This window comes from Rhagoletis pomonella, unplaced genomic scaffold, assembly GCF_013731165.1.
Source record: "Rhagoletis pomonella isolate Grant_MI unplaced genomic scaffold, Rhpom_1.0 Rhpom_scaffold_00004, whole genome shotgun sequence".
Taxonomy (NCBI): Eukaryota; Metazoa; Arthropoda; class Insecta; order Diptera; family Tephritidae; genus Rhagoletis; species Rhagoletis pomonella.
The window spans coordinates 74,474,256-74,546,344 of record NW_023458558.1 but is presented as its reverse complement, the minus strand read 5'-3'; positions in this window follow the sequence as shown (position 1 = coordinate 74,546,344).

The window sequence follows — 72,089 nt, the reverse complement described above, 5'->3', positions numbered from 1 at the left end:
CACTTTGCCGGCGGCTCCACTATGCAGCCATACGTGCGCACATACATATGTTCTAGGGATGTTAATTTTTTTGCTTTTTACGATCCCGGGATTTTCGGGATATATATTTCATGGTCCAATGATCGGATCTAAATCAGATTAGTATGGGATCACCTCTGAGACACGACCTTTCCGATGCAAAATTATCGAAATCTCTTGACGTGGTCCAAAGTTTTGCGGTAACATACAAAAAAAAGAAAAAAAATATACTCCGCCGAACTGATAACCTCCTCCTTTTTTGGAAGTCAGTTAAAAAGAGCCAAGCAAAGAAAAAGTAATAAGAGCCGCACTTTGCTAAGCAAAGCCGCATTTGGCTCAAAGAGCCATGTTTGCCCAGCGTTGCTATATATTATAATACGCTAATGAAATCCCATACAAATCTATTCCTCCCTACTTACTTATATACATATAGATGTATAGCGTAGAGTACGCATTAGACTCTACCGTATATCTATATCTATACTAATTATATAAAGAGAAGTCCCTTTTTTTTGTAACAGGTAATCTCGCGAACGGCTGGTCCGATTTTCATGAAATTTTGTATACAAATAGCTTTCGATAACCACCATGTTTTAGGCTAAAATTTACTTTTTTCGGGTAGGTGGACCAGGGACCGGTCTATTCGAAAAAATCTTATTATAGTCCGATTATCTTAAAATTTAGTACGTAAGTAGCTTTTTAGCATATATTAGCATATATGACCCATTTTTTTCGGGAAGTGGTCCAGGGACCGATCTATTCGAAAAAATCTTATTTACGGTCCGATTTGCTTAAACTTCAGTGCGCAGGTAGCTTTTTAGCATGTATTAGCATATGTGATAAATTTTTTCCGAGTAGTGGACCAGGGACCGATCTATTCCAAATTCCGATTTGCTTAAAATTCGGTACGTAAGTAGTTTTTTAGCATATATTAGGATATATGGTAAATTTTTTCCGAGAAGTGGACCAGGGACTGATCTATTCGAAAAAATCTTATTTACGGTCCGATTTGCTTAAAATTCGGTAGGTAGGTAGCTTTTTAGCATATATTAGCATATATGATCCATTTTGTCCGCGAAGTGGACCAGGGACCGATCTGTTCGAAGAAATCGTATTTATGGTCCGATTTGCTTAAAATTCGGTACGCAGGTAGCTTTTTGCCTGGATAAGCTTACAGATTCCTGTTTTCCAGTTTTCATGCAATTTCGCATATAAATAGCTTTAAGTAACGACCATATCATGGGACGAATTCGTCACTATGCAAGATTTTTTTGCGCCAATCAGAAACAACGGATACTGTCAAAATATAATTATAATATATTATATATCTCAACTAATATATATTTAGAAAGCCGTTTGTTAGTTTTCGTAAGGCTCGAGAGCGGCTGATGCGATTATTTTGAAACTGCCACCTGCCGCACATGTCCCAAGGATGGTTTTAGGCTGAAAAAAATCTATATGTAAAGGGGGCGCGGCACTTCCCATACAAAACGAATTTCTCATGCTACATATCTCTGAAAGTGTGCATGGTAGAGTTTTGGAAATTGGTATGGAGATATACGAAATCAATCGCATACTCTTGAAGAAAAATTGGAACTATTCGAAAAGGGGGCGTGGAATCTTCCACACAAACCGAATTTTTCATACTGTATTCGTATGGAGATATGTATATAGTTGAAATCAAGCTGAAAATCGACCTGTTGCACCATTGAGTATATCGAACGCTCCTGCGTTGCAATTGGCCCAATGGATGTGATTTTCCAATATTATTATGCGTTCAAACTTTTAAGGTATTTCGTCTGAAATAAGTTTATGTATATTGCATTTCTGTCGAACAATGATTCGCACCCATTTTGAAATTGCCACCTACTATACTGTAAAGCTTCTAGGACATTCACTATAGAACCGGGTCATTGTTGCCGCCAGGGAGTGAAGAGGAAAAAATTTATTTCGCTTTGCGAATAACCGTGCTATGAAATGCCGCACAACTGGAGAATTTCAAGAACGGATATAACGCTTTCCTTAGGTTATTTAAAGCGGCAAATGACCACCAAACCTTAATCTTAGCAGACAAATGTGCCAATGAAAATCGTAAACGTGAATTGTTGGTGAAAATGTTGGACCAAAAAGTTTCAATAAAATATATAAAAATTTTGGGCGGGACGAAGTTCGCCGGGTCTGCTAGTACATTTATATGTTTAGCGTAGCGTATGCGAAATGTTCCACGGCCCCTATTATCGGAGATAACATTTCTGGATTTGAGTAATATTCTTCAAATCGGTCTATGTTTTATTGAAAACGGATTTAAAAAGTTTATTGTGGCGGACTTATATACAAATAGATGTATAGCGTAGGATATGCATTAGACCCTAACGCATATATCTTTATAAGTGTAGCGTAGCGTATGCGAAATGCTCGCAAAGTCATTTACTTCAAATCGGTCTATGTTTTATTGAAAACGGATTTAAAAAACGTATTCCGGCTGACGTATATACATATAGATGTATAACGTAAAGTATGCGTTAGACTCTAACGTATACATATTTATAGGTATAGTGTAGCGTATGCGAAATGTTCCACGGCTCCTATCATCGGAGTAACATTTCGGGATTTGACGAAGTTATATTCCCGCGTCTAGCCACAATCCGCATCAAAGCGAGATTCTTCAACATCTCGCTTATCTGCGCCCATGTCCCGACGGAAGAGAATGATGAGGTATCCAAGGATCTCTTCTATGAGCGCACGTACGAGCGCTGCCCCCGTCATGATATCAAAATCGTGCTATGCAAGGAAAGCTTAACGTCGAAAAATAGCAATCACAACAGACAGCCAGCGCTTTCGCTACTCGACTCTCACACCTGCTCTCAGAGAGCACTCTTCAACAAACCGACATATGCGAGCAGTGGAACCACATTTTCCGCTCATTAAGTACCGCCGCCGAAGAAGTAGTCGGATTTCAGCGAGCCCGAAAGAACAACTGGTACGATGAGGAATGTCAGGAAGCTGCAGAGAATAAAGATGCCGCCTACAGGGCCAAGCTGCGATCGGGCGCAACGCGCGCTATGTGGGACCGCTATAGGGATCTGAAGAGGAAAGCGAAACGTATTTGCCGCAATAAGAAGAGAGAGGCCGAAATACGTGAATGCGAAGAGCTTGAAATTCTGGCCGATAGGAGGAATGCAGGAAAATTTTACCAGAGAGTTAGGCGACTTACGGAAGGTTTAAAGACCGGGGCGCACTCCTGTAAGAACAATAATGACGACCTTGTAACTGATGTCCAGAGCGTACTTAAATTATGGAGGGAACACTTTTCCGGGAAAGTTGTAGAGAAGAAGAACCCGACCCCGCAGTCGATGATGACGGAGTCGACGTTCCACCGCCTGATTATGACGAGGTACGTATAGCAATAACGCGGCTGAAAAACAACAAAGCCGCTACAGCTGACAGCCTGCTAGCTGAGCTATTCAAGTACGGCGGCGAGGAGTTGATAAGGTGCATGCATCAACTCTTGTGCAGAATATGGCCAGATGAACGCATGCCCGACGACTGGAATCTAAGTATGCTCTGCCCAATCCACAAGAAAGGTGACCTTGCCATTCGCGCCAACTACCGCGGGATCAGCCTTCTAAGCTTAGGTTACAAGGTCATATCGAGCGTATTGAGTGAAAGACTGAAGCCCACCGTCAATGAACTGATTGGGCCTTATCAGTGTGGCTTTAGACCTGGCAAATTCACCATAGACCAGGTATTCACAATACGCCAAATCTTGGTAAAGACCTACGAGAAAAGGAGCGACACTCACCACCTATTTGTCGAATTTAAAGCCGCTTTTGACAGCACTAAAAGGAGTTGCCTATACGCCGCTATGTCTGAATTTGGCATCCCCTCAAAACTCATACGACTGTGTAAAATGACGTTGAGCAATACCACCATCTCCGTCAGAATTGGAAAGACCTCTCCGAGCCGTTCGCCACAAAACGGGGTTTCAGACAGGGTGACTCCCTTTCATGTGACTTCTTTAATCTGATGTTGGAGAAGATAATAAAAGCTGTAGAATTGAACCGCTCAGGAACAATTTACTACAAGAGCGTGCAATTGCTGGCTTATGCCGATGACATCGACATCATCGGTAACAAAAACCGCGAAGTCTGTTCTGCCTTTTCCAAGTTGGATAGGGAAGCAAAGCGAATGGGTCTGGTGGTAAACGAGGACAAGACGAAGTATCTCCTGTCATCAAACAAACAGTCAGCACATTCGCGCCTTGGCACCCACGTCACTGTTGACAGTTACAATTTCGAGAAAGTAGAGAATTTCGTTTACTTGGGAACCAGCATTAACACCGATAATAATGTCAGCACTGAAATCCAACTTGCCAACAAGTGCTACTTTGGACTGAGTAGGCAATTCAGGAGTAAAGTCCTCTCTCGACGTACGAAAACCACGCTCTATAAGTCACTCATCATGCCCGTGCTGGTATATGGCGCAGAAGCATGGACAGCGACAATATCCGATGAGGCGGCTCTTGGAGTGTTTGAGAGAAAGATTTTGCGGAAGATTTACGGGCCTTTACGCGTTGGCGACGGCGAGTACCGCAGACGATGGAACGATGAGCTGTATGAGCTTTACAACGATATGGACATAGTGCAGCGAATTAAAATACAGCGGCTCCGCCGGCTTGGTCATGTCGTTCGAATGGACACCGACGCTCCAGCTCTGAAAGTATGCAACTCGGAACGCGGTGGTGGTAGCAGAGGAAGAGGAAGGCCCTATTCCGATGGAAAGATCAGGTGGAGGAGGACTTAGCTTCACTTGGCATTTCCAATTGGCGTCAGTTGGCACAGAGGAGAAACGACTGGCGTGCTTTGCTGAACTCGGCTAAAATCGCTTAAACGGTTACAGCGCCAAAAAAAGAAGTAGAAAAAGTTTTTTTATTAATCGTTACTTTCAAAAGTACCTGGTATTTAAATTATTATTTGTGATGTATACGTTCCTCATTCACACGGTTTTGTAAATACAATTAAAAAATGTTATACTTTAAAATTTGTCTGATTGAATAAATAAATATCGCAAGCGTAGAGTGCAAAGTTGCTAAGTCCCAATGTAAAAATTGTACAGTAGAGGAAAACACTTCGTATAGCCATTTTCTTCAAGTATTTCGCAAAACTTTGAATACAACATTTTGCCTGTTGTAACGTAGCATCCGCTACGATGGCTTGCGCGTGGAATACCGCCTTTTTGTCAAGCGGGGGGAGTTCAAGACGATCGAAGAGCTGATGGATCTCACTGATGAATTTGAGCTTCTGAAAGGCGAGGAGGCCAGAAATGCCAGACAGGCAGCACACAGCCTAGCTCCCCTAGAAGAGATATACAACAGAGAGAAATCCTGCTGGCGGTGCAAAGGACGCGGCCACCTCCGCGTCCGATGTCGAAGGACGAAAAGACTGTTCTGCTCCTCTCCAGAGATTGTTCGTGCAACACTGCCACCGTGAAGCCGCCCCGCAAAATACGCAGCACCGGAACAGTTCCCATAGCCGCCGCCCCTGTGTATACTAACACTCAACCAGGAGGAAAAGTAGATGGTCGCTACTATATCGATGTGAGCGTAGAAGGTATGAGCGTACGAGCGCTACTAGACACCGGCGCAACGCTCACCTACATCGACGAGTCCATACGTCAACACCTATAAAGAGGAAAATCCTACATCAACCTACTCACCGAAACGTACAACTGGCCGATCAAACATGCGTCTCCAGCTTGTACACCTATCCAGTAAGAATAAGGTTTAAAGAGCGAGCGACAACAACACTTGCTTCGGCACTCCCAAATCTCGCAGAACGCATGATCCTGGGGATGGACTTCCTCAGAGACAGAGGAGTTGTCCTCACGCTAGACGGACAATCACTGCCCACAGCCATCCCGCGAGTAATAGATGCACCATCCCAGCTGTGCGCCCTGACCGAGAGAGAACACCTGAGCAAGGAGCAGAATAACCAGCTGGCCGAATTCCTGACCAAAAGAAGACCCTCAGCGGAATCACCGGACCCAGTACCGCCGCCGAGCATGTGATCACTCTCAAACACAACCGGCCGCTGAAGCAGCGCTACTACCCCCGCAACCCGGCTATGCAACAGGTGATCAATTCTGAAGTCGATGAGCTGCTGGCAGCTAAGCGGATCGATCCTAGTTCGGAAGAAGCAAGGAAGCTGGAGGATGTGCATAGACTACCGCCAACTCAACGCTGCCAGCGAACCAGACGCATACCCACTGCCCCAGATTGGAGCAATCCCCGACCAACTCAGAGAAGCAAAGTACATATCCACCATTGATTTGAAAAACGGCTACTGGCAGATCCCCCTAGCCAAAGGATCTCGACCACATACCGCCTTCACCGTCCCATGGAGGGGGCTGTTCCAGTGGAACCGTTCGTATTACACTCCGCTCCAGCGACATTCCAGCGCGTCTCGACGCCATTCTCGGCCCGGAACTCCAGCCGAAGGTATTCGCGTATCTAGACGACATCATCGTCCTAGGAGACACCTTCGACTAGCACATGAGCAACCTACGAACGCCTCCAGAGGAAGAGGATGCAGGTGAACTTCGACAAATGTAGTTTTGTGCAACAGAAGCTCCACTACCTCGGCCACATCGTTAGCTCCGAGGGCATACACACTGATCCTGCAAAAACATCCGCCGTACGAGAAATGCCAGCGCCACAGAACATCCGAGAGCTTCGTCGATTCCACCGATCAAGAGTGCCTCGCTGTGCTATGGGGGATACGCAAGATGAGACCGTACCTGGAAGGATACCACTTCACCGTAATCACCGACCACGACTCGCTGAAGTGGCTACACTCGCTGCAGAACCCATCCGGACGACTGGCAAGATGGGCGCTCGAACTCCAGCAGTATAATTTTGACATCAAATACCGTAAGGGAGCACTGAACATAGTAGCGGGCGCACTCTCGCTAGTCCCCGTACGCCAAGCAACCACCGCAAACGTCATCAAAGCACTCCAGGAGAGAGTCATCTACAGGTTCGGCTGCCCCGCCGTCTTTCTAAGCGACAACGGTAAACAATTCGTGGGCAAAGCGCTAGCAGCATTCCTCGGCGAACATCGCATAGAACATAAATTCACCGCAGCATACGCCCCCCACGAACACCCGACCGAGCGAGCCAATCGAGTAATAAAAACCATGATAGCCCAGCGCTCAAAGGCGGATCACCGCACCTGGGACCACGAGCTCCCCCAGATCGCCTTCGCTATGAACACGGGTCAGCATGAATCCACGCAAGCTTCCGCCGCGGAGATAAACTTCGGACGCAATCCAGCAGCGCCACGGCAGATACGCTCCGAAGGGGCAGCACCTGAAGAGCACCCCGCAGCACCTCCAGCCATCACCAGTGTTGCCATTTTAGTCGTTTTCCGGCTAGAATCAGCCGGCTGCGATTGCAAACAGCCGGAGAAATTTCGATTTAGCCGGCAGCCGATTTGTTAGCCGTTTTGTAGAAAAAAATTAGACGGTTTTAGCCGATTTTGCTATTTGCCTTGTTTTCTTAAATTTCAAATATGTACATATGTTTCTATTTTTGACTAAGCGACCCAAAATCTGTTAGAAATGGCTACTAGCCTTATCGTGGAGAAAATTTTCATGTTAGGCAGATAGCGCATATTCAACTATGCCTAAATTACAAAACATCATTTTTGCCCACTCCCAAAGGTTTAAGGTAACGGAAAAATTGATATTTTCAAGCACTATGTACACATATGTATTTTGTAAACAAATTTTTTTGCTGAGAACTTATTTAAATTCAAAAAAACCGAATGCCAACTTGAATTAAAGGAACCAACACTGAAGTGAGTCAATATGAAAATAAAAGAGCACAAATTTTTATGTAAAGCAAAACTCTCTGGGGATCCTAGGAGACATCTGCCGGTCATATGACCGGTCATCTAAATGGGAGATCTGCAGTCTTTTGACATCATATTTAACATCGGAATTGAAGGGATTTCTGAAAAATGTCACCAGTTCTTTTGTGTAACTGTGATTTTGCATCCCTTGTCAATATATGGCCTCGGTTGATGTTAACTTACGGTCGTTGTTTTACTGCCTTAAAATTGAATGGAAATTTTTACAGCATTTTTTATGTGTATTGGTTTTGGTTTTGGTGGGCCTCGTAGGGAAGACAATAGGTTTGTTCGTCGAAAATCCAGCGAGAATTATCACTCAAAATATCAGATATCAAGAAAAAATGCTCCCAAATTTTCTCTCATGTAGAGAAACTTGCAATTTTCTGTACGAACGCAAATTTGCAAGATTTTCTGCCAGCTGGTGTCCACGGTTGCATTTCAAACAAAACAAATTTGTATAGAATTTTTAAAATTCTTTCAGAGGGGTAAAAAACAGGATCTACGTGTATATATCTTGTCAGTCCGACTTTCTTCAACATATGTTTCAATTTCTTTGTCGGGTTTACTATATCGACTCTGGTTGAGATTGCATTCCGATTAAGAATACACTTTTTTTTGCCGAGTACCTTTCAAATCTTTGAAATTAACTAAAATTATTAAGTAAACAAGTATTAAAATACATTTTTCATTTTAAAATCGCTCTAGTTTGTAAATTTTTAAATTTAACGAACTTGTTTATTCAAATTATCGTCGACAAAAAATCCAACCATGTGCCACAATCATATGTTTTTCCTAATTGCAAATTCTTGCTGGCAAAATTTTTTCCGGCTCGAATTTGTAACTTCTCTCCCAGAAATAGTACTCGTGATTGATTTAAATAAAACATGTGAAATTTAGTTGAAACATTTTAGCCGTTTTTAGCCGGTTTTATTTGCCAATTTAGCCGGTTCGTTCAAAAAGTTCTGGCAACACTGGCCATCACCGAGTTATGGACAGAGATAAAGGGGCCCCTCACCGCAGGAGCCAGCAGCAGAAAAAATACTACGACATGCGCAGACGGCCGTGGAAACCTAAGGTAGGAGAGAAGGTTATGAAGCGAGATCACCCACTCTCCTCTGCTGCCGACAACTATGCACAGAAGCTTGCTTCAAAATTCTCAGGCCCATACATAATCGCCAAGTACATATCTACCAACACGGTGAAACTCAGCAACCCCGAGCGGCCCGGCAAACAACCAGCACATGCACACCTGCAGGACCTAAAACCATTCACCACATAAACAACCAACTACCGCAGCCGCAGCGACAAAACCAAAACCACTCTCCATCTTCTCGTTACAGGTTTTGAGAATTAGTCGCTTTAAACACACCGCGGTGATGAGCCGCCGGAAACCCCATCCAGCTCCGCCAGACGAGCCACAACGCATCCGAACGTGGCGACCGCCATTTGAGAGTACGCCGTGGCCACCAAACAAACCACGGATTCAGCGGATTCAGATCTTTCATGGGCCACCGCTGATACCAGCCACCGCGACAACACACCAGCCGCTATTGGCCGTACAAGAAATGGTCACCGTTAAAAGCGCACCATCTACCCCAGTCAGCTTGCATCCGCCCACCGCCAATGACACCGAACGCGAGAAACCATGTTCGGGCAACGAACAACGGGGAAAGTCACCAACCCACAGCGAAAACGCGGCGACCGTCAGCCCACCACGCGGAGAGGACACTGCCGAAAACGAAACGCGTGAAAACAGCCAAAGCGAGACCGCCAGGGGAGAGCATCCCACAGGCGTGCAACTGCTCGAAGCCGAAATGAGGATGAGCATTTTAAATTGAAGCGCCCCACGAAGAAAAGGAAGTCCTGGATGCAAAAACACAAACACTAACCGGTCCTGATCACACAAAAAGGGGCAGACCACACCATCATTAAATACCAAGGCATAGAGTACAAAATGAAGTTCGTCGATTAAAAAGCGCGCACAACCAGCCAGCCCCCTCCAACGCGCTCACAGATTATGTTTGCATTTTTAAGTCTCTCTTATCATATATTTGGAATACTAATAGACTTAAGCAATTTATAATTTTTCTTTCTCATATATATATATATACTAATAGAAGTAAAACAACTATACACGTAGAACGTGCCCGTACAGTTTTAAGCAAAAAAATAATAATAAAAAAATAAAAATAAAATAAAAATCATCATCCATATTGCCTTTTCCATATATACTATACGTACATAGAACATAAGAAAATACAAATATTCACTTTTTCTTTTGTAAAATAATATAATAACAATAAATTTGGTTACCACACACACACACCGGCCGAGCCACCGTCTCCGTGCGGTGGTAAATTATACCTGGGCTCTGCCTATAGGTAGTGAAGGTCCATAGGACCAAAACTCTAGAGAGCCGCAACCTTTCGTCCGCCGAAGTGGGGGGGGGGGGACTGTAACGTAGCATCCGCTACGATACAATAACATACAGCATCGTACATACATACAATATTGTACATACATACTGCACCGCACATACATACAACATTGTACATACATACTCCACCGTACATGTAAATAAAGACATACACACTGCATAAATAAGGACGGCACACGACGAATTCTCAACAAGCATGCAGCGCAACAGGTATAAAAGGCTTAACAAGTGCGTAGTCAGGTCAGTCTTGCTAGGTGAGTAGCTGACTTGACTGGTCGATGAGAGGGTGGCGTGCTTTCCCGCTAATGTCTTGCCGGCCAGCCAAGCCAAGCTCGGCGTAACCAATCGGTCCATCAGCTGGTGTGCCTGCTGGCGCGCCAATTTGTCACCGACTGGCCACGCCAAAACCAAGTACGACTCAACCCGCCGGCGAACCAGGTTTGCACGCCTTTTAGGCATTCTAATTGGTCGCCGGCTGGTTGAGCCTCCGACACCGCCGACCCGTTCCAGCCCCTACTTTTGTAGAGTGCGATTAGGGAAATGGCGGTGCCTGGAGTGAGTCTTGCTAGGTCGCTTCGCTCCACCGGTTGCCGAGGGCCAGTACGAAGAACCCGTTACCGTTAGAAGCAGGGATGAAAAAAAGTCACCCGCTGCCGCATATCATCCGTCGGGACACCCTCGTTGCTCAACAGTTGTTGAGAATCAACCGTTGCTCCGCTGTTGCCGAGAGTCACCCGCCGCCGCTGCCCAACCGTTGCTCAACAGTTGTTGAGAATCACCCGCCGTGCTGCTAGCTCTCCCAACGTTGCTCAACCGTTGCCTCGCTGTTGCCAAGAGTCACCCGCTGTGCTGCTAGCGCTCTCACCGTTGCTTCGCTGCTCCTGAGAGTCACCCGCCGTGCTGCTAGCGCTCTCGCCATCATCCGCTCCGACCCGACCGCACGACCACAACGAACGTCATCTCTATCTCGCTCTCCCCCTCTTTGAACATAAGGTTGTTAGCACTCTAGTCGTAGCGCCGTGTGTGTGTGTAAGTGTTCGAAGTAAATACACGAAAATAGTGTGTTTTATTTGGTGGGGGTTAGTGGGACCTTCGCCGGACTCTGGAGCGGCTGAGTTCACCTCAGCCTTTGGCAAAACCCACCTCATACCATTTAAAGCAAAGCAAAACTCCATACGAATCAGAGGGATTCGATCTTTATTAAAAGACTAGCAGACCCGGCGAACTTCGTCCCGCCCAAAATTTTTACATATTTTATTAAAACTTTTTGGTCCAACATTTTCACCAACAATTCACGTTTGCGATTTTCATTGGCACATTCGTCTGCTAAGATTATGGTTTGGTGGTCATTTGCCGCTTTAAATAACCTAATAAATATCCGTGAAGAAGTTCTTGAAATTCTCCAGTTGTGCGGCATTTCATAGCACGGTTATTCTCAAAGCGAAATAAATTATTTTCTCTTCACTCCCTGGTGGCAACAATGACCCTGTTCTATAGTAAATGTCCTAGAAGCTTTACAGTATAGTTGGTGGCACTTTCAAAATGGGTGCGAATCATTGTTCTACAGAAATGCAATATACATATACTTATTTCAGACGAAATACCTTAAAAGTTTGAACGCATAATAATATTGGAAATTCACATCCATTGGGCCAATCGCAACGCAGGAGCGTTCGATATACTCAATGGTGCAACAGGTCGATTTAATCTGACCTTCACGGCCCCTTTCCTCACTTGGCTATTTTTAGTAACAGCTCGACTTCAGCCCCACTTGGCAGCACGTTTTTGCAATAGTATTGCATACATATTTAAAACATTATCCAAATCGGATCATAAATAAGATTTTTAGTAATAACTCAACTACAGCGCCAACTGTCGGATTAAATTGTGAAACTAAACCATCCAGAGACCCACTCAAACACACAAAAAGTTTCGTTAAAATCCGTACAACCATTTCGGAGGATTTCACTCACCAACACACCTACAAAAGAATTAAAAAATATATTCAAAGACACACCCCCTTTTCAAATAGCCCAAATTTTCTCCATGAGTATGGGCTTGATTTCAACTACATATATATCTGAATACTTTCAGAGATATGCACTATAAAAATTCGATTTATATAGGAGGTGCCACGCCCCCCTTTCCAACAGCTGCCCTCTTTCTTCATGAGTATGCGATTGATTTCGCATATCTCCATACCAAGTTCCAGAACTCTACCATGAACACTTCCAAAGATAGGCAGTATGAAAAATTCGGTTTGTATGGAAGATGACACGCCCCCTTTCCCCATAGTTCCAATTTTTCTTCCACACTCCCAGAGATACGTAGTGTGAAAAATTTGGTTTGTATGGGAGATGCCGCACCCCTTTTTACAATGCTTAAATTTTTCTCCAAGGGTATGCGATTGATTTCGTATATCTCCATACCAAGTTCCAGAACTCTACCATGCACACTTTCAGAGATATGTAGCATGAGAAATTCGGTTTGTATGGGAAGTGCCATGCCCCCTTTACATATAGATTTTTGTTTAGCCTAAAACCATCCTTGGGACACGTGCGGCAGGTGGCAGTTTCAAAAAAATCGGTTTAGCCGCTCTCGAGCCTTGCGAAAACTAAAAAACGGCTTTCAAAATATATATTAGCTGAGATATATGTGGTGCATCATTTAAATAAAACAAACACAAACACAGTTATTGTTTATAAAACGTTTATTTATAAAAGGCTTTGCTTATATTATAGTTTTATAGTTACTTAGATATTTAAATTTAGTGTTAAGTAGATTCTACACACGCGCGTTGTCCGTGAGCGTCCGCTTTCCTTGAATGTCCGTTTTCCACTGTCCGTTTGATTTTTGTCATCAGTTCTTTCAAAGTCCCGTTTTTTATTGTCGGCGTTGGTTAAGTTTCGTCAAGTCTAGTGTTGAGTTGCAGGGTCGCATTCCTGTTTGGTTGCCGGGTTGCAATCTCTACCTTAACCCGTTCCCATTCCCACATTCGGCTATCCTGACAAGGCATTCGACCCGAATGCTGGGTCCACCTTCTTTATATTTTCAGCTACGGAATAGCTTCTACGTGGCCCCTCGGTATCGCCAACTTTTTCGACCGAATACCGTCCATGTTTGAACTTTTCGATGATTTTATAGGGTCCTAGAAACTTTGGTCTTCATTTTAGCCCAGAGCCGAACTGAGTTCGTTCGTTTTATTGCCACTAACTCTCCTGGCGCATAAGTAACTTCAGCTACCCTCTTTTTGTTGAAAGCTTTTCTATTCTCGGCCTGAATTTTTTCTATGTTTTCCCTAGCCTGTTCGCGAATTTCGTCTCTCTCCTCATCTAATTCTTGAATATTATTTTCCTCGATAATTTTCCGAATATCTGGTCTGTCGCTTGTTCGCATCTCTATTCCTGTAAGTAATCTAAAAGGTGTGAATTTGGTACTGCGGGGAGGTGTATTATTAATGGTCTGCTGTACGCGATCGACGTGCTTGTACCATGTCTTTGGGTCCTCGACGCACAACTTTGCTAACATTGGTACTACTATATTATGTATACGTTCTACCTGTCCGTTTCCGCGTGGTACCCCCGTTGCAATCAAGAGGTGTTGAATCATCTCTTTCTGACAATATTCTTCAAAGACCTTTGCTGTAAATGCCGTCCCTCTGTCCGTTATGATTCTTTCTGGGTTCCCGAAAATAACTGCTAACTTTTGTAATCTGTCTACGACTTCTGATGCTCCTGTACTCTTCGTTGGATAGAGCCATACGAATTTCGAGAAAGCATCTACAATAACTAATATGTGATTGTACCGTTTTTGCGTCTGTTCTGTAGTGTTAATACTATTTACTATTGTACTTTGTTCATTTTTGTACTTTGTTATTTTTGAAATTATTGAATTAAGTTCTTTTTCAATTTATGTAAATCAAAAAGAAAATTTTTGATTACTTCAGAATTTTTTCTTCTTTGAAATTTAAAATACGTTAAATTAAAAATAAGTTTATATAAAAATTAAATTTTTAAAAATACAATTTTATAATTAAATACACCACAATTGGCGATCTTGATTATTTTATATTCGTGTTCAGTATCAAACATACGGTCAGCTTTATTTAGTAAAGAAAAAAAGTGCAAACTTGTAGCACTGATAGTTAAAAGTCCAACATTCGTCCGGGAGCTCAATAACGATTTCCTCACCACATTCCTGGTCGTTGGTCTTTTGGTGTACCCAAATAATTTGTCACTATTTGTATTTGTTGCGGTAATTCCAACGCTGGTGTTAATACCACTACAATTGAACTATCACCAGGCTGCAATAAAATGTATAAGTGATGCCGACAAGAAGAAGCTTCATTTTCATATCCGCGAATGGAATTCGAACAGCAATCCACAAGAGTCCAATTAGCAAAAATCACCAACGTGATATTTCGAAAACCACAACAATATAAAGAACAACGTCAACAACAACATAAGTACTAGTCGTCTCAATAACACTTGGCTAGTACTCCTAATATGTAGAAATCCGTTGCCAGAAAGTAACTCCCTTGTTGATTTTGCATTCGCACAACAAAATTGCAAACAGCGACAGCTTCAACAAGCCGTAGCAACAACAACGGCAACAAGCCGCAACTATCAATACCGGTAATAAGTAGAAGCAACATTTACGGCAACAACACCAACAGAGCAGCGGCAACATCAACGCCCGCAGCAGTAGCGGCATCAGCAGCGACCGCAGCAGTAGCGCTAACATCAACAACAATCTTAGTTTTACTGGTGAGCTGTATTGTTCTCATATTTTTAATATATATATATATATATACTATTTTTATTAAAAATTAAAAGAATTTAATTGTTAATTATTAAATATTACATATATAATATTTATTTATTTATTTTTTTTAATTGTAAACTTCCCTTTTCTGAGGTCTTTTGATATTTGCTCAAATTCAAATAATCAAAATGTTTCGTTCACCACAACATGATACACATACATCTACACGAGATAATTTAAATGAAACTCTTATTGATTTACAAAATAGTACGTTTAACGAACAGTTAACAAATCCGTATGTCGATCGAAATAGTAATGAGATTTGTGCTACATCGGTCAAACTACCACAATTCTGGACAAGTTGTCCGGAAGCGTGGTTTATTCATGCGGAAACGCAGTTTAGTACCAAAAATATTACACAAGAAACAACAAAGTGTGAACATACAATTACTGCACTTCCGCAAGAAGTTATAATAACGATTTTAGACTTTATTCAAAATCCGCCCGAAAATAATAAATTTACCTCACTTAAGAAAATTTTAATTGAAAGGCATTCATTAAGTGAGAATGCGAAATTAGACAAAATTTTATCGGATACTGAAATGGGTGATCGTAAGCCCTCAGAATTTTGTCGGTCACTTGTACTGCTTTCGGGTTCCAATTTTAGTCAAGAAATTCTTAAGAAACTTTGGATGAGAAAGTTACCGAAGAACCTAAGCGTGATTTTAGCTAGTTCTAATTCAAGCAGTATTAGTGAATTGACGAAATTGGCTGATAATGTTTGGGAGATTATTAGCAAAAGCGAGATAGCTTCAGTTAATGATTTTCAAAATTCAAAAGGTGAAAATGCAGTCATGGCTAATTTGGTTAACACTACTTCTCTTATTTTTAAAAATTTTGAAAAACTTTCTTTGGAATTATGTGAAATGAGGAGGGAAATGAATCAAAATTATTCAAGGTCACGTTCAGTGAATAGGAATCGTTTTAGGAGCCCTTTTAGATATCGATCAAAATCACGCGACAATCCGAATTGGTTATGTAGATATCATTATAAATTTGGAAACAAGGCTAAAAAATGTGAACCACCATGTGCATTTTCGAAAAATAATAGTCCAACAAACTAAAGTCGTCCGTTGTTGCGGCGACAAACAACGGGAATTTGGACATTTCCACACGTCGCCTTTTTATATTTGATAAAACAAACAAACTAAATTTTTTAATTGATAGCGGAGCAGAAATTTCGGTACTTCCAGTTTCTAAATTTTCGAATACTAGGAAATCTTCAGATATAATTTTAACGGCAGCTAACGGCTCAACTATTTTTACATACGGGAAGAAACTTTTGAATATTAATTTGGGTTTAAGGCGTGAGTTCCTTTTTACATTTTTGATTGCTGATATTGCGAAGCCGATTATAGGAGCTGATTTTTTGTGTAAATATGGACTTCTTATTGATATTAAAAACAAGTGTTTAGTAGATCCGTTAACAAATCTATCAGTTAATACAATTTCGTACTTTTGCAATGTCCCTCTTATACAATATACAAAATTATTGAAGGAATTTCCTTCCCTTATTTCTTAGCCAGATTACTCTAAACCGGTTAAGCATACAACGGTTCACAGACTTGTCACTGAAGGAAACCTTCCTTTTTCTAAGCCAAGGCGCTTAGATCCTATCAAATTTAAAGTAGCTAAAACTGAATTCGATTTTTTGGTAAAAACAGGGATTTGTAGACCATCAAATTCATCCGTGGCATCATTTAGTACCAAAGAAAGAAGTTAATGACTGGCGTCCTTGTGGTGATTTTAGAAGACTTAATAATGTGGCTGTACCGGATCGTTATCCTTTGCCTCAAATTCACGATTGTAATATGAACCTTAGGAATAAAAATATATTTTCAAAGTTAGATTTAGTTAGAGCGTATCACCATATTCCAATGGCAGAAGAAGACATTTTTAAAACGGCGATTACTACTCCTTTCGGTATGTTTGAGTTCACCCGAATGCCTTTCGGGCTGAGGAACTCAGCGCAAACGTTTCAGAGATTCATTAACGAAGTAGTAGGTAAATTAGATTTTGTTTTCGCGTATATTGATGATCTACTGGTTGCAAGTGAGAGTGAAGAACAACATTTAAACGATCTACGGGTACGGGTTTGAACGTCAAACCAAGCAAATGCATTTTTGGTGTTCCAAGTATAGATTTTTTAGGACATTGTTTATCTGAGGCAGGGATACAGCCTTCTGTAAACAGAGTAGAAGCGATTCGCAATTTTGAACGACCGAAGTCAATAAAACAAGCGCAAAAGTTTATTGGTATGGTTAACTATTACCATAGATATATTTCAAAATTAGCTGAGTTTACTGGAGTTATATATGATTTAATTAATAAACCAAGTAAAAAGCGAGACAAAATTTTGGTTTGGGATGACAAATCCATTAAAGCTTTTGAATGCATTAAAGAGAAGTTTGCATCTAAGATTTTGCTAAATCATTTTAGTAAAGATGCAAAATTGTCTTTAACGGTAGATGCATCCAATACAGCAATTGGTGGTGTCATACAGCAGCATTTCAATAATAAGTCTGAACCACTTGCGTTCTTTTCAAAGAAACTCCCTCCAGCAGAAATGAAATATAGTGCTTTTGACAGGGAACTTTTAGCAATTTATTTGAATATTAAACATTTTCGGTATTTATTAGAAGGAAGACAGTTTACGGTTTTTACTGACCACAAACCCTTGATTTTTGTTCTAAATTCCAAAACTGAGCGTAGTCCAAGACAGACAAGGCATCTTGAGTTTATTGCACAGTTTACTAGTGACATACAGTATATTAAAGGACAGACCAACATTGTAGCTGACACGTTATCTCGTGCGTTTGAAATAGATGTGATTAAAAATTCAGAACTTAATTTCAAAATTTTACAGAGTGAACAGCAACAAGACAGTGAACTTAATAAACTTGTTTCTGGACAAACGTTTCAAAATCTTAATTTAATTAAAATTCCTATTCTAAATTTTAATATTTGGTGTGAAGTGTCAGGAGAAAGTCCTTCGATATGTTACATGGAATTGCTCATCCTGGTACCAAGGCTACACGCCGATTGATTGTGAAGAAGTATTATTGGCCTTGTATGAACAAGGAGATAAACATTTGGTCAAAAGGATGTACAAGTTGCCAGAAATCTAAAGTTTATCGTCACACAAAATCTCCTGTGAGCACAATTCCAATTCCGAAGAGCAGATTTGAGCATATACATTTAGATATTGTTGGACCGCTTCCTGTTTCAAGAGGTTACCGCTATATTTTAACAATTATGGATAGATTTACTCGTTGGCCGGAAGCATATGCTGTAAAGGATATCTCTGCACAGACAGTTGCAAATAAATTTTTTAATAAATATGTTTCGCGTTTCGGTGCGCCTTTAGAAATCACGACGGATCAGGGTACTCAATTTACGTCCAAATTATTTTCGGAACTTACTAAATTACTTGGTAGTCATCATATCACAACTTCTTCCTATCATCCTCAAAGTAATGGTATTGTGGAACGATTCCATAGACAATTGAAAACTTCAATTTTGGCTAGGAATGGAACTAGAGATTGGTACGATGAGCTACCGATTATTCTTCTTGGTTTGCGTTCAGTGTACAAAGAAGATATTGCAGCCACTCCAGCTGAAATGCTTTTTGGCCAAAATTTGCGTCTACCTGGAGAACTTGTTGTGCCAACTACAGAAAATGTTACTTCCGCCGAAATTTTAGGAAGTTTACGGGAACGTTTTAAAAACTTTAATTCAAATTTAAAACATCACAAAAATTCCGATTCAGGAATTTATGTTCCAAAAGATTTACAAACTTGCAAATTTGTTTTTATTCGCATTGTTAACAAGCATTATCTTCAACATCCTTATGAAGGGCCTTACAGAGTTATTGAAAAAGACAAAAAATATTTTAAGGTAGATGTGAATATTAAAATTAAAATTATTTCGATTGACAGACTAAAGCCAGCAATAGTTGAAATAACAGAACCACATAACACTAACAACTATATAGTTTCAACAACGACTAAAAAGAAACAAGTTACTTTCAATTTGTATAATAATAACTCTCTGGAAGGGGGAGTATTGTAGTGTTAATACTATTTACTATTGTACTTTGTTCATTTTTGTACTTTGTTATTTTTGAAATTATTGAATTAAGTTCTTTTTCAATTTATGTAAATCAAAAAGAAAATTTTTGATTACTTCAGAATTTTTTCTTCTTTGAAATTTAAAATACGTTAAATTAAAAATAAGTTTATATAAAAATAAAATTTTTAAAAATACAATTTTATAATTAAATACACCACAGTTCCATAGGCCCTACGTGATCTAAGTGGTACGTGTGTAGCGGTTTGTCAGTTTTATCAATAGGATTTAAAAACCCCTGTTTTCTACCTGTTTTCGCTTCGGAAACAATGCACTCAACACAAGCCTTTACCACTTTGTTTACCTTATCGTTCAAGCCTGGAATATGGAAACTTTTTTCTACCATATCTTGTGTCTTCTTTCTTCCATAATGACCTTGACGATGCGCTATTTCAATAATTTCTCGTTCCATTATCGAAGGTACAACTAAAAGTTCCTTGGTTGGGTCTTTATATAAAATGTCATATTTCCAAAAATAATCATCATAACTGTTACTCTCTGAAACCTTTCGTATAGCACGTGTCCGTTCGTCTGCCAACTGAGCTTCCTTAATACGATGACGTAACGTATCTCCCGCTGATAAACAAATAACACGACTCAACGCATCAACGTGTTTCATTTTGGGTCCTGAGCGATGTTCGATGGTGTAGTCGAATTCCTGTAAGAACATCGCCCACCTAGATACCCTCAATGGCACATCTTCTTTTCGCATTGTCATTGCGAACGCGTTGCAGTCTGTTACTATCTTGAATTTTGTCCCCAAAACGTACACTCTCCACCTCTTTAAGGCTTCGATAATTGCTAGTACCTCTAGCTCGTATGAGTGATAATTCTGCTCAGCAGTTGTCGTTTTCCTGCTCATGTACTGAACTGGGTGTAATTGTCCATCGTCTGAGTCCTTCTGTAATAAAACTGCTCCGTAACCGTATTTGCTTGCGTCTGTATGAACTTCAGTTGCCGCTGAAGGGTCATAGATTTTCAGTACGGATGTACTCGTCAATGCGTCTTTTAATTGTTGAAGAGCAGCGACTTCTTCGTTACTAATGGAGAATTTTACTTTCTTCTTCAAAAGGTCAATTGAAGGTCTCGCAATCGTCGCGTAGTGTGGAATGAAACGCCGGAAATAAGATGTTAGCCCTAGATAGCGTTGAAGCGACTTCCTATCCTTGGGCAATGGAAAATTTTTAATTGCTTTAGTCTTTTCGTTGGATACTTTAATCGTAGAGTTTTCTATAATATACCCTAAAAAAATTACAGTCCTTCTTAGAAACTGATATTTATTCCATTTGATCCTTAGACCATGTGCATCTGCAATCCCTAACACTTTTTGCAGCTTGTAAATTCCCTCGCGTTCGTCTTTCGATGGAATTATAATGTCGTCCATGTAGATAACTACTGTGCCTTCTTGTACCAGTTCGCGAAATATTGCAAAAATAAACCTGCAGAAAACCGCCGGCGAGTTTGAAATTCCGAATGGAACAAAATTAAACTCGTACTGGCCATTATGCGTTACAAATGCCGTGTATTTTTTAGACTCAGGCTCTAATGGCACGTGGAAAAATCCATCTCTTAGATCTAACGTAGTAAACACAGTTGCTTTTTCTAAACGCTGCAGAACATCGTTAATTAAAACCATTGGGAAGTTGTCACGCACAATCTTTTCATTCAATCTCCTATAGTCACAACAGAGTCTTTTTGTACCATCTTCTTTCCCTGCAAGAACGATAGGCGACGCGTATTCAGATGAACTTTGTGTGATAATTCCCTCATCCAGCCAATCCTTCACTTGCTTTTCCACTATTGCCTGATCTGAAATCGGCAATCTCCTAGGGCGACTATATACAGGAACCTCGTCTTTTAAAATAATCTTCATTTCTACTGGAGAAATAACATATTTTTTAGGTCTATAACGTCTGATCATTTCTGTCAATTCATCCCTGTAGTCGTTACTCAGATGCCCTAAATCATAGCCTGATTGTTTACCCCATTCTTCAGTTTCGATTGATAGACAGATTTGCTTAAACTCCCGTGTTAGTTCACGAATGGTTTCGCAAATCTTGCTATCCTTCCGAGCCTCACTTGACTCAACCTCTGGCTTTTCTTCTGTCTCACGCGATATTTCTTGTTTCTAGCAAGTTTTTACCATCGTTTTGAATTTAGGCTGAAATTTAGCTCCATCTTCGCCTAAGAAAATATCGACGAGTTTCAGTATGTCATTTCCGAGTACCGCATTGTACAAGATGTCCTTTTCCCTCGCTACGTGAAACGTTATCCTCAAGTTTATGTCATCAATTCCAACCTCTCTTGTGAAACTGCCTATCGTGGTTATTTGTGCCCCTCCGATTCCCGTAAACTTTCGTGTTTCGTTCGATAACTCAATGTCACCTAGCAACATTAGTGTGTCATACCGTATAGCGCTGATATCACTACCCGTGTCAATTAAAGCAGATATAGTCTTGTTGTTTATTATAAAATCCTTAAAAACACGATTGCCTGACTGAGTTAGAGTTATAACCTCATACTCAGATGTCATGTGCACTCCATCTTTCTCTTTTTTCGTCACCTCTTTCTTCGTCACTTCTTTTTTCACCTCATCTTGTTTCCTCGTCTTACAATCAGTAGCTCGATGCCCAATTTGATTGCATTTAAAACATATAAAACCATTCAAACTACAATTTTTGCAATATGCCCCTTCGTTCCACATTTAAAACACGATAATTCATCCGTTTGCCTGCCTGACTGTGCTTTTCCCCCTCCTACCCATGCTGATTTCCTTACGAGTATGTTGACTGCGATTTAGAAATCTTCATCTTCTCGTATACCCGGAGATGTACCTTTAATTCTTCTACAGTTTTAGCTTGATATAAGACGGATTTGCTCTGCCACGAATCTGGAATACCCTCCTCTATCAAGCTTTCTTCATCAAGATCTATACCGTTTCCTATCTCTATAAGGTTGTATAAGTATTCCCGTAAAGTTTCTGATGGCTTCTTTCGTCGACTTTGTAACATTCTGTGAACCTCAATAGCTGATAATTTTTTCCCAAATTCTTTATTTAACGCGGCCTTCAACGATTCCCAGTCACAAATGCTTGATTGGCTTCTAGCAAATGTCCTGGCATCCCCCTTTAACAGTTGCTTCGCGTATACAAATTTTTGTAACTCATTCCACTGTAAAGTGAAAGCATTGTCTTCAAAGTCTTTTACCCACTGTCGTACTTCTGGATACCCTACACCAGTGAAATGCCCCATAGAATCCTCTATATCCCGCAAAGTAAAATATGATGGCGGTGCGATCGATACTCTTTGAGCGACAACAGCCACATCCTCATACACAGAAGCGTTCTGCTCGCTATCGGATCCCTGATCATCAGTTAAACCTAAATGTTGTAGAAGTCTATTCCGTAATTCGGCTTTTCGCCCCACTGTAGATAACCCCAATTCCGTCAACTTCTCCTTCAAACCGTCCACTGTCAAAGTTAACACTGTCTGCGCATCCATATTAAAGGAAGTAAAATTAACATTATAAAGTAATGTAGTACTCAAATTGGTTAAATATAAATCCTTAAATCACTAGATTTTATCTTTTAATTTTTAAATCAAACTTCTATTGTAAACTTCTGATACAGTTTATCCAAATTGCAATGTGTAATTAAAATGTTTAATACAAAAATATATTCCAATTAGATTTTTCTTATAAGAATTCAAGAGACGAATGCGGTTTACTCTTCTTTGAATACACACTATGCATTTTCTATTAAAAGCAAATTATGCTCTTGTTTTGATTTCATTTAGCTTTCGTATTTTATTCTACTCTCCACTTCTTTTCACACATGTTAATATCGATCTTCTTTGAGTTTTATGTCTACATCTCTCTTTCTACTTCAATCATTATTTGTCTTGCCTCGACACTACTCTAAATCGATTCATAAACTGAACTATTCGTCTTCTTTACACTTCTTTCGATTCTTCTTCTTCAACTTTCTGTTTGTTTTTCACATCAACGTTGCTTCTCGCAAATTACATCTTTCAATTTAACAACTTTAAACTTCTTTAAATTCGTTTCTTGCCGCATATGCAAATCATTAATTTCTGCATGCATAAATATTTAGATAAAGCAACCGTTACTTACGCTTCTCCATAAGAGATTTGTTCCGGATTCACCACGGAATTTTGCTTTTGCCCTACAAAATCAACTTCAGATTTTCCAATTGGAATTTGCTACATAAAACTCTCGCACTTGTATTTGTAATACACAAAATAACGATTGCTTTGCTATCTTTTCTTTTCTTACTCACTACCACTTTGAGCTACTTCCTCCGCTACTCAGCTGCTGTTGGTGCTGCAACCACTCTGCTCACAACTACGTCGTCAATATTGCCTGCTCATCTGCTCAAAACTTCGTTTGCTGATTGTTGCCAATACTGCTTTCTCGCTTTTTTCACCGTCGTTTAACTTGAACTGTGCTACATATAAAGCGGATTTATACTCTTCTTCGGCAAATGTGCGAATGCATACGCTTCTGTTGCACACTTGTAAATTTCAGTTCGGCTGCTTCGTTAATTTAAAATTTCGGCTGAACGATGTTTCTCTGCTTTTGTCGTTACCTCTGCTGCGTATGTTTCTTTGCTGCGCTAGTTTCTTTGCTGTGCCAATTTGAAATTTCGTTGATTGGTGTTTTTTTTTGTTTTCTGCTTTTTCTCTTTCTTTTGATCTTGCGTTTGCCTCTGCTGCGCAAGTTGCTCGCAAATTAGAGAAATTGCGTTGAAAAAGGTGCTCCTTTGCTTTTAGGTGTGCTTTTGCACAGCTCTGCAATTACGTGCTGCGCGAATTTATTAGTCTGTTCCAATAGCAGTCCGGTTTACAGGATTTAGTCAGAACTTACAGGAAGTCGTTCCTATTGACACAAAACCTGTAAGTGGGAACACATTTGAGAGAGTAAATGAGCAACTGTTCCTAGTCAGAAGTTACAGGATTTAGTCCGGAGATTTTTTTCCTGTAAGTTCATGAAAAGTGTCAAACGATCAGCTGATTTACATGTGCAAACAAAAACAGAAAGCAGTGAAAGCAAAGAAGCTTATATTTGTTAAAAAATGGAAGTAAACAACGAAATATTTGAATATGTATAAATTTTAATAATTATTTAGTGATATTTCAGCCAAATCGGTGTAGTACCAATGACATGTAAACAAACCGTCTGACGTTTTTACAGGAAATAGTGCTTTTTGCGTTCCTATGCACTTCTGCATCTGTTCTCCTTTTACTCTCATTTGAGAGCGTAAAATTGTAGTTTGACAGTTCCACAGGTTTTAGTCCGAAGTTCAAAGGAACAGACTATATGTGTGCCTAGAATTTTTTCCCGGGCAACTTGGATGGCTACAGCGTGCTCACTTGAAGTTTTTTTTTCAAATTTTGTTCTCTTTTAACTTTATTTCAAAGTCTTATTAATACTGAACACGCATTTAGTTGTTTTACGTTTGACTTAAAACGCAAGTTCACGCACACGAACGTTTATGGGACGCTCCACAGACAAAATATAAATGCTTTTAGCTTCATAAGCAACCTCAAACGCCTTTTTAATAGTTACTCTCAACTTTTCACTGTCACTGTTCAATCACGGCTGAGCCCCCAAATTCGTGGTGCATCATTTAAATAAAACAAACACACACACAGTTATTGTTTATAAAACGTTTATTTATAAAAGGCTTTGCTTATATTATAGTTTTATAGTTACTTAGATATTTAAATTTAGTGTTAAGTAGATTCTATACACGCGCGTTGTCCGTGAGCGTCCGCTTTCCTTGAATGTCCGTTTTCCACTGTCCGTTTGATTTTTGTCGTCAGTTCTTTCAAAGTCCCGTTTTTTATTGTCGGCGTTGGTTAAGTTTCGTCAAGTCTAGTGTTGAGTTGCAGGGTCGCATTCCTGTTTGGTTGCCGGGTTGCAATCTCTAGCTTAACCCGTTCCCATTCCCACATATATTATAATTATATTTTGACAGTATCCGTTGTTTCTGATTGGCGCAAAAAATCTTGCCAATTGACGAATTCGCCCCTTGATATGGTCGTTACTTAAAGCTATTTATATTCAATATTGCATTAAAATTGGAAAACAGGAATCTATAAGCTTATCGAGGTAAAAAGCTACCTAAGTACCGAAGTTTAAGCAAATCGGACCATAAATATGATTTCTTCGAATAGATCGGTCCCTGGTCCACTTCTCGGAAAAAATGGATCATATATGCTAAAAAGCTACCTAAGTACCGAATTTTAAGCAAATCGGACCATAATAAGATTGTTTCGAACAGATCGGTCTCTGGTCCACTTCTCGGAAAAAATAGATCATATATGCTAAAAAGCTACCTACGTACGGAATTTGAAGCAAATCGGACCGTAAATACAATTTTTTCGAATAGATCAGTCCCTGGACCACTTCCCAGAAAAAATGGATCATTAATGCTAATATATGCTAAAAAGCTACTTACGTACCAAATTTTAAGCAAATCGGACCATAATAAGATTTTTTCGAATAGAACGGTCCCTGGTCCACCTACACGAAAAAGATAATTTTTTTTAGCCTAAAACATGGTGGTTACCGAAAGCTATTTATATACAAAATTTCATGAAAATCGGACCAGCCGTTCACGAGATTACCTGTTACAAAAAAGGGACTTCTCTTTATATAATTAGTATAGATTTCGAACTTTTTTGGCCTTATCGAATTTTCGGAGCTTTTTTGGCCTTAGTAAATTTTCCTTTCATTGGTTATAAACGAGAAAACATAAAACAAGGACCTTTACCCTTTTCGAAAAGTTAGCAACTTTTCACCCTAAGCTAGCAATATATGAGTTTTACAATCAGTTTATCGTAAGTTTTAAATAGTTTTATTTAATGGTATGTTTAAATGCTTTCAGATATTGAATTCTTACTCATATTCATAAAATTTATGACTCAATTTGAATCCCGGGATTACCTAAAAACTATCCCGAAATCCCGGGATCCCAATTTTCCTGATATTTTCGCATCCCTAGTACAGACGCTACACACATCGCAAAGCATCTCGTAGTGGAGACACGAACCAAAACACATTTAGCTCTATGTCTTTCCAACTAGTAGCCGGAACTCAATATAAAAGGTATCGTTTGAAAGGTATTGGCCTATTGAATAACACTAAATATGTTGGGTGTACCGAATTTTTTAATATCCGGTTAATCGTTTATAAAGCTTGAACGCATTTTCTGGACACACTCTGCAAGACCTTTCCAAAGATACCTCAAACATGTCGATTGGACGTCTGGATAAAAACTTCCAAATCTCGTGTATATATAAGCGAGTCATTTCAGCATGCCTGCTGTTGACATAAAGGTTAAAAGTAGATTTTGAAAAAAGATTTGCCGACATAATTGAGGATGAATTTACAATATCCGAAATACTCCTCTTTAAGAAAGGTGAAGAGGAGCTGGAGTTTTTGGAAATAAAATAGATAAGGCACTGAAAATGCAACATAAACCTTTGCTATTGCTTGAATTCCGGCAACAAGTACCAGATTTAAAATTACGTTGTTGAAAGCCGGCGCGTGCCGCATATTTTAAATTTTTGGTACAACGCACAGTGGTCGGAGAAACCATGTTTAAGGCGAAAAAGGCATGTCTTAAAACTTTGATAAATTAAACGGAACAAAGCTATTCTTATTCAGAAATGTCAGACGAACTCAAAACTGATTAGTATTTTCAATAACTCAACGAATTCTATCGTGGCACGTTCTAGAAGCTTGAGTTGATAGCTTTCTTAACAATTTTTTATGGAAACTTTCAATTATAACAGTAATTGCTGATTTGGTGTTACTTCTTAAATACGAAGAATGACGATTTCATATGAAATATTACAAAGTACGAATTTGTTGCCAAATTATGAATACCTTAACAACACGGACTATTTTTCAAGAAATATTTTTTTCAAAAAGGTATAACTAATTAGTAGGGCCGAGTAGGATCTTCATTCATTTATCAAAAGGTAGTGCAGGGGGTCCTTTAAAGATCTACTAGAAGATCAGATACGCGCGTCAAAAAGAGTGGGGGCCATTTTTATTTCACTACACCAACTTTAGCAGCTGTTCCAAATAACATAAAGTGTATTAAAATATTAAAGATTAATGCAATTTATTCTATATATTTACCATCACATCATTTAAAAGATGTGTCTTAACAAAGCTGAAGTCAATTTTCAAAAATTCAATAACGACTCCAGGAATTTAAAATATTTATTAATGAATTTTCATGAAATTTGGTACTTAGAGGTTCTTAAGTCTGCTCATTACTTGTTTTTTTTTTTGAAATTTCAAAATTCAAAATCCAATATGGTGTTAGAAATTTCTAAAAAATCAACCTTGAATAACTTTATTTAAAGTGTTTTCTCAATGAAGTTTTGGAAATGACAAATTTCGTATGAATTAAAAATTCTTAAAAAAAACTCTTGAGGTCTAGATCAAGTTTATTGGGTTGAACATATAGATGGCCCCAACTATCCCTGATAAATACAATACTGTTATTATTTCATAATTTGATTATAAATTCATTTGTGATATGTATGTTTCCTCGTATAACGTAAATCAAATTTTGCTAAACGTATTTATTGTGTTACTCAACTGAAAATGACAGATGATTTGACAGTGAGTCTTAAAACATAGTGCGTTTAATTCCTGGGAAATTTCTAGAGAAACTGACAGTCCCTTCGACAGTTGTAATCCCTTAAGCTTTTAATATGACGTAAATTCGTTAATAACGTATCTAAAACACTTGCCAGTAAGTAGCATATTAAAAAATGTTTGCTTATTTTTAGAAAAACAGCTGTGAACTCTCAAAGTTTTAATTTAACATAAAATTCGTGATAAGCATGTCTAAAAACATAATTAGTGGCATTTTTACAAAGATTGTCTTATTTTTGGAAAATTTTGCAGTTCCTTTGAGAGCCGTCAACTGTCAAGGTTTTAATTTGGCATAAAATTCGTAATCAGCATGTCAAAAAACGTAATCAGTGGTATTTTCAAAAAGATTTTTTTTTAATTTCAAACAAATTGGCCGATGATTTGAGAGCAGTTTTATTATAATCGTACAATGAAATTCGTAAAGTCAAAATACCTTTCACAGTTAGTTGCAAGGGCGTACTTGATAATTATTGAAAGTTATAAAAATGCAAAGTAGGGGAAATTGAGGGAGAAAAATGATATTTCATTTTGAGGGAAAGCTGCTGGTGTCTGCTGGAAAAATTTTAGCCACCAGCAAAAATACAGCAAAAACAGCAGGTTGGAATATACGCAAATCACTTAATTGAATTTGATGGTTTGGAAGTTAAAATAGTAAAATGCGACTAATTAAACTTGTAAGAAGTAAGTAATTATTCGTTTAGTCAGTGAACTGTGCCAGGATAAGACTTAGGGATTTACAACTTTTTACAAATTTTCGGTCCGCGTATTAGTTTGGATATTTTTCTCTTGTGAGAGAACAGATTACATTTCACCGGAATATTGCTGTTGGACATTTTACTAGAAATTTTAAACGAATGTACCTATTGACTAACCAACATTTAACAGAACTGTTACGAACGGCTTTAACTGACGCAAACCAGACTTCGAAAATTTTGCCAAAGGGATCTTACGTACATTAGAATAATAATAAAATTAATGTTTTTTAATTTTATTTAATTTTTATTAGTATTAATAATTTTATTTCAAAATAAAAGTTTTTTGTTGTTGTTTTTTATAACTCTTTTTAGCATTTTGAATTCACATGTGGCCTCGACCTTGCCCACCCCTCATATAACCACTTCACATGGACCGAATGAAGGAAATTAGTCGTTTTATTTGACACTGTCTAATTAATATACATACATTTTGCACTGTTACAAATAACCGTTAAGTGAACAAAGTTAACATACACATGAGGACGAAGTCCGTAGCAGTAATAAAAGTTATAGCTGCTACTAACTTAAAAGTAATTTGATTATGACTACGAGATATAATTTTATTTACATATTTCATAAAAACTATGAAGGCACGCACTACCTATTAAGCTAAACGTCCACTGTAGAGAAAAACGCGAGATTTAGACAAAAATCTCGCTAGAGACGTGTACACACTTAATAGAGCTCTACGAGAAACTCACCTACAAAGTCTATGTGAGAGTTATTTAGCTAGACTTTTTCGCCGTGTACACAGTCAATAAGAGTTTTACATATGAAAATTTTAGAGTTTTACCCCATCATCGATGGGACCATTTTCCAAAACTAGGGGCACTAATTTCGATACCCTAGTATCGTATCGAACGTCGTAAACGCAAATTACAAAGAAACCTTAAGCAAATGCTCTTTCTTAAAATTTCAGACCTTTTACTCAATTTGTTCAAATAAATTTAAGTGAAGGGTATGAAACTTTAAGATAAGCAATTGCTTAGTTTTTATGCATACAGCGCAATGTGATTAACAATTCTTCCCGACATAAATTGGGCTTTAAAAACGGATATTTGTACTATCGTTAGGATTGCATGTGGCGGGATTTAAAACCACGGTCTCGGTGTTTTACGTCAACACCTCAATCTCTACGTGTAAAAATAAAAGTGGTATTCATGAAACGTCGCAAGTTGTTGCAAATGTCGCATTTGTTGCAAAATTTGCACCTTGCGACAAAACTGATTACTATGGAAATTTTCTTGCGAGAATCATTCAAGAAAACCTAAATTAATATAATATAATTGTAAAGACTTTTCATTTCCACTTACTCGCGGCATTTTTTTGCTATTTTACATTTGCAATCCGGAGTTGCAATAGTTCGTTCATACAACTTTGTTTGCAACGTTGTCATTCTGCCAAAAATGCCATTTTGCGACGTTTTATGAATCGCACTGATAATTGCCGATTACACAATATATTAGTGTTTGGCCGAGCTGCTCCTCTGATTTGTCGCGTGCGCTTTGATGTTGTGCCACAGTTTTACGCCAACTTTGACCGGCGATTATATTATTTATGAAAAACTGTTTTTCGTGGCATAAATACACTCCGAGATGGCGGCCTACAAGGTGGGGTTGTTAGATCAGCTAATTTCTTTGCCTTATATGTATTTTGTTTTTGCTTTTGATGGCTGTCGCTTTATTCGGTATTGATTACCGTGGAATAAGCCATAAATAAATTTATAATAAATAAGTATTTTATGCATATTATTGCCAGCCCTGCACTTAATATACTCTTACGATTGTATACTTGACGTATGTATTTCCGAAAATCCCTTGAGTTCGTATCCCTGAAATGTTAAATAAACCCTCAAGATAACCAAAGTAGATACTATTAATTTTATTGTTCAACAAACACTCTACATTACTTGTTTATGCAATAACAACAACTAATAATACTATTTAGAGTAACTACAATGCTTTACAAAACTTGCCAAAACAATTCATCTCTGTTTTCTCAACTGAGCTAGTAACTTTCTAATTCGCAACTGATTTTCTGGTGCGCTGTAGAAGTGGCCTTATATACCAGCGCTCGAACTCATGGCTCTAGAGCTGCCACCTGTGCGTTCTGCCAACTATCGCACATTCTCTCATTTTCTTCCTGTTCGCAGTATTCCTCCACTTACGTTTCTTGCTTTCGAATATTCTACGTCTTTCGTCAAACATTCTGCCACTTTCTTGTTATTCGTTTCGGTTTGCCGCAGTATTCGCCACAATATTAATACTCAAACAGCCGGAGTTATTTCCAATAAATTTAATAACGTTTGAAAAAATCGAATTTAGTCCATCAAAACAGCCAGTTAACCATAAATTTAATTACAATACGAGAAACACACCCTCAAGCAAATTTAATCGCATCAGACAGTATTCCTGGCCATTTCATATTACAATTTCACTCACCCTTCATAGTAAAGAATTTTGTTTGTTTGACTAAACCGTTCATAGCAGACCCATCGCAGAAGCTTTGGCTGTCCCCCCTGCGACATGTTGTTTGATGTGAACTCCTTTCACGATTATACATACATACTAGAGGTTTACGCCGACAGGCGGCGGCGTGGTCAACTTCAAAAATATTCGGCGGCGCTACTGCTTATAAGGTAGATTTCAAAGAGCCATGAGGCTACTAATCTTATCATTTCAACTTGTCAGCGTTAGGCATTTGCCATGCCAATTATTCTATTATTATAATTCTATTTATTTCATTATTGAATTAGTTTTAAATTTAAATATTGTTACTTCCTACTCCTGCTCTCAATAAATTTTTGCAATAATCTTATCAACCGTTATGTTAAATTACGGAGTTCTTACGATTTTTTGCGGATTACATATTGAAAACAAGGTTCGTCTACTTTTTTTCCAAAAGTTTAACCCATCAACTCGAACCAGAACGGGCCTTTTTGACCCACTGTTGAAAAAATGGCTTATAGATGTTTAAAATTTCTACTAAAATATGAAGCGGCAAATTTTTCTAAGGAGAACCGAATGTAATGAAAAATAATACTAATGTTTACCATAAAGAGGGAACTTTAACCCTGTGTAGAAAACATTGCGATGCGAGGGAGCAAAATCTTCCGGGGGGTTGACCACAACTAAGGAATTTTCACGCAGCCACCTAGTACTTTTATACGTATGTGGGACCCCAGAATAAAATAACTTGCGAATGTAAATATTAGAAAAAAATGTGTTTGTTTAAAATATTAAAAAAATACATATAAAAATCAACTTGTCTTTGTTTTATCTCCAATAATTGAGGAGTTAGATGCAAAGAGGCCGCTTCTATTATAACTGCTTTCTGAGATATTGCCGCTAAAGCTTTGGATGTGTTATAACATTCTTATTGTTGTAGTAGGTGTATAAACTGGGACTTATACTGCAGAAGTCTGCAAGAATTGCTTCCGGTTGCGCCCGTGGGGGGCGGGACCTGGAGTGAAGGCGAAATTGACGAATTAATTGGAGTGTTCACCACTTCGTGTAAAAGGGCCATTGATATGTCTTGTCCCCTGAGTTACCACAAAGGTAAGAGCAAACCGCTCTGGTGGTCGAAGGAGCTCTCTGATCTTAGGGCCTCGAGCAGAGGCCTTTTCAATAGGGCCAGGAAGAGTAAATCAGCCTCCGACTGGGCACTGTATAAGATTGGATCAGAAAAGCGAAGCGAACATCATGGAGACTGTTCCATCATCATCACATCATGGAGATACTCCTGTCAATGTTTCGGCGAGTTCTTTCTGAGAATCCCGCTCCCCTGGGATACATCAGGGATGAGGGCGGCGGCTGGGCAATGAGCAGCGAGGAGTCTCTTCGGATGCTCCTTGATGCTCGTTTCCCATGCAACCCGGACCCGGGAGGGATCCGGTTAGAGGAGTCGATCCCCGAGACGAATGTCTCGGAAATCCTAACCATGGATCGCCTTCTGTGGGCCATTGGCTCCTTCAAGCCCTTCAAGGCCCCGGGCCCCGACGGCATACACCGGCCCAACTGCAGACATCTGCAGAAGTGCCGTGCCGTTGGTTGATGCCCATTTTCGAGGGTTGTCTGGCTAAGGGTCATGTTCCGGGGCCTTGGAGGGTGGTCAGAGTCGTGTTCATTCCCAAGGCGGGTAAAGCCTCTCATGTATCACCCAGCGATTTCAGGCCGATAAGCCTCTCCTCGTTTCTTCTGAAGACGCTGGAGTGGCTGATCGATCTGCATTTAAAAAGCGGGATCCTCAGGGAGCGTCTTTCCGTGGATCAGCATGCTTACTGCAAGGGCAAGTCTGTCGAAACGGCCTTACACACGGTCGTTGAAAATATCGAGAAATCCTTCTCGCAGAAGGAATTTGCGGTCGATGCCTTCCTTGATATCGAGGGGGTTTTTAATAATGTTTTGCCTGAGGCTGTAGTTAACTCACTAAATAATCTAGGGGTCGGAGCCGACCTTGACAGGTTTATTTACCGCTTGCTTTGCAATAGAACTGTCGCGGCAGAGTGGGGCAACGCTTCAATCCGGAGGTGTGTGAGTAGAGGTACTCCGCAAGGGGGAGTTCTCTCGCCATTACTTTGGGTCGTTGTAATCAATGACCTGCTGGTGGCTCTGGAAAGAAGTGGCTGTCGGGTGGTTGCCTATGCCGATGATGTAGTATTGATAACAAAAGGTAAGTTCCCGGAAGCACTATTTTAGCTTATACAGGGTTACTTGAGCTTGGTTGAGAACTGGGCTTCCAGCTGCGGGCTGGGTGTAAATCCCAGTAAAACGGAGCTTGTTATCTTTACTAGGAGGTATAAGATACCGAATTGGCGTCTTCCCTCTATGGGTGGTCTTCCTCTGAGGCTTTCTGACAGGGTGAAGTACTTGGGCTTGATCCTTGACAGTAAGCTTTCCTGGAAGCCTATTGTGGAGGAAAGAGTCAAGAAGGCTAAAGTAGCACTGTATTGTTGCAGAGGGGCCATTGGCAAGCGCTGGGGCTTCTGGCCGAAGGTAGTGCATTGGCTCTATGAAACTATAATCAAGCCAATCTTATTATATGGGGTACTCGTCTGGTGGAACGCACTTGACAAGGCCTACATCGACAAGCAGCTGGAGAAGGTGCAAAGAGCTGCCTTAATTGGAATCAGTGGGGCACTTCGAACCACACCTACTCTTGCGCTTAATGCCATGTTAAATGTTGTGCCTATAGACATAGCTGGCAGGGTTGCCGCTCCGCGTGCCGCAGTAAGGCTAAGAGGGGAGGACTTCAAGTTCACCTCGAGCTATGGGCACTCCAGAATTCTAAGAGACTTCGGGTTCCTACCGACTCGGACAGACCACTGCACGTCGGTTCTGAGTCCGAATGGATCTTTTACCACCCACATTCCGGCGAGGGAAGACTGGGGGGGTGCAGTATCTTGAACCGAGGACCTGGAAACTTATTTACAGATGGGTCGAAGCTGGATGGGAAGGTGGGCGGAGGTGTCTTCTGCGAAGAGCTCTCCATCAACCTGAAATTTAGGCTACCGGATCACTGTAGTGTTTTCCAGGCTGAGGTGGCCGCAATAAAAGAGGCTTCGGATTGGTTGCCCTCTAGTGTAACATCTGTTAAAGAGGTAAATATCTATTCTGACAGCCAGGCTGCCATCAAGGCTCTTGGCTCCCTGACGGTGCGTTCGAAAATGGTGAGGGAGTGTTTCACTTCCCTGTCGACCGCGTCTAACTATTTTGGTATTAAGCTTAATTGGGTCCCAGGTCACAGCGAAATCGCTGGCAACTGCATGGCTGATGAGCTAGCAAGACAGGGAACCCTCGAGGAATTACTTTCGGATAGGGAGGGTCTGGGGGCTCCTCTGACCTCGTGTGGTCTGCTTCTGGACAGATGGGCGTTTAGTCAGCTCAGCGAGCGCTGGGCGAACACCTTGGAGTGCAGGGTGGCAAAGTCTTTCTGGCCACGGGTGGACCGGGGCGGTCTATGGAGCTCTTGAGGCTAAACAAGCTGCATCTCTCACTATTGGTGGGAGTGCTTACTGGTCACTGTGTGATTGGTAACCATGCGGTAAGGATGAGTGTCGCGGATAACCCTTACTGCACCATCTGCATGGAGGACGATGAGGTGGAATCATCTCAACATCTGCTGCTCTGGTGTCCTGCCTTTGCGAGCCTAAGGTTTAAGCACCTTGGGTCGCACTTCTCCGGCAAAAAGCCATAGGTGTCGTCTTTCTTTCTCCCATAGCTTCCCCCTCTTTCCCCCAACCCTCCCTGCGTCCCTCTTTCCCTCCCCCCTTCTCCCCCTCTAAGGGCATCACAACGGACAGCTTAGTCAAGTCCAAGTATGCCTCCACATGCGGGGCAGCCCGCTTACCTAACCTAACCTAACCTAGTAGGTGTATAAAGAAGTAGTATTGTTTTAGTATTCAAAAGAATTGTCTACTGCGGAAAAAATCGTTAGATTACCAGTATTCGACCCTAATTTAACTGTAGTAAACGCTTTCGTCGGCCGCTGTGGTGTAGTGGTAAGCAGTGCGCGCTTCCACTCCGCAGCCCCTGGGTTCAAACCCTGGTCAAAGCAACATCGCAAAAAAATTTTGAAAAAAGGATTTTTCTTAACAGCGGTCGTCCCTCGGCAGGCAATGGCAAACCTCCGAGTGTATTTCTGCCATGAAAAACAGCTTCTCATAAAAATACAATCGCCGTTCGGAGTCGGCGTAAAAGTGTAGGTTCCTCCGCTTTGTGTGACAATAACAAGGCGCACGCCACAAATCCGAGGAGAAGCTCGGCTAAACACTAACATACATATATGTAAGCGCCAATCTATACTTATTAAACGCTTTCGTCGAAAAATATGTTACCTACGTTTTTTCTGAGTTACGCTATTTAAAAAAATAAATAAAGGAGATCATATTCTTGTCCAGTGCCCCAAATTATGCAAAAAAAAAAGTAAAGAAATGTAATTTTGATTTTGTAAAATTGTGTTTTATACAAGTTAGTTCCTTCAAACGATGTATTCAATGTACATACATCATGAAAATTTTGTACAAAATTCCTTAGGCGCCGAACGCCGCCGCCGCCGCCGCCGCGCCGATATTTTCGTAACTCGGCGGCGGCGCGTGAGGAATGACAAAAAACGGCGGCGTGGCTCGGCGGCGTATACCTCTTATGCATACCCCAATATCTATATTCGTAGGTACATACAAATGTATGTATATAAATACACTTATGGACATGAGTAGATAAGGATATGCGTTTGACCTTAGTAATATCGATTAGATTCAAATCTTTTAATAAGTTTTATTTCCGCTATGGCCCTTTTCGCCAATCGAACTGGCTACGCGGTATTAAAGTACGTACATATGTATGTACATACGTTTTTATATGTATACATACATACATATGTATGTTTATATATTTGCAAAGGTGGTATGTGAACAGGTTGCGTGGCGACGTGACCACACAACAACACCTACCACACCCAATGTGCAGGCCGGCACACAGAGTGGTATTTAAGCCGATAAGTTGGCCAAAAGTTAATATATCTAAGATTAACGCTTACAACTGGCATTGAATTCTAGAAAAGGCTAGATGAATATAGTGTCTTGGGTAGGGTGTTCGATTATTCGGCTTTTTTCCAAATCCGGTTTTCGAGCTATTAAAAATACTGCAATTCGACAAAAACCGGTTCTCGATTTTGGATTTTAGAAAAAATTTATAATTTTATTTTATAGAGCTTTCACACAGTGAAAATGCTTATGTTGGTATGAAGTCGTGACCAGAAATCGGGGCTCGAATTTAACTTTTAACCAAAAAACCATATTATATATACAGCTATAACAGTAGCTACTTTTTAAATAATGTATAAAATCATGAAGAAAATTTTATTTCCATTAGTTGGATGTAAGTCTTATGAAATGATTGAGTTGATCGCACTTTATATCTAGGTGGGCGATATGGTCATCCTTACCCGGGTAGACTGATAGATAGTTATCTTTATCCGGGTACCCGGACAGATAGTTATTTATGGTTATTTTTATCCCAGTACACGGATAGATGATTTTCATTATCCGTGTACAAGGATAGGCGGTTACCGTTATACCGGGCCCGGACGGTTGGTTGTCTTTACCCGGGTACCCGCATAGATGGTTATCATTATCATTATATGGTTATTTTTATCCGGGTACCCAGATAGTAGTTACCGTCATATGGGATGAAGGCGTGGTTATTGTCCGATTTTTTAATATTTTAGCTTTTGATATATTTTAGCAAGATCAACAACTGTGCCAAATTTAGGAGAAATTGGTGAAGCGGTTAGCAAGATGTACCCATCTAATAATAAGTGGGCGGCGCTATGCCCATTTTCCATTATTTTGCGTCTTAAGATCATTGTGAATACCAATTATGAGTGAATAAGCCTTAGGAATTACTAAAATATTGCAGTTTTCGTATTTCTGAAATTTACCGTTATATGGGAGGTAAACGTGGTTTGCCCATTTTCAATACCATCCGTCCTATGCTCAAAGTACACGTACCAAGTTTCGCTAACATCCCTGCAGTGAAAAACCAAACCAGTCAGTAACAAGTAAGAGCAACGCTGTCTTCGGCTATGCCGAAGGCTTCATACCTTTCATGAGCATCTGAAAATTTTACTTTAACAGATTACTGCATCTGAAAAAATATATATAATATAATATAAAAAATCATATTTACACAATTAGAGGTATGGAAAGAGATAAAGCTCATACAGCATAAATTTTCATGATTTTCTCAGTAGACTTTGTATTATTATTTATAAAATAGCTTACGAAATTTATCGGTTTTAGCTGTCCAAATAAAGGAGTTTTACAGTAAAACCCCATATCTGAACAATCAGTTGTATGGGGGCAATAAACAGGTTACAGTCACCCGATGTTTTTTAATTTTACTGTAAACTTTCTGTTGATAATGAGTGAAAAAAGTGCGAAGTTTCATGTTTCTAGCTGCATAGATGGAGTAGTTATAACAAAAAATTGCATATCTGAACAATCAGTTGTATGGGAGCTATATGTAAAAGTGACCCGATCTTTGTTATTTTCATTGTATATTCTGATGTTAATGGGTGGAAGTATTGCAAAATTTCATGTTCCTAGATGCATAAATGGAGGAGTTATAACGAAAATTCTCATAACTGAATGAAGGTATGTTTCAAGTGCCTAGATTACCACAAAACTGTGGAATGTTCTAAGGAAACATTAAACAAATGCATAAGCTGCATTCGTGCTAATAAAAAACTTAACTTAGGGCTTGATGAAAATCATATGACCTTTAACCGACAGTGTCCTGTATACCAGAAAAAGCTCGAGCATAAAAGAAATACTGTAAATTACTAACAATTACAGCAAGTTTGTGGGGACCCTAGCGTTGAGTTTACGTCTCACCCAGGTGTAAAGAAAGCGCTACCCAAATATTTGCAATGCGTATATCTCAATATACAGAGTTTAGTGGCTAATAAAGTTGAGCTAGAAATACTTATAGATTTTACCGACCCGGATATACTTTTGTGTTCCGAAACATGCCTAACTGATGGCATAGAGGATATGGAAATAATGTTCCCGGCGTATCAGATGATACGCTGCGACTCACACAGTAGACACACAGGGGGAGTGATAATACTCGTTCGAAACACGCTCGGTTTTAAAACAATAACTAACAAGGCTTTAGACAAAAATGTTTGGTGTATAGTTATTCAACTCACACACTGTGATACCAGGTGGCAGCTCGGGGTGGTTTATCACTCCCCAAGCTCAAGTGATGCGGAATTTGTTACATATATGGAGGATATCTTAGCAGAAATCTCAGAAAATTCTGTGAACACTGTTGTCATTGGATTTTAACATAAACATGAACGTAGTATCAACCTACAGCAGAAAACTCAATGATGTTTTCTTGCAACAAGCCATGCAACAGCTGATAATTTTTAATACGAGGGTGACGGAACATTCGGAAACACGTATCGACTTGTTGTATTCCAATGATAACCGAGTTATATGCCAAAAGGTCGAGGATCATAGAATATCTGACCACGAAACAATAATGTTTCGACTAAATGTCAATAAACTTAACCCACTTGCTAAGGAGGCAGAAGTAATATCCTGGGAGAGATATAACCCTGAGAACTTAACAAGTTTACTAAGGCAGTGCGATTTCTCGAACTTAATTTTTTTCGATGCTGACGGTATGGTGGAGTATATTACTCATTGCATTATGTGGGCCATGAGGCAGTTGACTTACTCAAAAATAACTCGCATTAAGCAGAGGAACAAATGGTATGATAGGCAATTGACAGAGATGAGCAAGTATAAATCTAAATCCCATGAGAAAGCAGTGTTGTCAGGGTAATGGGGTGAATATAATTTAGTGAGAAGCAGGTATAAGAAAATGGTAAGGTGTAAAAAAATTAGATACTTAGAGCATAAGGTGGAAATAAATAAGGGTGACAGCCGTCTCATGTGGAAATACTTAAAGGAGGTAGTCAATAACACGGAGGTCAAAGAAAATATTGAAGAAGTGATAATAAATAACACCAACTACGTAGACAGCTTTGAAATTGCGGAAAACCTAAATAATTTTTTCGTGGACAGCATTTTGGAAATACATGCCAATATAGAGTGTGTAAACTATGATTTTTTCGAGCAACGAGCTTCCACAAGTACGCTAAAAATTGAAGAGGTCTCAACGGAAGACATTCTTCAAATTGCCAAAAAATTTAAGCGGAAAATTGGGGGAAACAACCTACTTTCTGAACGTGTTATTAGGGACTCTGCTGATTATATGGGATATTTTTATGCCCTACTTATAAATAAGAGTCTCCAAACAGGATCAGTACCAGAAGAATGGAAAATTTTATCAATACTGCCCGTCAATAAAGTTAGAAAAACGATTAAAGCTGAGGAGCTTAGGCCCATCAATACTCTCCCTAGCTTGGAAAAAATGCTAGAAACCGTTGTGAAAAACAAGCTTCAGTACTATGTGGAATCCAATAAAACACTCATAAAAGAACAATCTTGATTCAGAGCTAAACATTCCTGTGAGACTGCGCTGAATCTGGTGCTTTCTCAATGGAAAGAAGATCTTAACAGACACCTTAACGTAGTAGCAGTGTTTATTGATCTTAAAAGAGCATTTGAAACCGTTGATAGGGTCCGAATGTCGGATAAACTAAAATACATTGGTATAAAAAACCCTGAGCTTGACTGGTTTAGAAGCTTTCTATATAATCGTAGGCCACAAACAATAGTTAATTCAAAGATGTCTAGTAAGATAGCCGTAGACATGGGATTACCACAGGGTTCAGTTTTGGCACCCCTACTCTTTAATATATATATAAACGATATTAAAAGTTCTCTCAAACATTGTAAAATAAAACTCTTTGCGGATGATGCCTTGTTAACGATCAGTGATAGGGAACTACCAAATGCGATTGTCAAAATGCAAGAAGATCTTAATTCTTTGTATCAATGGCTGTGTTCAAATAAACTCAAAAAGACTAACTTTATGGTATTTTCCAGAGCGGCAAACGCTGACTCCATAAGCCGTGAATTAAAAGCAAAGATGAAAATATCGAAGAGGTGAGAAGTGTCAAGTACCTAGGAATATACATAGACAACAAACTAAAGTTTGATGAGCACGTTGAGTATACAGTCAACAAGATTGCTAAAAAAATTTACCTTATAAAGAGATCGTGTAAGTACTTGGGAAGAAGATATAAAACGTTGGTGTACAGGTCAATAGTAGAACCGCACTTTATATACTACCCCACGATTTTCTTCCTAGCGGGGGACTCCCATGTAGATAAGCTGCAAAAAATGCAAAACCGAGCGATGAGATTCATCCTCAACAAACCGTACGACACACCAACAAGATGTATGCTTGAAACCTTGAATTGGTTAAGCGTGAAGCAGCAAGTTTTTTACCACGCAATGAAATTTGTGTACAATATTAAGAAGGGCAACCTGCCGGATTATCTTAGCGATAATCTCCGATATATAAATGAGACGCATACATATTTGTTGAGAGAGAATAACAGCTTCAGACTCCCGAAGTATAGAACAGAAGTGGACAATAAAAATATTTTCTATAAAGGCTTAAAGTGCTTCAATGAATTACCAGAGGCTATAAAAAATTGTGATACTATCCCTCTTTTCAAGCGGCTGCTAATTGACTATTGTAGAACGCAGCCTACAAGATAGTGATGTATCAACAATAGCGTGGATTTGAAACCAGACCTTTCCAACCACCAAGATATCGAGACTAGGCGGATCGGAACCTCGGCCTTTCCGACTACCTAAACCCTTAGATAATAAACAATAAACGACGGATTGGAAACTAGGCCTTTCCAACCGTCACGAAAGCGCGACTGGGTGGATCGGAAACTCGGCCTTTTCGACCACCCAGGAGATATCAATAAATGGAGTAACCCAAAAAGAGTAGCGCGGATTGAAAACTCGGCCTTTCCAACCGTCTACATAACTTCCAGAAAATTGCATGCGTTTATATTGACATAAAATAATTGCAGTGATAAAGAAATAATGTTATTTAAAAATTTCCGTAGAGCATTTTCTATTTTGTATTTAATATTTACATTTTAAATCTAAATCTAATTATATGAATGTTAAATCTTTGTTGCAATATAAGTCTGTAAAAAATATATAAATAAATAAATAAACAATCAGTTGTATGGGAGATATATGTTATAGGAGCCTGATCTTTTCTATTTGCACTGCAAGTATTCTGTTAATAATGAGTGAAAACGGTACGAATTTTTATGTTCCTAGCTGCATAAATGAAGAAGTTATGGCAAAAGATCTCATATCTGAACAATCAGTTGTATGGTGGATATAGGTTATAGCGACCCGATCTTCGCCATTTTCACTGAAAGTATTCTTTTGATAATAAGCAAAATTGCATGACCCTAGCTACTTAAATGGAGGAGTTATAACGAAAAATCTTATATCTGAACAATCAGTTGTATGAGAGCTATAGGTTATAGTGACCCGATCTGCGTAATTTTCACTCTAAATTTGCTGTTGATAATGGGATGAAGTATTGCAAAATTGCATGTTCCTAGCTGCATAAATGGAGAAGTTATAATGAAAAATCTCATATCTGAACAATCAGTTGTATGGGAGCTATATGTTATAGTGGTCCGATTCTTTCGGTTCCGGCAAATGAGTAATACATTATAAAAATACTCCCACCTACCAAATTTGATCCGGATATCTCGAAAACTGAGAGACTAGATTGCATACAAACAGACGGACAGACAGACAGACAGACGGACAGACGGACATGACTAAATCGACTCAGCTCGCCGTTCTGATAATTTAAGTATAAATTTTAATGGGTCTATCTCTTCTTCTTCTGGTACTTACAAACATCGGACCGAAGTTAGGTTGCAAACAGAGTGGAAGAAGCCGAAGATGAAGACGAAGCCGAAGCCGAAGACGAAAAACAGTGCAGTAGTAAACATATGAAAGCGATCACAGTGCAAGCAAAGATGGAGACGAAGATGAAGATGTTGCGCAAGCGGTCAGCTTGAAACAGTGAGGTACTGTTTTCAAATACGAATCGCTTGCTGTGATGAGTTGTTTACAATTTATTTAAATGTTTGCAATTGTGAAAAAACGCGTTTTTTAAGAAATTGGCTAAATTTTTGGCAAAATGTAATCAAACGTATTAATTGGCATTCTTGTATATTCGAAAAATGTCTGTCCATCTTGCCGTAACACATAATTCAAGTAGCGAAATTCTCCAAAAGTTGTCGTATACAAATTATTCATGAATTGCTGTTTTTTCTTTATTTTCTTTTGTTTTTATCTAAAAAAAGGGTTTTATTTAGAAACAAATCTTCATATCATTCATCTTCCACTATGTACACTCGCCAGCTTGCCCGCAACGCAAGCAATTCGTCTTCGGCTTCGCTTCCACTCTGTTTGCAACCTTAAAATACCATTTCATTCTCATGAAAGGTATAAAAATACCAGTTCATTAACTACTATGTGCTAAAGCTGTGGCCTACCAGTTCTACAATTTCGAAGAACATAAGCGTTCAGCTACATCTGCCTTTGGATTGCCAAAACCAAACATAAAGCGCAATTAATTGCTTTTCTCACAAATGTCGGCTGTGGCGTCACGTGAAGACAACCGGTTCTGGTGCCGAGATCGCAGGTTCGAGTCCGCTTGGAGGTAGTTAAGATTTTTAAAGTTAGTTCAATGTAAGTCAATATAATTATTTCAGTTTAAATATAAATAATAAATTTAAAAACCTAATGTCATTGAAGAAAAATTATGCATATGGAAAGAAATACTTGTGCCATAAAACAAGAAATTAATAAAAACAATTTTTTTATTAAATTTAAAAATTACAATAAAAACCCTAAAAAAAATAAATAAATAAAAAATAAAGCATGTTTTTTGGATAACCGTTTAGAGATTAAATACCGATATTACTACCTATTTAATAATTAATTACTTAAAAAATATTGATTAATTCATTAATTTTAATTACGTCATTATTTTGTTATTATTGACCATTTTCAATTATTACTGACTTTTTTTTAATTACATGATGAATATAGTTACTTGATTAATTTCTATTCTCAACCAACAAGCCAAACTATAGACAAAAATTTAGAATATTTAATAACTGCTTGAATTATTTAGTTATTTTATTCTTATCCAAATTTTATTCTTATCCAAATCTCAAATTTTAAACATTAATTATTACTTTTGTAAATTTTTAAAAAGATAAGACTGAAATGTCAAAAGTTAATGAAGTTAATTTATTTTAATGAAAACTTTTATTTTTATTTTAGTTCAGTCAAAAATGAACTAAAGTATTCATTTTATTTTTAACTAAAACGTTTTCTTTTGCATATTCGATATCATTAAAAAGCATAAAAATATAGTATTTATTGTATCTGAAACCTTTTACTTTTAATAACAATTAATAAAAAATTCTTTTAAATTTATGGTCGAAAGTTTGGATTATTTATGTACTTATTTTTGATTTTAATTAATACTCAAAAAGTTTAGCTCTAATTTTTGGCAAATCTACGGCTGCTAAATAAAAATGTGTTGTGTATTAAAGTGTACTTAATCATAAGTTTTTTATTGTATATTCATGAATTCATTTTATTTTTTGACTCCCAAAGTAATGGTTTTGGTCCATAATTAGACTAGTATGTTTCTGTCTATTTTGAACTTGTATGAGACTGGTATATTTCTGACCGAAATTTGACAATTTCCATCTCGTAGGACATCCCATTGTTAAATTTACCAGTTGATTGCATGGAAAAAAGATAGTTGGCTGACTAGTTAGGCATGCGATTAATACTAGTTGTGAGGTAGTTTACAACTAGTTCATTTGACTACAGGGTTACTAGGATTTTTACATGGTGCTATAAAAAAATTCATGAAATACCCCCGAAACAAAACATAGTGTAGGTTGTAGGTATGGTCGAGTACAACATGAAAATAGGTCCCATATAGTTCCTGAACCCTCCATTTTTTATACCAAAAAAACGTTAGTACTTAATGCATCTATTAATTACTTGACGATTTTCCATCCGATTTTAAAAATGAAAAGAAAAGAGAATTTATAGACCTTTAAAACGATGTATAAAAATATATTGTTAGACTTAGCTTGATAGAGTTTCCATCGCATAAATTTTAATGAGCCCCTATTTTTCTTAATTTTTTTAACTTTAGTCATCGCTAATTTCAAACATTTCTATGAAATTTGCCAAATATGTGGTAATTGTCTAAAATTAAAATTTGGGTTTATACGTGTGTAGATACCGGACGCGCAGATTTTTTGAGCAATGTAGCTAAGGAGTTCATCAATATTTACTCAAAATTGATATATACAACGGCTCTTAATCAAACAATTTATTTTTCATAAAATTTTCCCAAAACTACTTCACCGATCTCGACCAAATTTGATATACACATTGAGCTTGGCTCCATTAAGCACCGTGTGGATTTTTTTTTTTTTAACAAAACAAACATTACTCCCCACCACTGATTGGTGAAACTGGGGATAAGTACCGTATATTTATAGTCGTTTCCTTTTACTGCATTTTTGATTTCTGTGCAAAAGACGGCATCTTTTAAATTACTGACTGTCAAATGCGCGATCCAGTAGAAAAATTTCGTACTTATAATTAGGTGGATAAATTATCATGGTTAAAACTTTGTTTACAAGCAATTGAAAGCTAATTACTTAAAAACTTGCCCTATGGCCTATCTCAACAAAAATTATCAGTTTGAAAGCCCTATTTCTACCACAAAACATTCTACGCAAATCAATAAGCAATGTTTTTTTCATGAAAACTTGATTTATTGTTCACTAATTACATAGGTTAGGAATACATACATATGTACATATATATGCGTCTGATTCATAATTTGGCATACGCATTTGGTATGAAACTGTTTAATTTACGCCTAGGGATTTATGACTTCGCGCGCTTCAGTGTTTTATTAGGATATGAAACTCTTGTGTCGGGGATGCGAAGATGACAAACAAAAATTTTGCCCTCTGGTGGAAAAGAGTGTATACTTACTTAGTTTGGCATATTTACCGACCACAAATAAATAAGTTACGCCCAAGTTGTATGCGCCATACATATGTATATGCATATACATTAATACGTGTTACGGGGTAGTCACTGTAACGATTGACCACTTTTTAGCCATAAATCACTATGGCGATCAGGGGGTGAAAAATGACAGCCCGAATCGTAAAACAAACATTTATATATTTTGCAAATACAGAAATCTTCAGATGCATGAACAAGGACTTACATATACATATGTATGTATGTACATACAGCTGGATACGTAGTATATATATACATATATACCAGAGCACTGTACGAATAAGCAAAATTAAATTAAAGAAGAATTTAACAATTAATTTTTATTCATTTTATAATTCATTCTAGACAGGATACCCCTATTCTTGCTGCTTTTTTAATGAAATTCGATTTTTAATTAAACCGGGAATGCGTGGATTTGACTTATGTCTCCAAATATTCATGACGTTTTCTCTTCATTTTTTCAGATTTCTGCTAATCTTAGGCCAATCGATTAGCCTAAATACTGCAATAAATTTTTTGTCGATCTTAGCTTTTTGATGTAGATTTAATCTGATTTGCGTTGACTTTTTCCTCTTTGTTGACATTTTTTAAACACATAAATAATACACAAATCACAAATTAAAACGCTCACGACAAGGCCAATTAATATACAGGCATGTTCCGAAATTCGAAAATTTGAAATCGAGTCGATTTGCCAAATATTTTTTAGTTATATCTGACGAAAGGAGTGAATATTCTCACTGAAAACTGTAAAAGAAGCAGCAGCGATATGAAAAAAATCATTTTAATGCGAGACTTGTAATTTTTTAGGTTAAAAACCATCGAAGAAATTATCGAAATCGAGTCGATTTCAAATTTTTGGAATTTCGGAACATGCTTGATAAGATTACATGTATTTTGTTATTGCTTTGGCGGCATAAACTGTCAAAATCTGTAAGAGTGTGTGTAGAAATTCAAACAAAATTTTTCAATTTGACATCAGAAGCCGTGCGGCGAAACACATACACAAAATCAGCTGATCTAGTAACACCACCTTATATAAATTCGCCTTGGCTCACGACAAAAAGAAATTCGGGTAGCAATTTAAATAAGAAAATGATTTTTTTCCTTATATGAAATTCAAAAAAAAAAACAATATTTACACCTCAATATTTTTTTTTGGGTGAAATATATTTTTTTTACATTCTTTATCGAAAAGAAGAATACACCTATTTTTATTTCGTCATTATATTCCAAAATCTCGAAAAAAAGTCCCGGAATTTTGAACTTACAGAGAAGTATCTTTTTTCAATTGTTCACAGTTAATAAACTATTTGTCCGAGAAAATCACTTAAGGTATCAAAATGTGCATAATTACCGCGGCTTTCCATGAGAATGTGAGATAGATTAAAAAAAAAAAAATTCCATTAAAAAATTGCATTTTCATTTTTTATTGACTTCATCATGTTTGATTTTTATTTTTTTTTACCTCAATAGTTCACAGACCTAATGGAGTATGCTTTAAAAATTTGAGAATGGAAACACCAAAACTGTAGAAGTTCCCATGCGATAACTCAATAAACATGGATAAGTCGATAAATTTCGATAACTATAAACATTGATGATTCGATAAATTTCGCTAATTTGATAATTTTCGTTAACAGAATTTATTTCAATACATATATGCGCTTTCTCAGTCCTTTAATAGCTCTGCTGAGAAAGCGTCCAATAAAAATAAGTGAGTATAACGACAGGCTAGTTATTATAACGTTATAAGCTTACCTACCTACATATACCCTTTTGGTCATAATTACACTTATCTTAATCAGCTTTCCTTTATATTAATTTTTATACTTTTCTTAATCCTATATTTATCTTTTTTATATTTCATATACATGCATACATACTCCCCTCTGTCCTTAGAAAAGTAAAGTGTATAAATTTACCTTGGCGTTCCTCTTTGTTTTTATCTTTCATATCTTTGCTTTTAACCTTATCTTTATCTATTCACGTGACGTGATTTTATGTGTTGTGATAGGGTGTGATGTGATGTCATACCATGTGATGCCACGTCATGTAATCCCCAGTTATGTCATACGATGTCATATCATGTGATGTCAAGTCGTGTGATTTCATATCATGTGATGTCATGCCATATAATGTGATATGACATACATATGATGTCGTGCCACGTGATATCGTGTGATGTGATATCATGTTATATGATGTAATATCATGTAATGTCACATCATATCATGTGATTTAATGTGATGTGATGTCATGTAATGTGATGTGTTATTATATCGATAACCCTGTTGATAACTGTGTCGATAATTATACCGATAACAATATCCATAAGCATATAGAAAAATATAACGATTGCAAAACCAATTAATTCATCGATAAATATCACAATCATCAGTATCGATTATTATACATATCGATAGTAATATCAATTACTAAATTGCTAACAAAATCAATTATTTAATCGATTATTATACCGATAACAATATAAAGTTTTATATCGATAACAATATCGAGTTTTATATCGATAACAAAATCGATCTTCATCCTCATCATTTTCTTCATAGTTATCTTATTTTTGCATATTCCTCTTCACCTTTACCTTAAAGTGTTTCAATTTACCTTGATCTTCGTTTTTGCTTGTATCTCTAGGCATCTTTGTTTTTGTTTTTTATTCTAAAACTCTTAAACTGCTGAGAACCATTTCCATGTGCATTATTCCCCTTGAATTTGACAATTTACGCCCAACCAACAAACTGCCGCTAAAGAAGTTTCATGTCATAAATTCAAGAAGTTTTCTTACCCTTTCAGTTACCCTAATTCTTATGTATCTGCCATTGTCTCCATTTTCGTCTTTATTCTCTACATCTTCATATTTATCTTTATTTCAAAGCTTAATTTCAAATGCGAAATGAAACCACATGCGAAACATGTTAAATTTAATATGGGTATTTCCATACGTCGCATACGTGACAGTCGTACGATTCAATTTGATACAAACAAGGAATACCATTTGTTTTCTTTAACTTTTTTGGGCCATTATATAGCACATAATCAGCTCTATATTTAACCTAAAAACGAAAACAATCGAACTGCTTGGTCCTGAAATATAGGCATTTAAAGAGAGTGTCGTAACGTGACAAAAAATGGAAGAAAAGTTTTTCTTTTCTTACAAAATCGCAAAACTCTGCGAATTGTGGATGGCTATTTTCATGAAACTTATTTTTAATATGATTTGGAGCAATTCTAGTTGTTTTTAGAGTTTTTTAAATTAATGGAACTTGTTTAAATTTTCGTTTACAACCCTAAGTGTGAAACGCTACGTCACGTGACATAAATTTCCATCTTTATATTTTTGTTAATATTTGTTAATATTGCTAATATGCGCCAATTCAGGGTGAATTTGTTGGAAATCTATGACTTATTATGTTTCAACTACATACGCCAAATTCGAACCAAATCGGACCATAAATAAGGTTGAAATATCTCAACCTTGGCGCCACCTAGGAAGACCATTTTACGCAAACATGATTCCAGTATATATTTTAAAAAGCAGACAAATCGGCCCGTAAATACGTTAGATATAAAATTTTTATTTTTTTTTTTGTCGTGGTGGACCTTCCGATGGAAAGTTAAAAGGGACCTACGGTCAGAAAATATCGGTTTTCACTTTTTCATAGACTCTTATAGTAACCGGGCCACTCTTTCTAATGCAATAAACCGCAGCTTTCTAGCTGCCTTAGTTTTTTCACAATTTCACTTCAAACTTAGGTACTTTCACAAAAAAGTACAAAAAATCAAATCTGACAAACTATTCTGAAATCAATCAAATTCGCTTGAAACTCGTTACTCGGGGGTTTTTGAACATCGGATTCGTAATCACTGACCTCGTTTTCGGTGTCAACGACATTTTTGAGTTTCACATGAATCCGAAAAACTTTTAAATTTTTTCCGCCATATTGGATCCGCCATTTTTAATTTTTAAAAACGAACATCGCATTCGTAATCAGCGACACCAAAAACCTCCGGGTAACGAGTTTCAAGCGATTCCGATCAATTTTTAAAAAAGTCATCCGCCATATTGGATCCGCCATTTTGAATTTTGGAAAACTAACATCGGATTCGTAAACAGCGACTCCGAAAACCCTAAGTAACGAGTTTCAATCCATTAACATGTTCAGAAGCATCAAAATCAACTTGGTAAACTTCAAAGTCATTTTTCTCGAAATTTTTTTTTCTGAGCGTAGGTCCCTTTTACCTTTACGTGTCACATATGTTGCAGCAACATCTATACACAAATACGGAAATGTTTAAACGACGGTTTTGGCCGTAACCATAAAAACTCTGCTCATCTACGGTAATATGCCTTTCCAATGGTGTTCTTGGTTTTGGAATCGGTTCGGTAGAATCGCTAAATGAAGGCGGGCAGAACTTACCTTGGCGTATTAATATATAGAAGATAATTATACCAGCATATTGCGTTTGACTGAAGATCTAAAGTTTTGTGAAATCAGTGCTTATTTATTCTGCAGGCATGTAGATTGGTAGCTGCAAATATTGGTTCCTTAGATACATTCCCGAAACCGAAGTGACAATTTAACAAAATACCCCAATCCAGAGGCTCAGTTCGAGTAATAGCTCTTTTTCATTTTGTTGGAAAAAATACATGTTTTTGGAGTTTATTTTCTAAAAGAATTATATACTAAAATAATTATTTGCTTTCACCGGCATGTACAAAGAGATACTTCAAGCAGACAGTTGCAATCTTGTGTAAATAGAAACAATAATATTGGTTCAGATCAAGGCATATTGAACAGGTTCTATCAGTAGAGCAGCTGATTTGATTTTTTTATTTTTTTCAAAACATGTGAAACGTTTTCCATACAAAACAATCGATTGAACACATGCTTTTGGAACTTTCATCTAACTCAGCAGCACAAACTCTGATTAAGTACTAGGCTTGCAAAGAATGGATCAATGCTTCTAGAAGCAAACAAATTTCCAACGAAAGAAAGTCGCAACAATTTCACTATTTAATGTTTTAGTTTTTTTGTATTTCACATGGCAATCTTTGAATTATGAGAAAATGAAAATCAAAACAGTTTTTGACACTAATACCCGAAGCAACAACAAAATACACCTAAATGTTGTTTTTGCTCAAATGCTACTATGTGTTTGATATGCCCTTTTTCAGATGAATATTTGGAAAAAAAACAAAGTTAATTGTAGTTTTTCCACTTAAAAGGAAATTTCATGATTCGTAAAGATAACTTAACCATTTGCATTTGAAGATTCCCAATAAAAACAGATTCCTAGCCCTAGTAATTATACTACACGATGGAAATTCATACCAAATTTTAACGCAATTGTACACTGCTTGATGTAATCGTGCAGGGCTCTAATATGTTCAAACGTACTTAGCATGTATGTATACACTCTAAAAAGTGCATGTAAAACTACTACTGAAAAGTGTTTATTTTTCAACCAGAATCTGTTCAAGTATTCGCACAAGATGTTCAAGAATTGATTTTGAACACGAGTTGTTTAAAACATACACATAAATATACACACGAAATGTTTAAAATTACAAACATTTAGAAAGTAAAAATATATTTTTTTACAAATATTAAATACTAAGTGCCAGGGGCGCACCCAGGAATATATTTGGGGGAAAGGGTTTATACTTCTAAATATATATCATCAGAAAATATTCGCTTTTTAAAATACATTTATGCAAGTTTTATGTACGGTATGAAATCAATAAATAAACTTGTTAAAGTTTCATAAATTGGATTTTATTTACATAAAATTTACAAAGAACTCAAACATGTCCAACCAGCTTCAAAAAAGGGGAGGTTATAAATTCTTCGGAGTATTTTTTCTTCTTTTATGTATTCCACCGCATAACTTTGGACCGCGTGAACCGATTCCAATAATTATTTTTTTTTACCGGAAAGATGGTACCTTAAGGGTCGTCCCGTAATTTGGTTTCGATCCGATCATTAAATCATGAAAAAATTAACGGTACTCCTAAATTTGTGTATGTGAATTGAAGTCGGTTTTGCTTTTTGCTTAAAAATTACTTGTTTTATAAAAAGTTCTACAAACACAAGATGCACTCAACTTTCAAAAGTAATACAAAATTCTACAAAAGAGTTTAAATATAAATGAATTAAATAATTCCATGAAATCTTTACACTTTTAAATTCATTTTCTTCTATTTCTGGTCTCTAAATTTTTTAATAATTCGAATAACGAAAATTTGACTGAACTTGTATTTTTATCATATAGCTCATTTTGGTGGAAGGAATTCCAAGTTAGCAAATTAAATCTTTGAATGCTTGTTAAGTACATATCAGTGGTAAACTTTTTTAGACTGTAAAGTGTTAAAAGCAACAGTAAGTGAGTATGCATTGCATATTTTTAGGACAATGATTTCATTCGCAGTTAAACCTTAAAGAGCTCTCAAGAAAAAAGAGAATTTCTTACAAAATGATGCACAAGAAATGGAAAGGAAATTTTCTTCTATCAATATTTCTTAAATCATAATAAATTAAACCCCAAAACCCACCCCTTGTGCGCGCTACGTGTCAAATTTGGTATGTAAAAGTAAACAGACGGTGTTTAATTTTCACACACTAGGAGAGGAAACTGGTTACCTCTCTTTATATGCGTAAATTCAAACGAACATTTTTTAGAGGAAATTTTAAACATTTTATGTGCAAACTGTGAAATTGTGAACAATAAATGTTTAAAACTCAAAAAACAAATTTGAAATTTGTACTACGCCACACATATGATATGTAAAAGTAAGCAAGCAGTGTTTAATTTAATTAACACGGTATGTAAATTTGCATTCATTAAGAGAGGAAACTGGTTACCTTTCTTAATATGCGCAAATTTAAACTAAAATTTTTTAGAGTGTATGCAAAGCCTGAATACAATGTGAACAGCGCATACTATTTGAACATAATGTCAATACTTTCACCTGCCGCTCTACAGGTTTTTCCCACCTACATAAATACATATAAATGTACATACTCGTATGCACTTGTATATGTGTACAAACATTAGACATTTACGTACGTCAAACTATTCAACCGAACAAACAAAATGTAGAGGCATACCACCAACAACGGTTGGTACGCAGCATCTGCACTATTACCTGGACCAGCAAAGGAAACCAGATTCATGCTGAGCATCTGCCTTTATAGACCAAGTCTTGATATAAACAGGAGGTGCATTAGGATGGGTTGATTTTTTTTGGGAAGAATTGGTCATACGTTTTGGAATAACTAAAGTGAAGTCATATCTTTGAATAGCCCACTCAAGCGATTTATAGATCCGGAATATTTTGTTATGGTAACATTTGTTGGTAATATAGTTAGCCGATAACGTATAAAATTACAGGTATCTTTTGCTTTAGTATCGGTTGATTTTTCCGACAAGGTGGGAACATGATGAAGTACGCACATATGTATATCTGAGTTTACAACGCTTTTTTTCCCTTAATCTTGTAATCTACTTAAAGGGTTGTATGGGCGGTGAAGGTGAGCGCCGACCGATCGGTCCAAAATTCGGTATTGTTCTTATATACTCGTATATACATATGTCGTTATTAATGACAGTGTGCGTGGTACTCACGCCCGCATTTCTACAGTTTTTAAAATCGACGTGAAGGAAGTCAAATAAATACATCTTTTCCGGCTTCATGTATTGTTTTTTACACCTCTTAGGTATTTTTTTTTAACGGTATTACCTTTTTGCATCGTAGTTCTTGTATTATGTAAGCCCATTAAGAGGCTTTAGAACACGTACACATGTGCGTTTTCGGTTATAGGGACACCAGGGGTCTCCAATTGCAATTTCTTTTAATACTCAAATGTCCTGGTACTTATATGAGTTAAATTCAACAATTCTATGCTATCGCATAGCCCGAACACAATGAAAACGACGAGCTACGGGCCACAGCTGTCAAATTATTTTAACACGTACTCTTATGTAGATAATTATTTTGGCGACGACCGGGAAGAAAATTTTCGATCCGCCCTAATGTCCATACATATATAGGTATGTAAAGCATGCAACACGGTCAATAAGAGGAGCAACATGTTTACTATCGAGATTACTGGCAACGCCGAGGGAACGCATTCACATTCAATAGATACATATTAGATACGAATGAGAAACAAAGGAAAGCAAGTGATTTACCGTAAATCACCTTTCCGAATCAATTGCTGCAGGAATCAGTTCACATGTAGACAGCAATGAAAATTCTAGTAATAGTAACTTTAGCCGACAACTGTAGAGACAAAAAAGGTCATCAGTAAACGTAGCCAGAGTAATAATCAATAGCAACGTATAATGTGTTAAAGCAGGAATACAAAAACGAAAACAGAATAAATAATCACTGAAAAACTCAGTAGAACACTGAAATAAGTAAGGACTGTTGAATGGTCAAGCACAAATTCCGTAGAGATACTAAATAAGCACATTTGTAAGAATTGCTTTTGTAATTCATCACTGATTGCATATAGGTACATATGTATATGTACATATATGTATGTAGTAAACAAAGGAGGGGAGAATTTCATCAGCGAGAGAATCTTTGCAGAACTTATTTTACATATTTACTGCTTGAACATACATACATACATGGGCCATTTCCAAACAAAATGTACCTAACAGGAATTTTTTTAGCATTGATAAATTTATCCTCTGAAATTAATATATGATATAAAAATCCACCTAATATTTAACTGTCATCGGTGATATTAATGCTACCTTATATAACGCTTGACAGAAGAATTTACACTATTATAAATTGGAAATCAGAAGTAATCATCATCACTGATATATGACAGGTAATAAGTCCCAAATGGATTCTAAAATCACAAATTAGTTTTTGTGCAAATTGCAGATAGAGGGTATTAATGAATTTAAGCCCTCGATATTTCACATATTTATATTTGTAAGTTATTGAAAGATTTCTGCTTTGTTCTTTGGTAACAACTTGTCTGCAGTAAAAAAGCATATAATTTGTGTTTCAAAAGTGTGTGAAAACCAAAAACCAATCAATTAACTTACATGATCTCGGTTCCGATATTAAATAATCAACAATTGTTTATACCCGCATTTTGGCACATGGGCTTGTTGAATGTGCCATCTAATAAATAATGTCGTCGTTCTCTTTAGCTGCTTTTAAATGATGTCACAAATTGCTGACGGAGACATGAATACAGTGTAAGAAAATTCCTTTTCTATAATTGTTTCCTTATAGAAAGATTGGTTTCTTTTCCACCTTAGACATTCCGAATTCTTTCAAAATATGCTAATTTAAATCACAGAATTCTTTAAGTGTTCCTCCGGGGTTTTTGGACTGTTTCTTCAATTTAATAGTGTTCACTTTATTTTTGTGGAAACGTATTCCAGCTGCGTTTTGTGTTTAGTTTTTCGCATCGTGTTTTCACTTAATCACCCCACTGAGGATTTGGCAATAACCTTTTTCATCTATTAAAAACCAACACTTACGGGGCAATGTTTATTGTAAGAACAACATTGTTTTCTATGAATCGACATACTTTAAGCATTGTTGACGCTATTTCCATTTGAATGGAGAAATAGCGTCAATGACTTTATTTCCAAATTTTTGTTGACTTTATTTCGCTTTTGAAAAGGTACTAATGTCAATTGACTTTATTTCGCACCATGGTGGGAAATAAAGTCAATTGAGCTTATTTCCGTTGATCTTGTTACCTGTCACCATATTATCAACTTATTTTGAACTTGTAAAATCTCGATAATGAATGGAGAGAACACGCATTGTTCATGCGGATATTCATATTGATTCTTCATTAGATCCAGGAAATTACACTGAGAGAAAAAAACATTAAAATCAAATAGAAACGTAATTGATCTTACTATAAACGTCAACGAAAGTACTGTATATTGGTAAATATTCAATTAAATTACCACGTTCGTTCTGAAAAAGCATCCGTGAAGTGAATTATCAAGACAAAAACTAAAAAAAAATATTTAACTTGCATGTTGCCTGGCAGTGGAATTCGAACCCGACCATCTCCGGATATCAACAACTTGTGGCAAGCATTGCGCACTCAGCTACACCCAGCCATATAAATTTGCTTTCAAATGTTGAGTATCCATCAACACCACACCACGCGATTTGTACGGATAAACATGTATGTACTATGTATGTACACATGTGAACAGTCAAATACGTGCGTAGTAAATTTTGTATGAACATATTATTTTTAAATACGAACATTTTTAAACGTTAATCAAATATAAAGTATTCATTTGTACTATGCATTATTTCCCTCAGTGTATAGGAAAAAAGTTTTTGAATTAAAAATTTCTTCAGGTTCATATAAGTTTCCCAATTAAAAAATTATATCTGCATTACTAATATAGCACTTTTCTAATGCTTCAGTAGAACGAATATTTAGTAGTTTAAAAATGTCTAGGATTGACTTGAGGACCAGATTGAGCACTGATATAGTTGCAGAAATATTATATACAAACCGAGGCATAAAAAATAACGGTGATACTTTGTTTGATTCGCAAGAACAAATGTACCCATTGAATTGGAGAATGTAATTAATTTTTACTTACGTACTTAGTACCTGTAAATAGTAAATAAGAAAAGTTTCAGTAATTTGTTCGGATTTTGAGGATTTTTCATTTCTTTTTGAGGAATTTGGTAATATTTTTTGTGGCAACACTGATTATAATAGATAAATATACGACAATTGTCTGTTTGAAGAAATTATAAAACTGAGCGTATACTTAAATCCTGAAAATTTAAACAATGGGTAAATCAGCACGTTGAAAGTGATAAAATATAGGCAGAAATATTCAGCCATATTAAAAGCAAAAATATATGTATTTATATTTGCGTTGTGTTGTCCTAGAACTAATGCAGCACTTAAACGAGTTTTTTCAATCGCGTATGATTTTTGGACATGTGAGAAATCTAGATTGAATGTTGATACTGCAGTACTGGCCGTTAAATTAAATGTGAAGGATATTACCAATATATTTTTAGAAGATTATGCCTTGATAAAAAAATATTCATTCAATTGATAGGTAATCATTTAAATAATGATTATTTATTATTTTCCATTTATCATATGAGGCCGTGAGGGCCAGAGGAGCCTATGTAAAAAAAAAAATTTATTATATGAGAAAGAAGGATCTATAAAAAAATAAATGCGGTATTTTACTAAAAGGTTCATTGCACCTACGTGATGCTACGTATTACAGTAAAAGAAAATTGAAAGGGCATGTCTCGGGCTATTACCGTTTCGATTCTAGTAATGTATTTTAAGGTGCACCTCAATTAATTTTGAAATGTCAGTTAGGCTACTCTGGCGCTTATGGCCTCATATATAGTATGCTATTGTTCCAATGAATAAAATAATATCTGAACGTTTGTCTGATGACAGGAGATACATACCTTGTTTTGTCCTCGTTTACCATCAGACCCATTCGCTTTGCTTCTCTATTCAATCCCGAGAAGGCGTAGCACTTGATTTACCGATAATGTCGATGTTTCGTCATCCGCAAGCAATTGTACGCTCTTGTAAAGTATTGTGGCAGATAAATTCAGTTCTGCGGCTCTTATAATCTTCTCCAACATCAGATTAAAGAAATCGTTTGTTATTTAACGGCTTGAAGAGATCCTTTCCAATTTTGATGGAGCTGGTGGTATTGCGACTTTGAAGTCGACAAATAGATGGGGTATGCCGGTCCTATTCTCGCGGGTCTTTTCCAAGATTTGGTTTTTTGTTTGGATTTGGTTTATGGTGGATTTTCCAGGGCACAATGAAAGACCCAATCAGTTTGTTGACGGTGAGCCTCAGTCTATCACACAATATGCTCGAAAATACCTTGTAACCTTGATTTTTTTTATACTTCTAAATAAAAATCACCAGAAAATACTGAAAATCCACTTCAGATAATACGGTCCTTAAAATACATTTATGCAAGTTTTATGTACAGTATGTAATAAATAAATACATCTTTTAAATTTTCATAACATTTGCACACAGAAGTAAAGTGGCAAATATTGTCCACAATCATTCACACGATTTAACCATTTGGTTATAAATACTTAAATCTAATCTGGTGTCAACCATACTTTTGCATTTATGATTTCGTGAGATTTGAAGTGAAATGAACAAAAATTATAAATATGCATGGGTACCATTAGCGCACACAAGGGGTGGGTTTTGGGGTTCAAACCCCCCCCTAAAGCTAATAACCTCAAATACAATCTGTATCTTAAAGCTAAGAATCCAGGTCTCAAGGAAATTATAAGAACTATTTATTATATTTTCTGTTGCTTGAAAAAGCGCTTTGCTTTTGCTATAAATTTTCATGAGGGAATAAATATACGAGCATTTTTTTCTTGAGAGCTGCAAACTGATTTAAGAAATTTTGGTAGAAGAAAATTTCTTTTCTATTTCTCGTCCGTCGTTTTATATGAATTTTTCGTTATTCTTGAGAGTTCAGTTAATTTTTTCGGTATTTGAAATCTTAAAAAAATTTAGCAATCGTGAAAAATCACCATCTCTATCGAAAACCAGAAATCGAAAAATAAACATAGAAGTGCAAAAATTCAAGGAATCAATAAATTTATTTTTACTGACTCTTTTTTTTTTAATTTTTATTAGGTACTTTTGAAAGTTGAGCGCATCTTGAGTTTATAGAACTTTTTATTAAACAAGTAGTATTTAACCCTAGAACACACACCCGGGTACAGATGTATCCACTTTCAACTTTGAAGTGTTGTAACTTTTGAACCGCTATACCTCTATACCGCTAACTCGGATCTAGGAAGATTATTTAGTTTTGAGTTCAAATTCAAAATTTGAACCAGATCGGACCATTGGTTCAGGAGCTACAGCCTTCCAAACACATTATATACGTAAACACACACCCGGGATACGTTTGTACCCCAATAGTAAAAATCCTCATAATAATAAAAAAAAAACATTTTTTATATTATTTTTTTATTTGAAAAATTAAAAATATTCATTTCACACATTATATTATTGACTTTTATTATAAAAATTATAAAAATGCATCTTATATCTAAGGAAAATCATGGCAAATAGAGCAATTTGTTGATGTGACCGAATGTTCAAGACACATTGGCTTCTTACATTTGTCGCACAGCTTTCTGGTTTTTCTACGGCGTTTTTCCTCTTGTGTGTAACATAAATAGCAAGATCCGGACACAGGTTTTGGCGTGCGCGCTGCGGCAGATGTTGATGCTGCTGTTGACACCATTGATTCCACCGGTCGGTTGAAATATGCTTCAATAGCAATTTTAGTCGAAAAATTTCGCGTCACTTGACGATTTATGGCTCTGGCTTCAATAATGGGCATACACAATGCTTCAGCCAAGCTGCGCAGGATCTGCTTACGCTTGTTGTTTGTTCTCCAAGGCAACATAGGGTTATTCAAATCGTAGACAATGTAGGCTGCAAGAGCTGTAATGTCCAACATGTTGAAGAACATCGCTAGTGGCCATCGTTTTGTTTGTCTTTGTGTTGGATATTCCGCAAACATTTGGTCCATTCGATCAACACCACCTTTGGTACGATTATAATATTCAATTATTTCAGGTTTCCCACTGTCAGCTATTTCAGCATCATTATGCATGGTCGAAAGCAAAATTACTGCTTTATTTTTTTTGGGAACATAAGAGCACATTGTCACATTATTTTTGAAGCCAAATGTCGTTGAACCAATTGTCCTGTTTTTGTTCTGCTTCATTTCTTGAGGAATATATGATTTGTTTTTGCGCAAAGTCCCAACGATCGTGAGTTTCCAGGTGAGGAGCAGTTCTGCAACTGGCAAGGTCGTAAACAAATTGTCCATTGTAATGTTTCGGCCACTTCCTTGGTATTTGGCAGACAAATCCTTCACCACTCGTTCGCCTTGGCTCGTTTCCCTACCAGTTTCTGCTTGGCCAGTATATATTTGTCCATGCAGTGGATATGCATTTGTGGCATCGCAAATCCACCAAACCTTGATACCATATTTAGCAGGTTTTGACGGTATGTACTGCGTAAACCGTGTGCGTCCACGGTAAGGAAATAATTGTTCATCAATCGTCAAGCATGAGCTGGGCTTGTAATGTGCAGCAAGATTATTGTTCATCATCGTCCACAACTCACTGATCGGTGCTGCTTTATCAGTTAGTAAGCGTGTTGCACGAGTGTTTTTATCGTCAAATCTTAGGAACCGCAATATCGAACAGAAACGGTTGACTCCCATTGTGGCGCGATATAAAGGATAGTTTTTGACGCTCCATAAATCTCGAACATGTTCTCCATTGCTATGGTTCACACCAGTCATAATAAGTATGCCAAAAAATGCATACAGCTCTGTTATTGACACAGGCGTCCATGACTTAGGAGTTGTGTTTGGATGCGCATTGTTGTAAGCATTATAAGTTTCTTTTGCTAACTTATTTGTGTGGCGCATAATTATATCAGCCATTTCAACGTTCATGAAACATTTGAATGTTTGCTTTATTGACAGCATTTCAGTGCATCTAGCTGGTCCAGAACGTTCTCTTATAATATTTTGTCTGAGTACCTGACGACTTACATTTGGTTCTTTCATCCACTCAGTACCATCACGTGCAACAAATTTTTCGGCACTAGCAGGTAATTCATTATTTTCTTCTACTTCTTCTTCTTCATCGTCTTCTTCATCATCCTCATAGTCCGCATAATCAGGTAATACTTCTGCGGCACTTTGCGAAACTTCAGCATCGTCATCAGCAATTTCAATGTCATTGATTTGAATTTCTTCTTCATCTTCTGAGTCAAAGTCATAGGGAGCGTCATCGTCACAAATTTCATCAAATAAAGATTGTATATATGATTCTCGCTGTTCCTCAGTTAGGCTGCATAATAAAAAAAATTAGTATATGTTTACATTGTTGCTTATTTTACATTTTTTACCTTCTATATGCTGCACTTGATAAATATTCGTTTCTTCTTGAAGTCATTTCGTATCCAGTTATTTATAGTTTCAGTTATATTTATTTTCACTTATATTTTCACTTCTTACACTTTTGAGCACCAAAACAATAATGAAAATATCAACAGGCAGCATTTATAACAACACCTCGTGTGAAAACAACCCTTGCAGCTGCATATAAAATACAAAAACCAGTTATACCAGTGTATTTGCTACCTACGTACCCATACCTTGCGCGACCTTTTTGCACATATCTTTTGAACCAGGTAGAATATTTCAATGAAATAAAAACCAAAATGTGTATTCGTTGTTACTCTACAAGTATATTATTATAAATTATATTATTTTGTTTTGCATTTATCAGGACAACAACAAAAACAAAAATCCACTGTTGCATGTCCTGACTTTATTTGCCCATATCGCTGGAACCAGTAGGAATATTCGAATGAAACAAAAGACAAAATACTTGTTATATATTAAAATATACATTTCAAAAAAAAAATCATAGAAATCGGTTGAATAAGCATTAAAAAAAACGCAAAATAAGGTCCCGGGTACAAACGTTTCCCGGGTGTGTGTTTACGTGGTATTTTCTGGGTGTGTGTTCTAGGGTTAAGGAAAGAACACAACCGACTTCAATTCTCATATTCAAATTTAAGGGTACCGTTAACTTCTTCATGATCCAATCATCGGATCTCTAAAACAAATTACGGGACGAACCTTGAAGTACTATCTTTCTAATAAAAAAAGGATTATCGAAAACGGTTCACGTGGTCCAAAGTTATGTATTCCGGCAAGATAATAACCTCCCTTTTTTTGAAGTCGGTTAAAAGCGTTTGAGTTCTGTTAATCTGTAAATAATTTTAATTAATTTTTAATTTAATTTATTTATTACATACTGTACATAAAACTTGCATAAATGTATTTTAAAGAGGGTATTATCTGAAGCAAATTTTCAGTATTTTCCGGTGATATATCATCAGAAATATAAACCCCCCCTAAAATATATTCCTGGGTGCGCCCCTGATGGGTACTCAAAATTTTTAATACACCCAGGGTTACCACTTTGGTAAATTGTTACAAGAATTGGTAAAAAAAATTTGGGTTGGTAAAAAGGTAAATATTTTCTCATTTTGGTAGATTTTTGATAAACTTTCCGTTCCCGATTTATTTTTCGTAGTTATCTTTAAATATATTATAAATTTCTTTGCATACTTTTTATATAATTATATACGTATAAATGTATATCGATATAAGGCAAACATATCGCGCTCCATTCAAAACTAATTTTTGATTGCCTAAACATTTTAAATGATTATTTAAATATAAAGAAAAAATTGACAGGTATGTAATTACGCACTATGATTGTTCGCAAAAAAATTAAATTAACGCCAACTTTTATCAATGAAAAAAAAAAGAATCAACGGGAATTTTAAGCAGCACATTCTTGGCTATACTCAAATAGTATTTGCTTTAAAACTCCATACCTTAAATTGTTCTAAAAATTCAGAGTAAAAAATTCGAAATTTAGACGAACATTTTTGGAACTTTTCTATCTGTTGTATCTAGTTTGAATCCTCGATTTTTATGGATTTAGGTAAAGCAACAAAACATTTTTACTCGATAAATATTGCGAATATTAAAAAAAAAACACTTTTTTGAGTCACTGTATTTGTCTATAATAACTCGAGTTGAAGTTTTTCAAATAATGAAGTTTCATTGTTGCCTTTAGTTTCATCAATTCCGCTTTTGGTTGAAGGAAACTGAGAATATGCCAATAATATGACTCAAATACCGCATAACTAGTTAAATAAAAAGTTCTTAAAAACAATTTTAATTCTTATTGAAATAACTAAAAAAAAATTTAAAAAGTATAGTTTTAATTAAAATAAATAAAAAAATAACAAAACTATAGTTTTTATTAAAATAATTATAAAAAAGTGATTGGTAGAAATTTCCCAGATTTGGTAGATTTTTTTCAAGTGGAAGGTAAATACTTTTTTCGTCAGTGGCAACCCTGAATACACCCTCAAAATCTGGGCTTAATGTAAGAAACGCGTTGTTCATAGGTTAAAGCATATATGTACTTGCTCGTAACTTTATTTCTGTGTACCCGATGAAAAATACGTACATATGCCATTTAAGAGATTCCTCAGCCATCTCTTAAGATAAGTTTAAAAATTTATACATTGTTGTAGGCAGCGGAATGTCTTATCTTAAATCCCATACATAAGTTTATGTATACGTCTTTTTCAGCGGATAAACAGAAATAAAGTTACGAGCAGTATACCTATGCTTCACCCTATGAAAAACGCGGTTTTTGACCTTAAGCCCAGATTTTGAGGGTGCATTTAATGCAGATTTTTCTGATTAGACCTACAATACGTGTGAACCTCGAACAAAAAATAAAAATTTTTTCACACAGTCACACAGTGTAATTTAGATCGTCATTAATAATCTGTATATGCACGTATATATATGTGTATAGCCAGCAAAAAATCCGGAGATGGATCCGAAAACTGAACGAAAGGTGAATAGAGAAGTGCCACGAATGGTTGTGAAATAATACTTTTCCGGTTATTTTTTGGAAATTTTTCACTCTGAACTTCACATATGCTTTTTCATAGTTAATTATATTCAGCAATTAATTATATTTTTATAAATACTTTTTAATATGTTCGTCTGCCGGCATACGAACCTGGGACCTCATGAAAGCTTACAAATAGTTGCATGCTTCTCTGCACACCCAGCTACTGCCGAATACGATATGTACATTGTTTAAAATTTTCAGTTTGAACAAATAATTTAAAATTATTGTTTTCAAATAACGTGATATTTTTCAAGAGTTTTTCGGTTACGAATATGACATTAAATATTAAAATTCCAATTTTGGAAAATACAAAGCTGCTCCATAAGCACGAACAATTTATCAAAATGGCAATACCGCTCAACAATATTTGCATATTTGTCACTGGCATTTGTCATCAAGTGGCAAATCAGATATTTGGTCATTTGCGTATTTTTTATTTGGCTTATGTAGCAGCATTGCGTTCAAACAATTTGGCCACCAGGGTTGTTTTTGATTAGTCACAAGAAGGCAAATATATATATTCTTATAAATGACAAGTGAAATTTAGCGTTCACATGATTTGTCTATGAATTTGACAAATTTTTAGCCAAATGTACAAATCATGTGATCCCAGTTTAAGACCAGTGATCGGACTTCTACCACATTGTGGTAGATTTGCTACTTTTTTCAGCATCTACCACACTAGGTCTGAAATCTACCACATATTCGCGTTTTTGAGTAGTTTTATTTTTGCTCGACATAATTTTCTTAATTTCAAGAGCAAAAATTGTCCAACACCAAGCACTAACAACTGGCAGAATGGGAGGATAAAATAAACTGTAAAATAGTAATTTTTTTCAATATTAAAGTTTTCGACATAAAACGTGGTTTGATTGTGTTAAATTGCAAAATATATGATTTATAAAAATAATTAATAGCGAAAATGATAAAAACCGGCGATTTTTGTGAAAGTATTAGCAAATTTCAGTGCATCTAAAATTTCTAAAGCGTTGTTTACTTTTACTTGAGAATTGTCAAAATCGGCAAATCCCAAGTAGCGGTTTCTGGAACGAGCCACATTTTTTCGCTACTTCGTGATGTGATAAAAAGAAAAGCTAGCAGCACTCCGCAAGGTTGCAGAAATCTTTCATAGCTCTGATCCAGTACTCCATGAACTTACAGGTTTTTACACGAACTTGCAGGAAGTTACGGGAAAAATGTTCCCGTCCCCGAAAACCTGTAAATGAGAGCGATTTTTGGAGGGTTGTGTAGAAAATGAAGTTGCAAGATTTTACGCGAACTTTTTCTTCTAGTAAAATAATGAAGTGTCAAGCGATCGGCTGTTTGACGTTTTTACAGGGAAAATGCTTTTTTGTTCCCGTACTTTTTGGTTGTTACTCTCTTTGTGCTGTCACTTCAGAGAGAAATTTTGCTGTTTGACATTTTTACAGGATTTTGCACGAAAAGTATTGGATCAGAGCTAATATGTTCGAAACTGTCAAGGAAAGAAATTGCCAAAACTCAACGCAATTTTTAGCAGTTTGAATCTTGCACTTTAATATACTAAAATTAATTTGGTTTTAGATTCTAATTAAAATGTTGGCAATTTAGGTGAAACCCTGTAGGACTTTTTTAATTCTTCTACAAAGTTTGATCTAAATCTTGAGATCTACCACAGTTTTTTGAAATCTACCACATTTTTTTCCAGATTCTACCACACAAATGTTTTTTTAAGTCCGATCACTGTTTAAGACATCAAGTCCACACAGAAAAGTGAAATAAACTCCCAGAGTTTCCGTAAAATATATCTGCTCCAAAAAGCAGATTCTATTTTTTGTCACACCTGTGACAGAAAAAATATTTCAGATTTTTTCCATATAAAGTAAGTTGGAATTTTTTTCGTAGTCAATTAGGTGTATCTTTATCAAAATGTAGAATTGTTGAGTACTTTATACTTAAATTTAAACACGAAGGAAAATTTTTTTGTACAAATGTCGCTCCCGTGACGGTGGAACCGCCCATTTAATAAATTCAACAAAGCATGGAGACGTTATTTTACTCATCTTTTTATTTTCTTATTTAATTCTGTTCTCTTTTAAATTTAAGTTTAAATATCCAATTGAAAAAAAAAATATTTTTCAGCCCTTTCTTCGACAGTTACATGTGAATTGTACAATAAATTAAAAAAAAACATCGGACTTGTTAACTTGTCACCATCAATGTTGAGAACATATATATATATATTTTAGAAGGCTTTCCTTGCTCACGCCGCAGGGGGCTGAATCCACTTTTGTCTCACAAAAGGAAGCCGTGGAAATTAAAAAAAAAATGTGTACCGTCTTCCTTGCAGTGGTATTTTGTATTTTTGCAGCTTCCAAATGCGCAACTTATTTTGGTTTTTATTATTTTAAAAAATATATTTATTTTTTGCTTTGTCGACCAAATTCTTTAAAAAAAAATTATATTATAATATTCAATCTGGTAGCTTGATTTTGATGAAAATGTCATAATCTCAGCAAAAGTCAAACGGCTAACATGGCTTATAATGTCATTAAGTGAAACTATATTCTTTTTTCTGCCATGGATATGCCATTCGAAACTTATTATGACTTTCAAATCTACCGTGACCGCAATTTAATGACGATATTTACTTTCGAATGTCATATGTAGTCCTATGGGACAGACGGCTTACGTCAGCCGCAACTCGAGCCCTGAATAATTCAGGATGGGAAGTGGGTGCCAAATATATTTTAATCTCACCACCTATTTTTTTTTTGCTTCTGTGCATTTTTGGAATTTTACTCTACTGCTGCTCTCACGTGTGATAACACGTGCCACTTTGTGGGAGGAAAATCGTTACCATTGCATTCACATCTTCATAAATCTCATCTCAGGGCGTGTTTATTTTATTATCACACATACACATACATAAGTACATATAAAAATTACAAAACAAAAACTAAAAAAATTTAACGCAAAAAATAATCACATAAAATTTGTCATTAAATTAACTTAATCTACTTAAATCCATACCAACTGCTTTCTATAGTGGTCTGAAACTATCGATGGCACTATCGATACTATCGATGGTTTTTTATTATCGTATCACCATCGAATACTATCGATAGTTTTTGATAGTATTGGATTTTCTTACATTATTGTTTTAGCGCTTATTGTGACTTTGCATGCGCATTTGATAAAGCACCATTTAATGAAAGATATTTCGGCAGCGTACAGTGAGGCAAAAAAGTTGCTGTGGACAAATCAATTTTGAGAGCCCAAATAAGAACCGATTTCATGTTTATTTTTTTTCAAATAAATTTCGCGTGGATCTCTCCGTGGTGATTTTTTGAAAAAAGCTCTAGTTTTTTATTTATTTATGTTGAAAAATGGAAGAAACAAATTTTTACGTTTGAATCCTTCCAATTTTTTTAAAAATACTTGAAACTAATTTCAAATGCCTGCAATTATTTAATTAACTATTTATAAACATTTTTCCGTAGGATGCATTTATACTGATATAGCCGTTGTTTTCTAATCGAAAAACTCGCGAAGAACTGTTCCTCTATTGGAGTTGGAATTTTGGACATTGACTCTAGACCCCCAAAGGATGATATTAGAAGAAAATAATTTCGATATATCAAGGGGCGTGGCAGTCGTCTTTCATTTGATACCAAACTTGTTTAATTTGGATAAGCGGCTTGTTTATTATCCGGAAAGGCCTTTTACTTCGGAATAATATTCGCAACAACCCTGCTCTGGAAGTATTCATCGTAGAGTGCTGCAACTTCGTATAGAGATGTACAAAATCAACGCCAAACTCATCGAAAAAATGGAATTCATTGAAAAAACGGGGCGTGGTACCTTCCATACAAACTGAATTTCTGACATTAGAATGTGTATGTTTAGCGAGAAACTCAGTTTATATGGGTGCCACGCCCCGTTTTTCAATAACTCCCATTTTTCCATGAGTTTAGCGTTTATATTATATATCTCTGTACTAAGTTGTAGCACTCTACGATGAATACTTCCAGAGATATGTTGTGTGAAAAGCTCAGTTAGTATGGGAGGTACCACGCCCCCTTGATATATCGATATTGCTCTTCATCTATTATCATCCTTGGATAGTCTGGAGTCGATGTCTAAAATTTCAAAAATATAGGTGCAGCTGTTCTCGAGTTTTTCGAACAGAAAAAACGAAAAAAACGGCTTTCAAAATATATATTTGTAATAAAAAATGAAGCGCATCTTTTAATTAAGTGTATCGTATAGAAAAATGTTTATGGATATTTTTTTAAATAATTGCAACCATCTGGAACTAATCTCAAGTATTTTCCAAAAAAGTGGAAGCATTCAAACGTAAAAATTTTGTTTCTTCCATTTTTTAACATGAATAAATAAAAAACTAGAACCTTTTTAAAAAATTGCCACGGATAGATCGACGCGAAATTTATTTATCTCTTATTTAAAAAAATAAACATGAAATCGGTTCATATTTGGGCTCTCAAAATTGATTTGTCCACAGCAACTTTTTTGCCCCACTCGTTGAGAGATCCGAAAAAGGTAAATATCTGATATTGAATGAAGTAAAATAACTGATCTGGATGAAGTAAAATATCTGATATTGAAAAAATAAACTCACATGCTAACATTGACTATCCTTTTAAACTAAGTCCAATGAACTCAATAAATATCCCAGTAATATCTCTCGATGATGTAGTAGTTTATCTGAAATCCTTAAAGCAGTCCTTCAGTTATGGTCCTGACCAGATCCCTACTTGTATTCTTATAAACTGTTCTGATTATCTCTATGAGCCATTAACAGCGCTATTTAATTTGTCTCTTAAAGAGGGCGTTTTTCCAACTATATGGAAGGAATCGTTCATAACCCCGTTACATAAGAGCGGTAGCAGATCTTCAGTGGAGAACTACCGGGGAATAGCTAAGCTTTCTGCAAATCGTAAATTATTTGAAGCAATTATAACAAATCAGTTGACGCATTCTATCTCTTCTAGCATCTCATATAGTCAATATGGATTTTGCAAGGGCAAATCAACTTCTACAAATTTACTTTAATTAACATCCTATATCTCAAAAGCATTTAGTGAAAGCAAAACTATTGATGTTATATATGCTGACTTCAGCAAAGCATTTGACAAAGTGTGCCACTCGTTGCTCATCTATAAACTTGATCTTCTTGGTCTTCCACCTAATTTTCTATGATAGGTCACAAAGGGTTATGTTTAAAAATACTATCTCTGACGTCATTGATGTTACTTCAGGAGACCCTCAAGGTAGCCACCTAGGCTCGGTTCTGTTCTTGCTTTTTATAATATAATATTTCTACAGATATACAATTTTCCAAAATTTTAATGTATGCAGAAGATGTAAAGCTTTATAAATCGTACGTTTCAATTAAAGAAAGGTCTTTGCTACAATCAGACTTAAACAGCATGGCTTACTGGTGTCAAGTAAATCTTATGCCTCTAAATCTTAAGAAATGTAAAGTAATGTACTTTTCGCGAAGAGCTGTTCATCCCGCTTCTTATAAAATAGGTAACCATAACCTGGAACAGATATATAATTTTGTGGACCCTGGTATCATAATGGATCCTAAGTTTAATTTTAATCTTCATATTAATGTGACAGTTTACCAAGGTTAAAGGTGTACTTGCATTTGTGAAACGATGGTCAAAAGAATTTTGTGACCCTTATATTGCTAAAACCCTGTTTACAATATTAGTTAGGCCAATTCTGGAATACGGTTCGGTGGTTTGGAATACAAGGTATCAAATTTACTCAGACAACATAGAATCAAGGGTATATTAACTTTGTTCACATAACAGCCAAAACGAATCGAGATAGATATAGACAAATGTATACATATATGCTCAGAATGAATAGAGAAGTCGATTAAGCCATGTCTGTCTGTCCGTCCGTCTGTCCGTCTGTCCGTACGTCCGTGTACACGATAACTCGAGGAAAAATTGAGATATCTCAAAGAAAATTGGTACGTAGGTTTCCATTTATCCAAGGTAGGCTGATATTGAAAATGGGCGAAATCGGACTGTAACCACGCCCACTTCCCATGTAACGGTAATTTCCAGAAATACGAAAACTTCGATATTTTAGTAACTACTGAAGATAATTCACGCAAAATTAATATTACCAATAATTTTCAGACGAAAAATAAAAATATTATAAATTTTTAGAAAATGGGCGTAGGCACGCCCACTTATGGTTACATGTGTATATCTTGGTAACCGCTGCACCAATTTCTTCCAAACTTGGCACAGTTATTGGCCTTGGTACGGCATACCAAATGGCCGAAATTATTTAAAATCGGACAGTAAACACGCCCACATCACATATAACGGTAATTTGGAGAAGTACCAAATCTTCGACAAATCAGTAAATGTTAAAGCAAATTAATTCAAAATTGATGCTTGCAACAACTCTTTAGTAAGAAACACGTTTATGATAAAATTTTGGACAATGGGCGTGACACCGCCCACTTATGATCACATATATGTTTCTCAGTAACCGTTATACTAATTTGTACCAAACTCGGTATGGTTATTGTGCTTCCCATATAAAAGCAAAATGTTGAAAATTATTGAAATCGGACTAAAATTACGGCCGCTTTTCATATAACGGTAAATTTGAGAAATGCTTGAAACTTCAATATTTCGAAATCTAAGGACGCTAATTTACTTAAAATTGATACACCCCGTCTTACCATGTAGCGGTAGCTTTCGGAAAGATGAAAATAATATATTTAATATTTGCGCCGGGTATTTAATGTTCGGCTCCGCCCGAACTTAGACTTTCTTACTTGTTATAGTTAAATTACTAACAGGCTCAATTTCAAGTCCGCTTCTTCTTGGCGAAGTTAGCCTTAATGTTCCCTCCCAGGTATCAAGACACTTTTGCCCCCTATTTCTAAAAGCTTGTAAAATTAATTTTGAATTGCACGACCCACTCCGTTGCTTATGCCAGGATTTAACTCTCATTCCAGCACGTTTGATAAATCAGATCCGCTTTTCAGCATCAAGGAATCCATACTGTCCTCTCTCAATAAATGAATCATTAAAATAAACACATAAAATCGGCTGCTTAAATTTATCAGATCTGTAGCTGAACAGTTTTAGATCTCGATACTTAACAAACTCCTGCCTATCGTGACTCGGCGCAAAAATTAAAAATACTGGTTCCGTAAGTCATGCGGACTGCGCCCCTCGTGCGGATGGGCGGGAATGGAGGGTAAAAACCGTTGGGATTATTACACTATGCGACAGTCAAAATCGGGATGGGATGAAACCAACGGGAAATTTTATATCGGTCAAAAACAAGTTATAGGTGTCCCGGCGGTTTTGCCCTTAAAAATAAATGTATGAAGAAAAAAAATATTTTTTGCCTAAAATATTAAATTTTTTAAAACTGTTGATTATATAGAAAAACATTATATGAACAGATTAACAGGAATTGTAATTTTTAATTTTTTTTTAATTTGTTTGAGCAAAATCGGACTAGTGGTTCTCGAGTTATGTCAAAAAAAGACCACCAAAGGTAACAATTTCCCCTATATGATAGTTATATATATATTTCGAATCCTAGAGGTGACCCAGCGAAACGCCGGGACACGTATAACTTCTTTTTTACCGATATAACTTTCCCCGGTAGTTTGAACCCTTCCCGATCACTGACCCCTACCATTTGTCTCACAGTGTTACAGGGGCGCACCCAGGAAAATATTTTGGGAGAGGTTTATACTTCTGAAAGTTCGCTTATTTATGCTTTATTATGCGTACATTTATGCAAGTTTTTTCGTAAATTGCACTTTATTTACATAAAATTAGCAAAGAACTCAAACATTTGTAACCGACTTCGAAAAAGGGAGAGGTTGTCAATTCGTCGGAATATTTTTTTTCTTTTTTGTGTATGCTACCGCATAACTTTGAACCACGTGAACCAATCTCAATAATTCTTTTTTTTTTTAATCGGAAAGATGGTACCTCAAGGGTCGTCCCGTAATTTGAAAATTACTTGTTTAATATAAAGTTCTATAAACACAAGATGCGCTCAACTTTCAAAAGTAATAAAAAAATTTAAAAAATTGTTTTAATGTTCATCTTCCTCAATTTCTGGTTTTCGATTGATTTGGTGATTTTTGGGAAAAATTAAATGAACTTTCAGTTTTATTATTTAGGTAATTTTGGTGGAACGAATTCGAAGTTGGTAAATTAAATCTTCGAATCCTTGTTAAGTACATATCAGTGGTAAACTCTTTTAGGCTGTAAGGTGTAAAAAACAACAGTAAGTGAGTATGCATTACATATTTTTAGAACAATGGTTTCATTCGAAGTTAAACTTTTAAGAGCTCTCAATAAAAACGAAAAATTCATATAAAATTACGCACAAGAAATGGAATAGAAATTTTCTTCTACCAAAATTTCTTAAATAAGTGTGCATCTCCCAAGAAAAAAATGCTCGTATATTTATTTCTTCAAGAAAATTTACAGCAAAAGCAAAGTGCTTTTTGATAAAAAATATTTCTTGTTATTTTTCTCGAGAGCCGGCTTTAGGATACAGTTTGTATTTCAGGTTATTAGATTTAGGGGGGGTTTGAACCCCAAAACCCACCTCTTGTGTGCGCTAATGCAGTGTTATTATTATTATAAATCTGAACCTATGAGTCATATGAACTTGAAATTTGTTATTCAGTCACACATATGGTAGGTGCTTATAGTAGGGTATATATAAATGAGTATGCAAAAGTGGGCGTGGCACATACCATAGGAATATTTTATCAACTATAACTACGGAACTATAAGTCACATGAACTTGAAATTTGGTATGCGGTCATATATATGGTAGCTGCTTACAGTATGGTAAATATAAATGAGTTAGCAAAAGGAGGCGTGGCACATCCCATAGGCGTGGAATATTTTATCAGCTATAAATCCGAAATTATACGTCATATGAACTTGAAATTTGTTATTAAATGAGTTTGAAAAAGTGGGCGTGGCACATCCCATAGGATTGTTTTATCAGCTATAACTCCGAAACTATAAGTCACATGAACTTGAAATTTGGTATGCAGATA